The 72,089-nt window shown below is 42.0% G+C and overlaps 2 long non-coding RNA genes across 2 annotated transcripts in view; both read right to left on the reverse strand.

Annotated features, from left to right (window-relative positions):
- Window positions 1–29,582: 29,582 nt before the first annotated feature.
- On the reverse strand, window positions 29,583–43,446 carry LOC126934181 (uncharacterized). Its single transcript, XR_007718863.1, has 3 exons — window positions 42,172–43,446; window positions 30,038–30,117; window positions 29,583–29,852 (listed from the first exon to the last, which is right to left on the reverse strand). It is a non-coding gene; the product is annotated as an uncharacterized LOC126934181 (long non-coding RNA).
- A 13,200-nt stretch (window positions 43,447–56,646) lies between these two features.
- LOC126934182 (uncharacterized) overlaps window positions 56,647–72,089 on the reverse strand; it is a 16,089-nt gene continuing 646 nt past the window's right edge. Inside the window, exons 1-2 of the long non-coding RNA XR_007718864.1 lie at window positions 72,039–72,089; window positions 56,647–62,069 (exon numbers count right to left, since the gene is read on the reverse strand). The exon at window positions 72,039–72,089 is cut by the window's right edge and continues 646 nt beyond it. This is a non-coding gene — a long non-coding RNA (uncharacterized LOC126934182). The remainder of the gene's footprint in view (window positions 62,070–72,038) is intronic.

The raw sequence follows: 72,089 nt of genomic DNA on the forward strand, positions 1-72,089 counted from the left end.
GAGCCGTGATCTTGCCACTGCAGTTCAGCCTGGGTGACAGAGTCGGACTGACTCAAAAAAAAAAAAAAAAAAAAAAAAAAAAAGGATCAGTGCTGATGTGGTTGGAGTAGCTGAGAAAGGTTTGGTGGAAGAGGGAACATGAAGGGTGGGTGGGATTTGGGTGAGAGGAAAGGATCAGCATGAGCAAAGTGTCAGTTGATCCTCATCATCTGTTGCCTTCTGTTTCTGCTCTCTGCCCTTCCCCTAGGAGGCAGACCTCCATGAAAGTGCACTAATTCATTAAGCAAAGCAATGTATTCCAAAGCAACACACAGTCTAGCATTCTCATTTCCCTGTCTCTAGACCCCTGTCCTTTAGGGAACTTCCCAGCAGTTGAGGAAACGGGTCTTATGAGCCTTGGGTCAGTTTGGCACTGGTGACAGTGTGAAAAGAGTTTCTGCTTCCTCTGTTGAGCTCAGAGAAAGGAATTGTATAGTAAAGCCATATGCAAGGGTAAAGGAGATAAGAACACGTGGGAGCCCAGCAACAGGGATGAGGGATGAGCTGGCTTAGCAGGGACTGTGCTGGATTCGGGGCAATTTTGGGACCAGCAGCCAGAGTTGGTGCACCTTCACATGCGCCTTGTCATTGGTATAACTTGGCTGATTCCGGTGTTTCTGCTTCTCCGTATCCCCTCACTTCCCACCAACAGCCTTCCTCACCCCCGCCCTGCCAACCCCCAACCTCCAACCTCCTGCTTCACTGTAGGCAAGGTTCCTGCTTCCTCCCGACTTCAGCTTACTCATAACTTCAGTTTCTAATGGCTCTTCATAGCCCCAACTGTATGGCCTCTCTGTATGCCTTCCGTGTTGCTTGTCCTACATGAGTCACTCATGATTTCCTGGTAGACCTTTCCAAGGGCAGGAATCGGAATAACCTGGCTGTATCTCTACTGGGGCAGAGCTTTTCATTCTAGGGCAGCCTGTTGCTGGGCTACCATGTGATCCTGTCTCCCTTACCCCTGCAAATGGCTTTACTATAAACCTTTCTCTGAGCTCAGCAGAGGAGGCGGAGGCTCTTTTCACACTGTCACCAGTGCCAGATCAACCCAAGGCTCACGCAACCAGTCTTCTCAACTTCTGGGAAATTCCCTAAAGGAGTGGTATCTAGAGACAGGGAAATGGGAATGCTAGACTCTGTGTTGCTTTGCATTGCTTTGCTTAATGAATTAATGCAGTTTCATGGAGGTCTGCCTCCTAGAGGAAGGGCAGAGAGGAAAAGTAGAGGCAGCAGATGATGAGGATCATTATCAGATGGGGAAGGTGCCCAGCCCAGTTCAGTCTGGGGAAGTCGAAGGATGGAGAGGGCAGGGTGATAGGGCACAGTGCAGAGCAGCCTCGGATTGTCTGTCAGCAGGAGCTGCAGACGGCTAGTTTCCCTCAGAAGGGGCAGTGGGTATAGCAGGCACCATGTTGAAGATTGATGGGCACATTCACAGAGCAATATATCAATTCTAGGTTTGACAACCAGATGAGAGACTTGTGTATTAGTACAGCACGCCCAGGCTTTCATGTACATTATCTCATTTGATTCTCAGAATGCCCTTGTGAGGCCATTTAAAGCAGGTACAGTGATGCTGCCTGATAAACAAGAAAATGGAGTCACTCGGACAGATGAGGTGATGCGTGTCTGCATGTAAAGGATGTTAGTGGTTGAGCATTCCAGGACTGGAATGCAGGCTTCCCATCTCCTTCTCCTGTGTCTTTATACAAGATTACAAAGATGGTCTTTGGGGCCTGTAGGTCTTAAGAGGTGAGAGGATTTTCTGCCTCATAAAAATTAGCATATCCATAGAGGTGTATTACAGCATTATTTATAACAGCAAGACTGGAAACAAATTTCCACCAGAAGGGATCTCGTTAAACAATTAGTGCTGCATCCTTATCAATACCATACAGATGCTAAAAAGAAGACGACGAAAGAAAAAATGAGAATACAGTAGCTTCATCAGTGCAAATGCCTTGTTCTTCAAGATTTTTTCTTTTTTTCAAGACGGTCTCATTCCATCACTTAGGCTGGAGTGCAGTGGCACCATCATGGCTTAATTGCCACCTTGACCTCCTGGGCTCAAGAGATCTTCCTGCCTCAGCCTTCCAAACTGCTGGAATTACAGGTGTGAGCCACTGTGCTTGGCCCCAAGATATGTTATTTACTAGGAAAGCAAGAACAGTTCTCCCATATGTATTAAAATATGAAAATATAGTAGAATATGTCTGAAAAGATACAAGAAACTGCTTCATGGTGGCTGTGGTCGGAGAGCTGAGGGGTTGGGGGTGGGAAGGAGACTGATTCTTTAATACCATTTTGTACTCTTTGACTTTTTTTTAACCATGTGCATAATATACACATATATAATTTATATGCATCATATATATGCATATATATTTTATATATATAATTTTTTTTGAGACAGTCTCCCTCTGTCACCCAGGCTGGAGTGCAGTGGTGAGATTATGGCTCACTGTAGCTTTGACCTCTCCCAGTCCAAGCAATCATCCAATCTCAGCCTCCCAAGTAGCTGCGTCTACAGGTGCATGCCATCATGCCTGGCTAATTTTTGATTTTTGATCCAAGAGATGGGGTCTGGCTGTGTTGCCCAGGCTGGTCTCGAACTCCTGGATGCAAGTCATCCTCCCAACTCAGCCTCCCAAAGTGCTGGGATTTATAAGTGTAAGCCACTGCATCTGGCCTATGTTTTCAACTAAAAATGTAAAAAGACGTCTGGAGGACAGACCTTTGCTCAGCATAGGTGAAGAAAGTTTAGTATGTATAGCTTGTTCAAGTTGAGGACAGGCAGGTATCTTTGAGCCACTTGGTCATATCCTTGCCACCTCCCCCTACCTCCAATCCAGGGTAGTCTTACTTCAACCAGAGATGGACATCTTACTGCAAAAATGTCCTCTTCCTTTTCTAACTGCCTCAGCCTCAGACTCTGTTGTGGCTTTGAACACTTTCCTCAGATGTCTTCAAGTGTTTAGAAGATTATAATAGTAACAGTAATACTAGCTTACATTTACTGGGCACTAACCACGTACCAGGCACTGAGAATTTTTCCTGGATTATTTTACTTAATTTTCAGAGCAAACTATGAGTTAGGTACCATTCTTTTATCTTTAGAGAAGTGGAAACTGAGTTGCAGAGAGAAGTTACCTGCCCACAGTTACACGGCTAGGAAGAGGTGAAGCTAGGATTTCGGTACTAAAGTCCCCATATTCAGTCCTTTCCTGCTTGATATACTTAGTGTGGATTCTGTTTTCCTGGCTGAACCCTGGCTGACATAAGTACTATCCAAGAGAAAGAGTTGACTCAAGGTGCTCCAAGGATTCACTGGAGAAATCAGACTGAGGAGGGAGCAGGGAGTATGCAGGGATGTGGGTGAATGCACGTGTATAAGTGTTGTATCAGTCAGGGCCTAGTCAGGAGACAGAAACCACACAATTATCCCAACAGGGAAGGTAGAATATAAATAATTAACTAGGAACAGGGGATTGGCTACTACTTAGGGGGTAAAAGAGAACTCTAATATATCTAGACTAGAATAAACTTAGAAGAGATGCCCCTCTTTGGAGACCGTGTGGCTGAGGCACTGAATGGCATAAAAGTATGCTGAGGTCAAGGTCAAACAGGTCAACCCTGGTAAGTGCCGGGTGTGAACAAAACTCATTGGGAAGCTTCCTGCCATTGAATCTGCAAGGAAGTTACTGAAGAGAACCTTAGCTGGGAAACTTTTTGGGGAGCTGCCCCAAGGTGCTACTGAAGTTTTCTGGGGTGACAGTCACTAGGTGTTCTACATGTGGGCCAAGCATTAGAGCTTTGCCAGAGTAGGAAAAAGGAAGGCGCTCCAGAACCAGGAAGAGAAGCCCCTTCCTCCAGTGACCTCTCTCCAGCGCTATCTACTGACAAAGCTTAATATCGTGCTAGCTAACAAGGGAAATGTTAACAGGTTCAGCTTCAGTTATCACAAGCAGGGAAATTAAGTGAGGATGTACAGCAGAGAGGCAATACATGGCAAACTGGCATAGTGTGTACTTACTAGCAAGTCAGTTTCCTTTCAACACACATGCCTCATTGCCCTGGGGAAATGTCCTGACTTGAGAAGTTCACCCAAAAACAGTATTTTGCAAGCCCCTTCCACGTTCATGACCCTGTGCTAGGCACTCTGAGGAAACACCAAGGATCATCATATGCAATTCCTTCCTTTCTGGAATTTATAATCAAGTTGGAGAGAGGGAATACATCTTAATGTTCTCTAAATACACCCTATGCTTGCCTGCCTTCCTGTCTTTGCTGGCAGTTTCCTTGGCCTAAAAAACCCTCTTATTTCCACCTGTGAACATACTCCCCAGTCTCCAGCTACTACCACCCGTGCTTCACGTCTCTGGCTGCCTGGTGATAAAATGGTCTGGCCTTGTGTCATCTCTCCCACTAGATTAGAGGCTGGCTGAGGATGGAGCATACTACCTTGCTCACTGTAGGTGCCATTAAAGATTCAGTTTAGCCAATGGCCCCGGCCAGGAGGGAGTGGCTCCCTTCTGATGGGCGAGTATGAAAAAGGCTGGCGGACCAGAGGATCAAAGAATTATACCTTCTCTCTCTCTTTCTCTCTTTTTTTTTTTTTTGTGATGGAGTCTGTCACCCAGGCTGGAGTGTGGTGGCACGATCTCAGCTCACTGTAACCTCTGCCTCCTGGGTTCAAGTGATTCTTCTGCCTCAGCCTCCTGAGTAGCTGGGACTAAAAGTGTGTGCCACCATGCCCGGCTGATTTTTTTATTTTTAGTAGAGACAAGGTTTCACCATATTGGCCAGGCTGGTCTCAAACTCCTGACCTTGTGATCTGCCTGCCTTGGCCTCCCAACGTGCTGGGACTACAGGCGTGAGCCACCGTGCCTGGCCACCTTCTCCTTTTTGTGTTCACACACACCCAGCAGAACCAGAAGCCTTACTTCCTAACCACTTTCCTTTTATTTCTCTACCTTGATGTGGGTGGATCAGCAGTAGATGAATTCCCACAAGATTGGATGTAAATCAAAGTCTTATAAGTTCGATTCTATTTTAAATGCTTGGGTAGCAGGGTGACAGGTGTGGGAACTTTGCTGTTTAAAAGAACTTCATGCATAATTGAACAAACTGCTTTCCCTCCATTTATAATTCATGGGAACCCAATAGTCATTCATGTACTAGGTTTGGTAAATCAAAGCCCACTTATGGTGACCTCAGATAAACCTGAATAAAGGTGTTCTTGGACTCTTAAGCAGTTTGGAGCTGCAGAAGAAAGGAATGTTCCAAGGAAGTCTGAGTTAGGCTGAAATCTGGGGGCTTTCATTATTCAGAGCTGGAAGGGGCCCTGGAAACCATCCAGCCTGGGCCCATGGTAGCTATCAGTAACAGCTTACTGATTGATTCATTTGGGATCAGAGGAGAGACCCGGTGGAGTGTAGTGGAAGATGTTCTGCGGGGGCAACAGGAATCCTGGGGTTCTGGCCCCAGCTCTGCCATTAGCCAAGCCAAGACCTTGGCAAGTTATTGAAATCCTCTGGGGGTGCAGCTGCTGCATCTAAAAATGAGGGCAATGTTGCCTGTTCTGCCTTTCATGGGGCTGTTATTGTTTCCATCTTACAACATGTGGGCTTGGAGCGTAGCCATGCACCTACTGTTGGTGCTGCTCCCAAGCGGCCCTTTAGAATTTGCTTTCCTTTCTTAATTACCGGAGCACAAACTGGCTCAGCTGAAAGATAGTAGAGGGTCTCCCTTATGACATCATTGGAGTCTCCCTCAATAAAGCCTCCTAAAATGTTTCATCTGACACCCTTTTTTCATTTTGCATAAATTAACACAAAATAAGCTTATTCCTCTAAAGAACTCTCCTGTTTGCACTGCCCTATCCTCCTCCCACTCCCCTCAGCAACAATAAGAGGGTAACCCGCTTGTAGCTCTGTGAATCACGCATTGACCAATGCTGCCCCCTTGTGGTCCCCGCTTAACCTTGGTGGGAGGCTTTCAGCTTAGTTTGTCCGGGGATTCCTGCTCCTGCCCCATTGCAGAATTATCAGGTCACCCCAGAAAAGCTGAACCAACAAGACCCTTGTGAGGGGTTTCAGCTTCAGAGAATGGCCGGTGGCAACCCAGTCAGTAGCACTGGCTTTGTGGAGGTCTGTGTTCCAGGGAGGAGATGAAGGTGGGAGGTGGATGTCATAAACAAAAGAATACCTGGGAGCTGGACCCAGACAGAACCGTGGGAATGACACAGACCATGGAAGGAGCCAGAAGTAGGGGGGCATTCGGCGTTCGGGACGCCTAGCAGGAGGCAGTAAGCAGCCATCCCAGCAGGCAGATGCAGCATGGCCTGAGGTTCCTTCCAGCAGGCAGGAGGCATGGGCAAAGCTGTGGCAGTAAGGAGCTGGGTTCGTCCTGTGGCTTGGGGTAGGACTTCAGACTCTTGAAGGGATGTTGGGTTAAGAGCTGGGGGACCTGAAGTGGAAATAACAGGTAGAAGACTGAGGTGGGGTGGGGGGGGGGGGGGGGGGGGTGGGGGGGGGGGGGGGGGGGGTGGGGGGGGTGGGGGGGGTTGGGGGTGGGGGGGGCGGCGGGGTGGGGGGTGGGGGGGCCGGGGCGGTCTGGCAGGGAGTCAAATTCAAGGCTGAGGAAATAAGGGGAGGGGCCAAGACTAGGCATTTGAGTCTAGAACTGCAGTAGTGGGTGGGACTCAGTTGCCAGATTTGGGGGTTAGGTTAGGGCAGGTGTGGTCCAAGGTTGGCCTGCACCATAGGCACTGGGTATTTCCTCAGGTGACTGAGAGGCCCCTGGGTTGACCAGAGTCCCCAGAGGTGAGCCAGACCTATGGGAAAGGAGTCAGTGCCCCGGCTGCATGTGATGGATGGTCACTCCAAACCCGTGTTTAGATCTTTATAAGATTCCGTATGAGATCTGAGTTTGGCAAATTCTGGAACACTTGGCTTGTTTCTTCTCTGCCAACCCCAGCAGAGCCTGCACCCACCCCAGACAGCTCAGGCCCTGCCCCTTCCCTAACCTGGCACTGCTAGAGCCTGATCTGAGCCCCAGTGTAACTTCCTTGCCAGGAAATCGGAGCTGCGACTCTGAGAGGAATCCCATCTATGGACTCAAGCTAACTCGTGGTGATGGGTCACACGTGGTGACGTGCCACTCTTCCCAGGCATATTTGCCTTTGTATCGAGGCCTCTTCACCCAATGATGAAGTTTTAGGTGTAGAGGCAGATTAATGAGAGAGATGGCTGGGAGTTAGGGGAAGGCTTCTCAGACCCCTTTCTTGTGCCACAAGATGATGAATACCTATCAGCTTAAAACACAAGTACTTAATGTAGGTGCCTCCTTAAAAACTCAAACACAGGCTGTGGCTGTGACTGTGTTGGCTGTCTGCTGCTGGCAGGTTCAAAAATGGCTCGTTTTACAGGGACTGAATCAGCACCTGGGTTTCGTCTGAGGTTTAGGGGAGTTTTGAACATGGTTTTGCTTTCAGAGGTCAACCATTTGGGCAGTGTTTCCCAGAGAGTATTTCTCAGGAAGCCAGTCCCAAGGGATGGACCATGAAGATCAAGTTTCCACGACTGGGAAGTTTGGGAAGTTCTGTACACCATACCCGCCTGCTAGAAATTCATGATTCACATGGTTGTGATGAAGCGTCTTGAGACATCTGGCATTGAAGGGAACCGCTGTACTTTTGTTTAATGCAGACTTTCCCAAGTTTATTTGACTCTAGGCTCATTACCCCTGGTGTGCTCTGTGTTTCCATTCCTTCAGAACTAGTTTCCCACAGTACTCACGGGGAACCTGCTTTAGTGATATAAGAGAGCGGATCCAATGAAACTTTGACCTACCTGACAGAAAGCCCCTGACCTTGGTGTGCACTACCTGCAACTTCAAAGGGCCTTCCACGACAGCCCCAATCCACTCCTATAATCTCCCTTGACTGCCTTGGGTCATATACCTGCAACATGAGATTGGAAGTAGGATTGCCAGAGTTAGCAGCTAAAAATAGAGGAGCACCAGCTACATTTCAGATAAATAACGTTTTCATGTAAGTATATCCCAGGCAGTATCTGGCAAACTTATGTGAAAGATGCCTGAGAGGTATGGGGAAGCCTCTGGGAACAGGTGGACCCTGAGAGGTCTAGGGGAGAACTGTGCTGGGCCCTTGGCATCGTGCCCTAATGCTACCACCAGTCATTTATGAGGGCACGTATGTGTCAGGCCTTGGGTTAGGGGTCCACGTGAACAGCTTTGTTTCATTCCTTTCTTGGGGTATTGTGATTATCACCTCTATTTATGTGTGAAGAAACTGTGGTTCAGAAACATTAAGCGATTTGCTCATGCATATCACACAACTCTTAAGCAGTAAAGTTGAGATCCAAACCCAGGTTCGTTTTACTCCAGAGTCTGTCTTGTTTTCCTTCTTCTTGGACTTGGTACCATCACACACATGTGGACTGATATATAGGCCCCCACAAACTGCCTTGAAAAAGATCCCATAACCCTTTACCTCTCCCTCTTTAAGGCACCCTGCAAGCTTACACATGACCAGTATCCTACTAACAACACTGCTGACTCAGGGATGAAGAAAGTGGTGGAAGTTTCGATTTGACAACACTTAATTGAAACTTCTCTGCCCTCAATTTTTGATTTTTGCTGCTCGTCATTGGTCAGATGTTACCTTCTGTTCCCCTTGGACCATTTCCCTTTTTTGTCCCAAGCAGACTTCCTATTTGGGAGCCTTGCAGCCTGTGGTACATTTCTTTAATGCACCACTCACGTTCAAATGCTTCTATTGGCTCACATGTTTCTGTACTTCCAGACTGCAAGCTTTTCTGGGACAGGGACTGTTGGATTCATGTCTACCCGAGTGCCTAGCATGGCACCTGGGACACAGTAGGTGCTCACCTGCATACTTGTTGGATAAGTGAGATAAGACATGCTGGAAATGGCAAAGAAGTGCATCTTGGCTGGAGAAAGTGAAACCTATCATTATTGATTTCTTGCCATTCAAGAGTAATTTTCTTCATGGCCCTCCCCTGGTTGATTTTCAAGTCTGCTCTAGAAACTTGAGCTCAAGATCATCTCTCTGGCAGCAGTACTGCCTTTGTCCACGAGATGGCAGGCGAGGCCAGCAGGAAGGTGGCGGTCAGCAGCCAGAGACAGGTCAGAGCAGGTCACTAATATGTTTCACAAAATGTAGGAACCTCTTTGTAACCTTGTAAATGCACATTGAGAGTAAGAGGTGGGCTTGGAGGAAGGTTCTCTGGCTGACCCCAGTGAAAAGGAGTCTCTTTGAAAGGATGTTTGAAGAGAAGTTGTAACAGCAAGTCGTGAAGAGGCTGCTTTTCATAAACCCCCTTTGAGTAGTGTCCCTTGAAACACCAAGCAGAAGGAAGTCAATAGGAAGCCCTCACACTCCAAATGATCCAGGACAACCTCCTCCTTGCCTGGCAACGCTCCTTTGCTTTGGAAATCGCTCCTCGCTCTGTGGCCCTGAGGGATCCTCCTCCCCATTCCCCAGGTGTGTGGAAGTTTCCAAAGGAGCCACATCCCTCTGTGCACAGGTCTGTGCTCGCCCCGAGGTCAGTAAAGACTTTCTGACTTGAGCTGACGGGAAAGAGGTGACAGCTTGATAAAAATGGCCTGGGGCCTTTCCAGCAGACAGGAATTTGCCAGATAGCTCTCTCGCGGGGCCCACCAATACTTTCCCCCCAAAGCCAGTAGTAATGACGAAGGTAAGGCCAGCCTTTCCCACCCCCTGGCCTGGGGGGCATAGGTGTGGCCGTGGGAAGAGGTAAAACGCCTAGCTCTTGTGCTGAAACAGATTCTAAGGCTGCAGCCGCCCCCACCCCTCCCGTTTTTCTTCTGACCTAAATCCTCCCCTGAAGCTGAGCTGGGCTCCCAGCCAGAGTGTCAGTAGTGGACAAAGGCGCCCTGTTTTGAAGGCCTGGCTACTGTGTCTTCCTGCACCATCTGACAAATGGTGTTGGACTCCCCCGAGTCAACGTGATAACAGAAATATACAACGATGGCAGTTGCCTCAGTCTGACCTTCCAGGAAACACTGCCCCTCAAGTTTCCAGGAACACTGTTCCAGAAACACTGCCCCTCAAGTTTCTACCACATGGCAGTGGGGTTGCTTATAGGAGGAGCCACTCCTCCGCCTCAAGTCTGGCTGACCACGTGGTGGGAGCTGGGCTGAATCCTTCCTCAAGCTGAGCTTGTCCTATTTTTTCTGGCTGACTGGGGAGCCAAGTACTACTCACTGCTTTTCCTCAGGGTCTTTGGACCGTGAGTGAGTGACGTCCTCAACGATGGCCTGTTGTCCCCTTCCCCTGCTGCTGCCACCTCCTCCTCTCCAGCCCTGGCTCTTCTGCCTCTGGCATTGCAGAAAGAATGAGAAACGACTGGGCTGGGCTGGACACCAGGGCGAGTCCTGCTGAAGCTACCCATTGCTGTGCCACCGTGGGGAGACAGATCTTTCAGCTCCCAAGGCATGGTTTCTGCTTCTGTAAAATGGGGATAGTAGCACATGCCCCATCTAACTTACCAGTCACCTGGAGGCCATGCTCACATACATGGTGCAGATGACAAATGGGGTGTGCATTCAAGGTGGACAGGACTCTCTGTGGGCCTGGAAGGTGGAAGGAGGGGGTGGGGGGTGGAAAGGACAGGAGGGATTTAGACATGTCACATTATGGGGGAGACTGTGCCAAGTGGAGAAATGGTGAGAACCACAGCACAATGACAGGAATCCACAGAACATTTCTAAGGGACAGTGGATACATCACTCTGGCTTAATCAAAAGCTGTGAATGTGTACACACATGCATAAGTGCACTCGTAATGGGGACATGAGCCTGGAAACTTGGTAAAAGATCCAATTATACAAGGCCTTGAAGTCCCAGCTCATTATTTTGTGGAACATTGCAAAGTTATGAGGATCGATCACATGCAAAGTCGCGTTAGGAAGATTACTGTGGCTTTTGTGTATGTCAGGCTGCAGGGGCCCGTTTAGGAGATGATTATAAGTTCTGGGCCAGAGAGGAAGATGTGTGAGACTGAGATGGTGCCCAGGGGACAGATGTAAAACCCTCCTGTAGAAGAATCAACAGGGCTTGCCTGACTTCAGGCCTCAGAGACTAGGGGCATGGTGGTACCATGGAGAATCGGGGAAGACCACAGAAGGCGGCCAGGTCTGGGCAGAAAGTTTAGCTTCAAAAGTACTCGACATGGGGTGACTGTGTTCATTTGGCCACACATAAGCAGTGACAGGTGGGAAGGAGAGTGGAGCCCACAGTCAGATAGGAATCCTCCGACAAATGTTCCTCACCATTCTGGTCTCCTCGTGCTCTCAGAAGGCGGTCTTCACCCTGACCCTGCATCCCGACTCAGCCTCTAGCTGTCGATCAGTTTCATAAGTGGGCCAGCTGGCCTGGCTCTCTGCTGAGCTCTGACCCTGGCCTATGTAGAAAGATCCCTGGCCAGAATGAGCTGTGTCTTTGGCTGGATTTTGCTTCACGAGGGGCTGCCATTCTTCTCCCTGCAAAGCCAGGACTCAGCTGTTTTGAGGGTAGGTCGAGAACTTAGCCCCATTTGGCAGGCTTCATTTGGGGAGTAGAGACCAGAAATTCTGCTCAAGGAGGAGGGGAGACAGAAAGCAAAGAAGGTAGGAAATTTTCTGGGAAGAACAAAAGGCAGCAAGTTTCTTCCCTTCAGTTCGGGCCTTTCAGACAGCTGCTCCTATGATCGATGGAGATATTTATTTGCTGGAATCACCAATCTCTCCTCAGTGCTCAGCACCCCTCAGGAGAACACTGCTGGCATTATGAGGTGTGCATTTTAATTCTAAGGGAGTTGCAGGTGCAGGCGAGATGTTGATTAAATATGGAACTGGCAAGAGAAGATAGGTATAAGAGCCTACAGAAGAGTTGGGAGTCGGGGAGAGGTCCCAGCTCTGCTGCTGAGTCCCCTGCTCCCTCCAGACTTCAGTTTTCTCACCTGTGAAATGAAAATACTGGGCCAGAGGATCTCTAAGCTTCTTTTGTATCCTGGCATTCTGATTGATTTTGTGCCATGGTCCCAGCCTGGAGCTGGGTTTTGTGGGATATGGTGGAGAAAAAAAGCACAGAATTTGCTGTCTGGACAAGGCAGCCATAGAACTGGCTATTTTGAGCCACTCATAAGTTTTTAGATCAGTCTGGATCAGCTGAACAGAATTCTGATCTTGTAGGCCAGTGTAGAACCTCACACTGTTCTGTAGCTCCTACCAGGTTTCATGCTGGCCTGCCAGGCCGACCAGAGCTAGTTTTAATAAATGACTTAGGCCAGGTACAGTGGCTCACACCTGTAATCCTATTACTTTGGGAGGCTGAGCAGGGAGGATCGTTTGAGGCCAGAAGTTGAAGACCAGCCTGGGAAATGGTAGTGAGATTCTGTCTCTACCAAAAAAAAAAAAAAGACTTTTAAGAGCATAATCTCCACATGCTGCCATGGGATCTTATATCAAAAAAGAGAGATGGTCAAATAATTTTCAAATATTTTGAAAGGCAATGAAGCCCTGTTTTTAAAAGGAAAATTTATGTGGACTTCAGATAAAACAGATATAGCTCTGGCTGTTTTGGTAGAAGGGGCCTAGAGGACGGCTCAGCATGCCCTCTTCTCACCTGCCCAACCCCCACGCTCCCTCATGGAGCCCACAGACTCTAAGCGGCGCAGTTTGAACATGACCAACCCAGGAGTCAAACTAATGGCAGATATGGGGACAAGTGAGGTCCCTGATTCCAGGTCCATATTATGCTGTTGCCTTTTTAAAAGTCACTTCAAGAACCAGTGTGCGAATTCTCCTTCTGCTATGAAACTTACATTGAAGATAAACAATGGGTGTTTCATTGAGTGTTACACAATGTCCACTATGGAAGGTCCTCCGCACCTCCATAAGAAATTTTTCAGCAATTCATATTAGGAAAATCTTTATCTTTTCCCCAGGAACTGAAATGTCTCTTAGCTCTTTGTTCTAAAACAATACATAAAACTTTTGTCTTCTGCTAGGGGTATGTTGCCATGGTAAGATGCACATCACTTAGGGTATTTCCATCTTGTGCTGCATGGGACTGCTATGGACCCACACTTGGCATCCATTTCAAGCTCTTATGTCTTCTTGTATCTGAGAGGCTAGAAAATTGAAAACGGCATTTCCTAGATTCCCTTGCTCCTAGTATTCTGGATTTAAATCAATTTCCACCAACAGATGCACCAATGAGATATCTAGAAGGTGGGCGTGGAGCAGAGGCCATCTTCATGCTATGCTGGCTCTTGCTGGTGGCCAGCACAGCTCTGAGGTATGAACGATGTTGCAGTGGCGATTCCATGTCCAGCCGTTAGCTTCATAGGTGTCATGGCACATCAACAGGGGTGGAATGCCTCCCTGACCCTGGGATTGGAAATTTAGCAGTGTGTTCTTGATTTCAAATTCCGTGTGCTGAGCTTTGATTCTCTGCCTTCTTGATTATGGCAAAGGGCATCTCCCCTGGTGGGTGAGTTAGGTGGCACCGTTCTGAATGTCACTTCTGACGGCCCAGTCTAGAGCCCTCTTCTCCTGCCATGTTCATAACTCATTCTGTAGGCATCAAATTCTCTGTTATGGCCTTTTAGCTTAAAAAGTCAACAAACAAGAGTAGATTCTACTTTCTGAACTTGAACCCTGACTGTGATACTCCTTAGTCACCAGGATGCTTAGGTCCAAGTCTTGCTTCTTGTTCCTGGCTTGTTGAAGTTGCATAGGGTCTCTGAGCCTCAATTTCCATATCTATCGTTTCATAAAAGTAATAACCTCATTATAATTGTTTCTTTGTATGTCTCCCTATTGGTTCCTGCTTCCCTCAGTGACAAACATCTGTTTGAGGTTTTACAGCTTATGAAGCCCTTTTCCTTATTAATACTTGACCATCACAGCCAACATGGGGAGCCAATAGAGAAGGTTTATTAAAATTAGAAGACCACATGGTCGTTGCCATGGTGGAGGTATGCACAAAATGTGGTGGGCACCTAGGTGGGATGCTTCGGGTGACTTGAAAAAGTTGGACGTGGCTTTAGAGGACATGGCATCTGAGCTTCGAAGGGTGCGATATGTAGAGACAAACAGGCACTGAAGGGACTTGACCATCAGAGGGAGAAGCACCCACAAGGGCATGGAGACACCCTCAGGAGAGAGGGCACATGGTCCAGGACTCTTGGAGGAGGAAGGGCAGTGGCTGGAGATGAGGCTGACCTAGAGGGCCTGTTTGAAGGGCCTGGCATCCCTGCCCAAGGGGAGTTTAGATTTTCCCTGTAGATGACTGAGAGGCAAGAGAGTTGAAACACCTGTAGGACGGCCTTCAATGGTGAGATCAGAAGCAGAGAAACTGGAGGAGGCTGTGATGGCAGTTCAGATAAAAGGTGATCAGGAGGTGGCAGTGATGAGGGGATTGGTGATCAATCAGATGTGGAGGGTCAGAGAGAGGAAATGGCCGAGGACCACTCCTGGGTTTCTGGCTTGGCCAACTGGGTGAACGGTGCTCACTGAAAAAGCAAGCTCTGGACGAGGAGCTGGCTTGGCTATGTTAAATTTGCGATTGTCTGGTAATCAGCTGGTTGGCTAGGTCTCACACTTGAGAGAGGTCTGCGTGGAGGCATCTATTTTAGAGTTGCTCAGTGTTCAGGTGGCAATGACACCTTGGGTATGGGGTTTTTTTTTTTGTCTTTTTGTTGTTGTTGTTGCTGTGTTTTGTTTTTAGAATGTGAAGAACAAGGGAGGATTTAAGATGTAGCTGATGGTACTCAATACTTAAAGAGACCTACAAAAGAGGCGAGGGAGGAGTGGCCTGAGACAGAGAAAGAAAATTAAAGGAGGAGAGAAGTTCAAGGAAGATGCAGTGGTTAGCAGTGTCCGAATTCCAGGGATATCCAGTAAGGTGAGGACTGGAAAGTTTCTTTTGGGTTCAGCAGGTCACTGGGGACCTTGGCAATTTGATTTATTTTCCATATATATATATAGTATGTATATATGAGTGCCTACTATATAAAGTGCCTACTATATGCATATATAATATATACTATACACAGCACACATATATATATAAGTGCTATATATATCTACTATATGCCAGGCACTGTTCTTGGAGCTTAGGCTATTGAAGTGAATAATTCCATTCTAGAGGGGGAAGATAGCTAACAAAGAATGAATGCAACAAACAAGTATACATATAGCATGTTAGATGCACATTTATACTATATTTATCTATAGGTAAGAGCTACAGATTAAAAAATGTAGAACACACTCGAGGGAAATCAGGAATGTTGGGCAGGGGTTTCAACTTTAAATATGGTGGTCATGAGGTTACATTTGAGCAAATACTTGAAAATGGTGAGGGATTGACCATGTAAATATCTGGAAAAAGCATTTTAGAGAAAGCATAGCCATTAAAAAGGCCTTAAGGTGAGCTATGCCTGGCACGTTTTAAAAACTCTACAGAGGAAGCCAGCTGGGGTGGAGTGAGTGAGGGAGAGTAGCAGGAGATAAACTCAGGGAGGTAAGAGCAAAGTAGAGGCAAATATTCCAGGACCTGGTAGGCTATGGAAGGAATTTGGCTTTGGGGGGCCTCTGGAGAGTTATGAGTCAAGGAATGACATGGTCTAAATTATGGTCTGGCTACTGTGTTGAAAATAGGCTGTAGGGGGAGGGTGGGGTCACACAGGGAGACCTGCTGCTGTAGGAATCCAGGCAGCTTGGGTCAGGGTGGTGGCAGGGAGGTGGCCAAATTTGATTTCAGCAACTCTGTGTGCTGAGCACGTAGAAGTGGTCAAATTTTGGCTATACTTTGAAGGCAGAGCCATAAGAATTCCTGATAGATTGGGGCGGGGAGGGCCAAAAAAAAAAAAAGAAAAGTATTATTTTGTCTTGCTTAGCATGAGCAACTAGAAGGATGGCTTTGTCCTCAACGAAAGTGGTGAAGACTATGGGTGAAAAAGGTTTGGGTTCAAAGATCAGAAGTTTAGATTTGGACATGTTGAGTTTGAGCCATCCATTAGACATCTAAATGTAGATGTGGACCAGGCACTTTTGGTAGCTGAGAGGAGTAGAAGCTGCATTGGTGGTGCTCACCTTGGGGAGGAAATGTAGGTGAGAAAGTGGAGGCTGAAACTGTAGACCACGTGTCCCATGAGCTTGGCTGTGAAAGAAGGGTGTGCTCTATGGTGACAGCAGGAAAAGACGGTGGGTTGAAGGAGACCTTTTTTTTTCTTTTTTGTTTTGGGCGGGGGCAGGGTCTCACTCCATTACCCAGGCTGCAGTGTAGTGGTACAATAATAGGTCACTGCAGCCTTAACCTCCTGGGCTCATGTGATCCTCCCACCTCAGCCTCCTGAGTAGCTGAGACTACAGGCATGCACCACCACACCTGGCGAATATTTGTATTTTTTTTTTGTAGAGATGGGGTTTCATCATGTTGCTCAGGCTGGTCTCAAATTCCTGGGCTCAAGCAATCCTCCTGTCTTGGCCTCTCAAAATGCTGGGATTACAGACATTGGGCTACTGTGCCTGGCCAAGACTTTTTAAAGAAAGAAGAGGCATGAGCTTGTTTATAGGAAGAAGTGAATAATCCAGTGGGAATCCAGAGGTTGACAGTCATTGAAGAGAACTTGTTCCTGAGGGAGCCAGGTCCTTGAGGAGTCAGTGACAACAGATACATCTGAACATCCAGATGTCCCTTCCTCTGAGGAGGGGTACGTTGAAGGACATATGGAGTTAAGATTTCTAGGGGGCGGGTGGTGGAGGGGCAGGGAGTTGGGAGATTTTTATTTACGTTTCTGTAAAGTAAGAATTAGGGACAACTAAGAGAAGGGAAATTGGGTTGGGAAACTTGAGGAAAAACATAATGTTTAGAAGAGTCCCTGAGGAGACAATTGAGGAGCAGCCAGGAGTGATGATGGTACAGCTGATGCCATAAATTCTATGGGACATCATTCTTCCCTGTGGTGAAATTTCTCCAGCAGCCAAAAAGTAACCCTTGTCTAGAGGGAGGATATTTAGATCAATCCAGGATTTGGAGTTTATTGGGGGTAGATATGATAGAAAGACAAGAAGATGACAGTGCCAAGGTGGCTGCCAATAGAACGATTGAAGTGAAACTCGGTAGGGTCTTGGCTGGATGAGGAAGTGAAGTCAGGATGTGCAGGTAAATATGGAGAGCCAGGTAGAGTCAGGAGCTCAGAGGTCAAGGTGTGAGGCCAGAGACTAAGTCTAGTGGGAGGACATGAGTGAGAGCTGAAGGGATGAGAGGCTCTGATCTGGTGTGCAATTGAGGTGAAGACTTGAATGATGGGGTAGTTCTTGTTGGTGTTGAGATAGAAGGTATGACCAGGAGGATGGGCAGCCCAGTATAGTAAAGGCAGGAGTCACTGGAGTTGAGACTGTTAAGAACCTGGAGACTAGGATGTTCAGTATCATTTACATGATAAACAATTCTCCCAAAATGGTGCCAGGAATTAGGGTGAAAAAGAAGTCAGTTGGTCTGGATAATAAACCCGTCAATCTAAGTTTGAAAGTCTAGGCAGTCCCTAAAGAAAAGTGACAATGAAGAGTTGAAGACAATGTGATGCTTGGTTTTGCCACCAAGGAAAGAGGGGTTTTGCCCAAAAACTGAAGAGGAATGGCCTGGTAAGTTTGTTTCTCTTTCTGAAGCCCCTCTGTGTATTTTTTTGCATCTCTGACAGTCTGTATTCTATTTGACCTCCTACTATTACTGACTTTTTTACTAGTTTCTTTCTTCTATAATACTGTTAGGTCCTTCAGGGCAGGTACACTATGCTCTCACGCTGTAAATACCTAATGAACATTGGTTTACAAATGGAAGGTGGGCTGGATTGTGATTTACTTTGAGTACGTTGCCTGAAACCAAATGGGCAAGAGTTTTATTTTTTTCTCTACCAATTTGCATCTTCAACAGAAGCACCCCATTCCCAATGCTCAAGGTCTGAGGATTTCTGGCCTTGCATGGAAAACAAGAGAGATGTAAGAGTCCCTCCTTTGCCACCTCCTGAGACCTTGATCTAGAAGTTTTCAAGAAACCTGAGTTTGCTCAGGCTCCTGGTGACCTGACAACTGAGGGGGAAACACAAGAAACTGGAGAATATGCCAAGCCCAGAAATGGCCGCTGGAAACCAAAGATTCTAACAGAAGATTACTTGTACAATGAACAGCAAACCGAATGCAAAGGCAAATATTTAATTTTAGGTGGAGCTTTATTTTCCTTATATCAGAATAACAGAGACCTTGGATCAAAGCCTCTGGGACTAATGACAAAAAAATTAAATTAAGTGTAATTATATGCCACTCAAAGACTCCTGGGAAGCCATTCAAATATGCAAGGGTCCTTTGTGAGAGGTAGAGTTCGTTCTCCCTGATTAAGAAAGGCAAACTGAGGAAGAGGTGGGCTGAGTGGAGGTAATTGTATTTGATAAACTCAATTACTGCTTCTCAGCAACTGGGATGTGTCCTGCTAATACAATGGAAAAATGATTATGTGTTCTATCCCTTTGATGATCCAAGTGAACAAAAGTAGAAATAACAAAGTTTCTAGAAGCTGGCAACTTCAAGGCAAGACCAGATCCTAAATTATGGAAGATACTTCAGAACTCATTAATACAGATTGGACTGACCTACTTAGCCTGCTTGTGGATGGTAGATACCTGAATGCCAGGAACAAAGGGATGTTGGTAGCCCCTTGAAGGCAGGTACTAGGTCTCTCTTTGGTCTCCTCTTGCACATAGCATAGGCATTGCCCACAGTTGGTTTGGGGAATGCTCTGTTTCTGTCCCCTGAGTAATGAGGCCTTGCTGCTTTTTGGATACAGTTGTATATACAGTAGTTGCCTCTGGTGTTTTCTCTTTGGTGTGTTTGTAAAAGGCAGCTTTAGTTCACACATTGATTCCATGTTAGCCGTTAGAGACTTAGATATGTAAAAATTAGCAAACAAATCCAAAACCAAATCTTACCTTTAGCCAAAAACTAGTTATGGCTTGAATTGGATTAACAACATTCTTTTCATAGTGCTATGAGTGCCAATACATATTTTGCCTCTCCAGTTTTTGAAAACCAATCTTTGTCCTAACCTTCAGACTCCCATGTCTAGCTGCTCCCTGACTGCTTCTGCAGGCACTCAGATTCAACCCCCAACCCTCCTCCTCCTAAACCTTCCCCTTCTCTCCACCTAAGCCCCCACTGCCCTTTGCAGGGCCCCCACCCAACTCCCTGGAGTAACCTAGAGTCGCTGTTCTCTCTCAGCTAGTCTAATGGCCACCTCCCAAATAGCCCTCTCCCAACTTTCTTATCAGGCCTGTCCTCTTTCTCCAACTCCAGCAATAGTCATAGACCATGCCCTTCTTACATCACATGGACAGGGCCACCGTTCCCACCTGGTCTCCTGGCTCTATCTTCTCATCAATCCATCCTCTATGTTGTTGCTGTAATACTCTTTGAAAACAAAGTGAAAAAAACGAAATGCAGAGGGATTACACTGCACATGGCATAGTGACTAAGAGCATGGACTTCGTGAACTCCAAGAAGTTCATGGAGTGAACTTCGCTTTAAGTGAACTAAGGCTTTGCCACGACCTGGCTAGGAGCCTTAGTTGCTTCACCGGTAAAACTAGGACTAAAACTAATCCCTGCGGCAGAGAGCTGTTGTGATAATTCAGTGAGCAAATCTGCAAACGACAGTGCCTGGTTCAGAGTTACCTTTCGGTGACTGACCACAGCTTAGAGCAATCGGTTTCACATTGTGCCTAGAGGCCTGGGACTCTTTCTGTCAGTGAGCAGTTTTTGGTATTCTGAGGAAAGCAGGGGAGCACTGACATATAAAAGACTATTCAGGTTCTACTTTCGTTTTAAATTTTATGTGAATGTTTTAAATTGAAAACTAATTTTCCCTTAAGCTTTTCAAAAGTTACACATCCTTTAAAAATTATTTATTAATATATATTTTTAGAGATGGGGGTCTCACTATGTTGCCCATGCTGGCCTCCAACTCCTGTGCTCAGGTGATCCTCCCACCTCAGCCTCCCAAGTAGCTGGAGGGGCAGGGAGCTGGACTACAGGTGCACACCACTGCATATGGCTTAAGCTTTTAAGTTTAACCCGCAGATTTCATTCTATTTTTTAATCTAGCGAATATTTAGAATCATGTTAAAGGGGCCCCTAAAACGTACAAACTGCCTTTGAAATTCCATGTATCCTAATTTTTATTTTTTAAGAGTTCCAACTGTGTAATCAACATTATCTTCTAAACTATTTCATAATTTTCAAAAATATATGAAACATATATTTGTGTGTATATATATGTATATATATGTGTGTGTGTGTGTGTGTGTGTGTGTGTGTGTATAGAGAGAGAGAGAGAGAGAGAAACTTTCAGTATTCTTTTGTTGTTCTTTTTTTTGTTTTGAGACAGAGTCTTGCCCTGTCACCCAGGCTGGAGTATAGTGGTGCAATCACATTTCATTGCAGCCTCAACCCCCTGGGCTCAAGTGGTCTTCCCACCTCAGCCTCCTGAGTAGCTGGGACCACGCTCAGCTAACTTTTTAAAAAAATGGTTTTTTTAGAGACGTGGTCTTGTGATGTTGCCCAAGTTGGTCTTGAACTGCTGGGCTCAAGCAATCTTCTTGCCTCGGACTCCCAAAATGCTGGGATTAAAGGTGTGAGACACCACACTTGGCTAGCTTTCAGTATTCTTTGTAAACCTAAAGGCTATTGTAATTTTTTTTTTTTTTTTTTTTTTTTTTTTGAGACAAAGTCTCGCTCTGTCGCCCAGGCTGGAGTACAGTGGCACGATCTTGGCTCACTGCAAGCTCCGCCCCTCCAGGTTTAAGCAATTCTCTGCCTCAGCCTCCAGAGTAGCTGGGACTACAGGCTCATGCCACCACTCCCAGCTAATTGTTTTTGTATTTTTAGTAGAGACGGGATTTCACCATCTTCGCCAGGCTCCTGGCCTCGTGATCCACCTGCCTTGGCCTCCCAAAGTGCTGGGATTACAGGTGTAAGCCACCACTCCCAGCCTGTAATTTTTAATTTAAAAGTATAAGACTAAAAGTAATAGAAATCCTAGATTAGAACCACAAGTCTAATTTGTTTGTCTAATTTGAAAAATCTCTTAAACATGATATGGGTTCAAATATTAAATTTGTATGTATTCTTAAAATTTAACATGTTACTTTTAGATAGATTTATCATTTCTATACTTAAATGTAAATCTCTTAGGATTAGAAAGGGACTTATTCAATAAGAAAACAACTGTGTCGTCTCAACTTGAATGACTTGGGACTTTTGACAAAAATGTTCTGAATTTATTAACCAGGAAGATCCTGGCCAGGGCACAAAGCCTGACTCTTGCCGAAGACACTGCAGCAGGCTCAGGTCTCTGACCTCCAAATAGGCACTGTAAGCCCCACTTCTATAGTCAGTATTAGGTTACACATTGCCTGAATTTTGGTAACTGTCTATTACCTCACCAATATTACAACAAACTCTGCTACTCTTTCAGTTAAAGTTTCTATTTCTTTGACTTTCTAAGGTATTAATATTTACATGTATTTTGCTCCTGGCTCTTTATACCCTTACAAATCAATTTTATCATCTGATTAAGGAGCAAATAAAATCTTGTTTTATTTCTCCTCTATATTTTTCACTCTGGTATGGCTACCACTATCACAGATATTAAAATGATATCAATAGTCCTGACTTCCACTTCTGCTCAATATGAAATAACAGGGACTGAACTGATTGATCCTCTTACCTGAAACAACACCACCACCACCACACACAAAGAAACAGACAAAGTGTATGAAACAATGGCTCTCAAGACTTTGGGTATGAGGCAACAAAGGAAAGTAATCCCTGAAAGACAAAAAAAGCAAGAGGAGTCCTACAGTTTCCATACTTTACTGTCTGGAGAGAAATTTCAGGCTGCAGATTAGGAAGGGGGAGCTCAGGAACTGACCACAAGTCTTCCTGAGTGAAGTAGGTGGAGTTAGGAGTCTGGGGAAGCTAAGATGGCTGGACTTTGCAGAATGGAGAATGGAAGAGGAGACAGTTATACAGACAGAACTCTAGATATCCACAGAGGGTCATCCTCAAGTGTTCTACTAAGTACTGCTCAGTGCATGCACGTGAGAAACTACTACCCAGGGCACCTGAAAGGACAAGAGGGAACCGTGGCCCGAGATCACACAGAGATGAGCAAAGTGCTCAATCCCAATACCAGCCTGGAAGTCCTCAAAACATGCAAAGTATTGGGTAGACTGAGAAGGGTCTTTCCTTGCTAATGGGGAAAATGAACCCCAGACTAAATGCTGCTCTTACATATAAAAGCAAGATCTGGAAGAATCAGGGTTTCCAAATAATGGTATTCAAAAAAAAAAAAAGAAAAAAGAAAAATCCTTAAGGATACTTATAGAAATGTAAAAATATTCAGCACTCAACAAGAGAAAATTCACAATGTCTGGCATCCATTCAAAATTCCAAGGCATGTAAAGAAACAAAAATACAACCCAAATGAGGAGAAAGGTCAGACAATTGAAACTAACCAAGAAACGACTGAGATAATAATTAGAAGACAAAGGTTAAAACAATTACTGTAACTATATCTCATATGTTCAAAAGGCTGGAGGAAAGATTGAGCATAATAAGTAGAGAAATGGAAGACCTAAGTTGAACTTATAGAAGTAAAAACTATAATGTCTGAAATAAAAAAAAAACTAGATGGAAATAATGGCAAATTGTAAATTGCAGCAGAACAGATTAATGAACTTCTGAGGCACAGTAATAGAAACAATTTAAAATGAAACAGAGCGCGAGCACAGTATCGGTAGTCCCAGCTACTAGGGAGGCTGAGGTGGGAGGATCACTTGAGCCCAGGAGTTCTGGGTACACTATGCCGACTTGGTGTTTGCACTAAGACTGGCATTGATATGGTAACCTCCCAGAAGTGGGGGACCATTAGTTTGCCTAAGAAGGGGTGAAGTGGCCCAGGTTGGAAATGGAGAAGGTCAAGACTCCTATGCTAATGAGTAGTGGCACCATACCTGTGAATAACCACTACACTCCAGCCTGGGCAGCATGGTGAGACCCTGTTTCTCAAAAAAAAAAAAAAAAAAAGAAACAGGAAAAATGAACAGAGCACCAGTGAACTTGAGACAACGTCAAGTGATCAATTATACATGCTTTTGGTATCCCAAAGGAGAGGAGAGAGGGAGGAACATAAAAAATAAAAGACATTATAACTAAAAAATTTCCAAATTTGATAAAAACTATAAATCCACTGAAACCCAATGAACAAAGAACAACAAACACAAAACTAAGCCAATGCTCATTATAATAAAATTGCTTAACACTCCTGATAAAGGGAAAATCAACTGGGCAACCAGGGAAAAAAGATAAAGATAAGAATAACAGAATGCTCATTGAAAACAACGTAAATGAGAAGACAGTGGAGCAACATCTTTAAAGTAATGAAAAAAAAAAATGCGGACCTACAACCTACAACTCTTTACCCAGTAACAATATTCTTCAAAAACACTTGCAAAATAAAGATATTATCAGACCTCAAAAAGATGAAAAAATTCATCAACATACCTGCACTGTAAGAAATGTTAAAAGGAAATTCTTCAAGCAGGATGTAAATGATACCAGAGTAATCCTGGATCTACAGAAAGGAATAAAGAGTGGCAGAAACAGTAACTACATGGGTAAATGTATAGACTTTTTCTTTCTTATTTAGATTTCTTTGAAAGGCAGTAGACTTTTAAAGCAAAAATTAAGTATAGTGTGTTTTATAACATCCGTAGACGTGAAATGCATGTCAATAGCACAAAGGACAGGAGGGAGGGAGGGAAGAAATATAAGTATGCTGTTGTAGGGTTCTTTTACTATATGTGAAGTAGTATATCAACCCTTGAAAGTGAAGAAGCATACTGCATAGTAAAAACAAATCTTTCCTTCTGTATAGTCATAACACTTCTAACACCAGTTGTGTGTGTGTATGGGTTTCTGCCCACAAGAAACCCATTTTAATCACATGCCACACCAGGCATTTCTCCAATTCCCCTTGGACACCAACTGGCTGTCTTATAATTCAATTAAATTATGACAGTGTCTGCCTGAAGTTAGAGGTCTCAATCCCACAATGCTGCCTCTGACTTCAGATGCCCATCACAAGTAGTAGGTCCCAGGTTACTCACAACTTCTGTCTGGCTTGGCTACAGACAGAAGTGATATTCCCATGATCCCCTCCTCAGGTTTTATCATTTGCTAGGATGACTCACAGAACTCAGGAAAATACATTTACAAATGTATACGAAGGGCATTGCAACAGATACAGAAGAACAGCCAGATGAAGAGATACATAAGGCGAGGTCTGGAAGGGTCACAAGTGAAGGAGTTTCTGTCTCTGTGGGGCTGGGGTGTGCCACTCTTCCAGCAAGTGGATATGTTCACTATTCCAGAACTCTCCAAAGCCTGTACTTTATATGGAGGCTTCATCACATAGGCATGATTAATTATTCACTCAATCTTCAACTCTTCTCCCCTCCCTGAGGATGGGGGATGGGGCTGAAAGTTCCAGGTTTCCAATCTTGGTGTGGTCTTTCTGGTGACCAACTCCCCATCCAGGAGCCCACCAAGGGTCACCTCATTAGAACAAAAGATGCCCCTATTGCCCAGGAAATTCCAAGGGATTTAGGATCTCTGTGTCAGGAACCTGGGTCAAAGACCAAATATTAGAACAAAAGATGCTCTTAGCACTCCTATTGCTTAAGACATTACAAGGGTTTTAGGAGTTCCCACATCAGAAACCAGGGTCAGAGACTAATATGTACATATTTCTTTTTATTTCATACATACTATAAACTCTAACCACCATGGAGTCTAGCAAAAAAGCCATCAAAGGAGATAACATAAATAATCCAAAAGAAGACAGAAAAAACAGATGGGATGAATAGAAAATATCATGACAGTAGCTTTAAACTCAATCATATCAATAATCACATTAAGTAGAAATGGTGTAAGCTCCCAAATAAAAAGACAGATATTGTCACATTGCATAAAAACAGAAAACTCAACTAACTACATACTGCCCACAAGAAACCCATTTTAACCACAAATATGTAATCTGCATATTTAAAGACTGATATAAATATTTTAAATATAAAGATATGAATGGGTTTAAAAGGATGAAAAAAATATACCAACTTTAGGACTAATATTGTCAAACATAGATTTGAGAATAATGAATATTACCAGAGATAGTCATTTCATAGTAATGGAGTCAATTCATCAAGAAGACAACATTCCTAAACATTTATGTATCTAATAACAGCACTTTGAAATATATGAGGCAAAAACTGATAGAACTTCAAGGAGGAATAGAAGAATCCAAACAAATAGAAAACCAGTAAGAATATAGAAGACTTGGACAACAGTATAAACCAACTTGACCAAATTGATACTTTATAGGTCATTCCACCCAACAACAACTGAATGCACATTTTTATCAAGTTCATGTAGAAAATTTATGAAGACAGAACACATTCTGGGCCATAAAACAAGTCTCAATATATTTAGGTGGATTCAAGTCCTACAAAGTATGTTCTCTGACCACAATGGAATTAAGTTAAAAATCCATAAAGAGATCTGGAAAATCTTCAAAAATATATATATATTTGGAAACTATATAATACACTTTTAAATAATACATAGGTCAAAGAAAAAATATATTAGAAAGTACTTAAAACAGAAAATGATAATATAGGATTTGCTTTGCAGCTAAAGCTGTACTTAGGGGAAAATTTACAGCATGAAAGATGACTGTATTAGAAAAGATCTCCAATCATGACTTCAGCTTTCACCTTAAAAAAGCAGAATAAAAAGAGCAAATAAAACCCAAAAATGTGAGAAGAATGGAAATTACAAAGATCACAGTGAAAATTTGTGGGAAAAAAATACATAGAACCAATAAATAGAAAAAATCAAAAGCTGGTTGTGAGAGGTCAAGAAAAATGATAAACCTCTTGCCAAACTTATAATCAGTATCAGGTATGAGAGAGGTGATATCACTATTAAGGGGATAATAAGGAATATTATAAACAAATTTATGTCAGTAAATTTGGCAATTTAGAAGAATGCGACAAACTTGTTGAAAGATACATGCCACCAAATATTAAGTAGACTGAATTTGAATATTAAGTAGACCTGAAGAAATTGGAATTACATTTTTTTTTTAATAGACAAGGTCTTGCTCTGTCACCCAGGCTTGAGTGCAATGGCACAATCATAGCTCACTGTAGCCATGAATTCCTGGGCACAAGCGATCCTCCCACATAGCTGGGACTACTAGCGCATGCCACCATGCCTGGTGAAGTTTCGTCTTTTTTTTGTAGGGATGGTGTCTTGCTATGTTGCCTAGGCTGACCTTGAACTTCTGGCCTCAAGCAATCCTTCCACCTTAGCCTTCCAAAGTGCTGGAATTACAGTCATGAGCCATCATGATGGCCTTGATTTACATTTTTAACAATATGCAGATTTTCTTTGGGCTGCCTTTCCTCCCAGTTTTTCAAATGAGTGTGTACCTTCATGTTTGTGTATTCACATGCAGAAAACTTCGGACATACTTTTCTGCAACTGAAATAGCTTTCAAGTTTCTGAAGAAAACTTCTTTTCAGGAATGCTAAGTTCTTGAGGGGAAAAGTTGTCCTTTCAGGCTGAGGTGCAGAGAGGAGGTTTCCAAGGAATGAGTGTCCGTCTGGAGATATTCAAGCCTGACTCTCCGGATTTCCTTTGTTTAGAAATACGTGCTTCCCAGATATTTGCAAAGATGGGAGTGGGCTGCTGTGAGTGCCCGCATTGTGGGGGGCCCTTCAAGGCACATGACAAGGGTGGAGCCAGAGTCACCTGAGTGACTGGGAGGCCCCACGCTTCCCTGGGTCTCCATCCCCACTTCTGCACCCAGGAAGGGGTTCAGAGCTGAGGGATGAGCCTGTAGTGTAATGCACATGGGGCAGTTTCCCCCAGAATCTTGAACAACTTGAATTTAGGACATCTTAGTCTGTCCCACTTTAATTAGGGGAAAATCACCTTAAGGGTCTCCTCAGTTCTATATGGTCATTTGTTGGAATGTGGAGGGAGGCTGGGACGAGTTCTTACCTCTTTTGCTCAGAAATATGTAAGCAAGAAAACATGGCCATGGTTGGAGGAAGAGGCCCGAAAGGAGACGCAAGGGGTCGTTGGCTATTAAAGCAGCAGGAGACCTGGAGACACTGGGATGAGCTGGGGAGACATGAAAGTGGCCTTCAGGAAGTGTGTGCCTCTGGGATTATGTGGGCTCAACTGGCAGTAGGTGCCCAGGAGCTGTGGGTAACTGGAGGGCAGAGGCAGAGCCAACATGTGCTATATAATATTTTCAACTTTCAACATTCCTCTGTGGTTAGAGGACTTGTAAAATATTTCAGATATGCATAGAAGATCTGGCAGAGGGGACTATGCCTACCAGCCACATTTCAGAAGCCAGTAATTGGAAGACACTGCAAATTACTTGAATTGGGTGTTCCATGTGAGTTCAGGGATGACATTCCTATTAGACTATTCAGGGCTTTCGGAGTGTTTGGTAATGTCTCTGTTCCAGTTTCATTCCACAAGTCCCTGGTGAGTACCTGCTATGTGCCCCTATCCAGTGCCTGTTTCTCTGGTCCTTGACCCAGGCCCTCCCAAAAGGAGCTTTCAGTTTAGTAAAGGGGAGACAGCAAGGCTAATTAGAGACAAATCAGAGACTTAGGGCTGCTGCTCAGAGAGTGACCCACAGGAAGCAGACATGTGCAGAGGCAGAACCAGTGTGGGTGGGAGTTTGGGGAAGGACCAATCTTAGGCTGAGTAGAGCTGGGACAGGTATCAGAGGGCCAGTATTAGTCTGGATGGTCTATTAGGCCAACACGAGGTGGCTTTTTTCATATAACAAAATGTTCAACAACTCTCGTAAAATTGATACGATGTATAAACCAGGTGAATTAAAGTTGATGTTTAAGGTTTAGGATTTAAGGGACTAGAAAGGCCTTTGTGGCTCCATCTGGAAAAAGCTTTTGGGAACACCAAACAGGTGGCATCGGGCCTGCGGGGGATGTGCACAGCCTGGGGCCCCTGCACGTGTATTTCTAGGCACCGTTTTCTCCAGGGAGGTCGGGGAGAGGGAGGTATGCCCTGGCCTTGATCTGCAATATTGAGGTCATTGGTAAAAGTTCTTTAGGTTTCCTTAAAGGTGTTACCAACAGTCATATTGTGGGGTGAGTTAGGGGGACAATAACTTAGGAACACTGTTGAGGAGGAGTGCTGTCTTGAAGGCCGCCTATGGCCATGTGCCTGCTTGTTAGAATCGTGGACACCAGAAGACAGGGATGGGGTCTAGGGAGCTTTACTCTAACTGGAACTCAGCTGGGCACATGGCAATTGGGAGTCCCATTCCAGGCGCAGAACTGGGGTGCAGGGTCTGCTGGATGTGAAGGTCTGAATAGGAAACAGAACACTAGCTATATCCCAAAGGAAGCCTAAGCTCACAGCACTGCGAGAGTGGGGGTGCGGTGCACCAGTATTTTTTGGTGAATGCTAATGTTGGTTTAAGTACCTGGGCTGGCATGCCCCTTCCTGTTATGTGAAGGGTTTAGATCCTTTCTTGGCTAAGAAAATGAAGCAGTAGGCTGACTGTCATTTTATTATGAAGTTTCTCCCATGTATGTAACCTTCAGAGTGAACAGGCTGTGGCAACTTCAAATAAAAATCAGATGAACCAAACCATCCCCAGTTTACACATGAGTGTGTTCTGGGGGAAGGAAACCAGCTTCTAAAAGGTAATGCTGGCCAAAAAAAAAAAAAAAAAAAAAACGTAATGCAGAAGTAATCAAATATTTGTTTAAATTATTACTTGCTATGCAAACAATTTTAAGAATTTAATGGAAATTTAAAATAGATGTCTATGGGGAGAAAGGGAAGGTGTCCTTCAAATAAGTTTCCCCTAATATTGTTTTAACTATTTGTCTTTAAAATGTTTTTCCTTTTATGTATTTGTACACATGTACGCATATCTTATGGGGTCACAACCCTATAATATGCATAGTTCTCTTTCCATTTTCACCTTGGCATTTTTATATAGTAGCTTCATGGATTGATTATCTACTTATTTATTTGAGACAGAGTCTTGCTCTGTCACCCAGGCTGGAGTGCAGTGGCGCAATCTCAGCTCACTGTAGCCTTGACCTCCTAAGCTCAAGTGCTTCACCTACCTCAGCCTCCCACATAGCTGGGACTACAGGTGCATGCCACCAGGCCTGGCTAATTATTTATTTTTTTGTAGAGATGGAGTCTCGCTATGTTGCCCAGGCTGGTCTCAAATGTCTGGCCTCAAGCAATGCTCCCACGTCGGCCTCCCGAAATGCTAGGATTAGAAATGTGAGCCACCACATCAGGCTGGATTTTATTGTTTTAATTGCAAGTTGACAATTTATAATTGTATAATTTTATGGGGAATAAGATGATGTTATGATTTATGAATACAATGTGGAATAATTAAACTAGTCAGCATATCCAGCACCTCAATACTTAATATATTTTGTGGTGAAAACATAAGAAGCTTCATGGATTTTTAAATGAGCCTTGTTCACAGTTGCATAATGTGTGAGCAGTTCAGAGTTGGATAAAATACTCCTCTTCGGAGAGCTAGGTTGTTTCTGTTCATTTCCTATTAGAAACAGTATTTTCATGTTAAATTTAATGATTTCTTGAAGAGAAATGTTGTGGGTACAAATTAGGGAACAATTTAAGGAAGAAAAGCCAGGATTTAAGGGACTCAGAAAGTGGGCAAAGAAACTTGAAACCGTTAAAACGGGCCACTGTGAGTTGTTCCCCGCCTCCTGGATGTCTCACCTGAGGTCACGTGTGCTTCTGGAGGCTTTGAAGATGGTTCTGCGTCACTTTCACTGCCCTGTGTTAGGTCCACTCAGATGCTATGGAAAGGTGACTGTGTTTTACTCTTCTCTGTATAGTAAGAGAAGGGTGGGCTCCTCTCTATAATACTCTGATCAGAAAAATCCAAAGTTGCACTTTTCACTTTGCAAAGCCAGTAATGGGCTTCACAGAACTTTGGAATAATGATCACGTCATGCCTGAAGTATTTTATTCCTGATCACACTGGTGGGACTTCTGCTTGGGAGAGGAGACAGAAACTACGGGAACTTTAAACCCAAGGTTTTGATGTCCCTGCTCCCTTGAAGATCCACGGAAAAGCAGTAACATACAGTCACACATCACGGGATTCAGTTTACAATAACTTAGGCAAGTTGCAACAAAACAGTTAGAAAGTAAAATGACCAACGTTTGCCAAGTTTCACAGTCCACTCTGAGGTGGAATCCTAGAATCTTGGCCTTGGAAAGGATACTTCGATCCCTTGTCCTGCTGACTGTCTACTTTCTGAGGTCTCCTGGCAGATGGGCATGGAGCCTGTTGACCTAGAACCTTTCCTGAGACAGGGAGGTCACTGCCCCATGAGCTACGTTGGTTGCTCTAATTGTGGGCAAGTTTTTCTAGTGGCAGTGTCATCTGCTGTTCTGGAGCTTCCTCTGGTGGCCCTCCTTCTGCCTGTGGAGTAACACCAAACATACTGATTTTTCTCTGCCCATGCTTCAGCTGCTTATAGCCGAGGCTGGGCTTCTCCCAAGCCTGTTCCTGCCTAGCCTGAACATCTTATTTTCTAATTTATTTCTCATTAGACAAAATTCTCAAACCTTTGCCATTCTGGCTAGTCTTCTCTGGACGAAGTCTGGTTTGTCAATGTCTGGCTTAAAGTGTGGTGCTCATAATGATGTTTCTGGGGTTAGAACTTGAGAAATTCCACTTAAGCTTGGGAGAGTGAAAATAACAGAAAAAAAAAAAAATAGACCTACTGATTCAACCCAAATTTATCCATTGCCTTCTGAATGATGGGGCCAGCTGCTTCTCTGGGTTACTGGGGTGGGGTGGGAGGAGGAGAATAGAGCCCCAGAAGAGTTGGGCTTGACTTGCCTTTTCCTAGCAAAGAAAATAGCGTCTCTTTTACTTGCAGTCCTAGAACATCCGGCAAGATTCTTAGAGATCGCACATCTATCAACTTTCTGACGCCACAACCTGCCCAAGATCACAGAGAGATTTAATGACAGGGTCCTAAGTTGGAGTCCAGATCTGTGTGGTTGTTTCTATCAATTTCTGCTGCTCCCCTCTTCTGCCTGCTCTGTCTCTCCCTCTGCATTTCCCCTGAAACTCCTACTCCTAAGTCCCTTTTACTATTCTTACCTGAAAGCTTGCTTTTGAAAACACAAGCACCAAAGTCATAAGATACCTTGGCACCTTTTTTTTTTTTTTCCCATGAGAATCTTTTACACTGTGGTTTGTGAAGGAAGCTGACTTTAACAATCTAGGTGATATGGTGGTTATAAAGAAAGAACAGTGGCCGTTAAGATAATACGTGTCTAAATATGTCAGGAGGTGCAAGAGCTATCTTGTCCCACTGGGGCTACAGGAAATGTATTCACCAAAATGTGCAGGTCATAGATAGGTCAAAGAGATAGCACAGTACAGTACAGGGGTCAAACCAGCCACAGTGTGATTTCTACAATGTGATCTAAGATTACTGGAACAGAAATGCCCATCTTTAGAAAATACCTTAGTGTTCATATGGGCACTCGTAGAAAACTCATTTAAACAAAATTTCTGCAACATCAAGGACTATCTTTAATTTTATACTCTGGTCTACATACTGCCTCTGGACTATTTCTTAGGTATTCGAATTTGTTCTTTTGTTTCTGTATGCTTTCATTCACTCACTCATTTAATAACTATTTTTGAGTGCCTCCATTATGACAGTGACTCTCTTCCCTGCCTCCTCTTTCTGAATTCTCTGAATCCTTTAAGATTTGGCTGGAGTCTCAAATCTTTTGGGATGCCTTTGTTGTTCATTCCAGCCCACAGACTTCTTCCTCTGCTCTTTATACTTCCTGTACTCTTCATCTCCTTTGGATATTTAATGCTTTCATGTGTAGACTTTGCCAACTGGCCTTAACCAATTGGATAAACAAACTGAACATCTCTTTAGCCATTTGCAGCCAACCAAGTTCATGTGCATTTTCTGATTTCATCCCCACAGCATTCAGGTTAGTATTATCATTCTCATTGCAAAAGTAAGAAAGTTGAGAGCTCAGAGCTTAAGAGACTTGCTTGTCACACAACTGAAGGTAATGATGCAAGACTCAAAACTCAGATTGCTTCACCTGACTCTAAATCTTCTGCTTTTTCTCTTTCCCCACACTATACTTGTCTAAACTTCCTTTTATTCTCTATTGGGTTTTACACATTATTGGCACTCGACTACATTCTCATCAATTGAATTGCTCTGAAACTTTCTGCTTTAGTTTGAAGGCTATTGAAGGGCAAATTCACTTGGAAACCATCAAGGAAATATGGAAACGTCAGATTGTATTATGGCCATTTTTGTTTCTAGTGTTGTGTTAGTTGCTTGGGCTGAGCCTTCCAGAAGACAAGGAAGAAGATAAAATCAATACATTGCCATTATAAAGCAGCTTACTACTACACAACTTCAGCTATCATGTCATGTCCCCCTCGTATACCCAGAAGAGAAATCAATATTTGGGGTGACTGAGGAGTGGGAAGAGTGCAATCAAATTGCCCTAAACACAACAGATAGATCCCTGACATCTAGCACAATTCTGTACATTCTACCCAGGTGCCTCAGCATCCACATCAACTCAGCTCAAGGTTGCTATTTAAATTGGGAGTTTGGCTTTGTTTACTTGTTGGTTTGTTTTTCATTTTTTTAATGTGGGCTCTGGCAGGTCTCTACACCAGCATGAGCTTAAGGAATTATTAGTTCCACACACTATCCTATACTTGGTGCCATATTGATCTATTTACATTACATCTGTGAATAAAGTAGTTTCATTTCTTCCCTTCCTATTTGTATACCCTTTATTTCCTTATCTTATTGCAGTAGGTAGGACTTCCAGTACTATGTTGAAAAACAGTGATGAGATTGAACATCCTTGCCTTATTCCTGATCTTAGGAGAAAACATCCAGTGTCTCACTATTAAATATGATATTAGCTGTAGGTTCTTTGAGGATGTTCTTCATGAAGTTGATGATGTTTCCCTCTATTTCTAATTTGCTGAGAGTTTTATCATGAATGGGCGTTGGATTTTGTCAACTGCTTTTTTTTTTTTTTTTTAATCAATTGATATCATCATAGGACTTTTTTTTTCTTTCGCTTATTGATGCCTTGGATTACACTGATTTTTCAAATGTTGAACCAGCCTTGCATACCTGGGATAAATTCCACTTGGTTATGGTGTATAATTCTTTTTATACATCATTGGATTCTATTTGTTAATATTTTATTGAAGATTCAGATTGATCTACTTAAGCCACAGCCATGAACAAACCACTCTCTTGTTCTAAAGTCTCAGTGGTTTCCAATGCAATCAACTAAAATCCAGATTTTTTAGTCATTCAAAGCCCTCTATAGCCTGGCTTCAATTTACCTTTCAGTGCTTCCCTTCCACTACATTCTGTGAAGTACCTTTATTTCTCTAAACTTTTTCTATAGTTTCTCACCTTCCTGTGTTTGAATACCCCTATTCCCTTCATCTGCTACTAGGTATAACTTTCCATTTTTTTCTACCCCAATTTTCTAAAAGCTTATTTCTCTTCAATATCTAGCTTAAATAATAATAATTCTCCCACACTGGTAACTGTGTCTTTTCTTTTGTCTCTGTCTTCTGAAACATACTATCTCATATATGAGGCACTTAATGGGCATTTTCTGAAATGAAAGGAACCTGGAATTTAACTTTGGCCTTGTTGATCAGAATATGACTCCAGTCTTTGCTTTTTTATTTTAGATATTGAGATCATCTAGTCCAGTTTTTCAATCAGAGTAGTGATCCTATCTATAATATCTCAGACAGAAAGACGTTTCTGTGATGGTATTCACTACTTCAAGATCCATACTGTTGCTGGACTTTGTTAAGTAGTTTATGTGATATATTCGGAAGTCATTGACCCACCTATGACTTCCATCATTGATACAGTGGTCACTGGAGGAATGAAATGTTTATAGGGAGGCAGCCTATAGAGTAGAAAGAGTTTAGGTTTTGTCACCGTTCAGTCTTTGGATCAAAGTTTACTCTGCTACTTACTAGCTGTATTGTCTTAGATGAGTCAATGCATTTGCCAGAGCCTCCATTTCTCCATCTTAAAAATGGGGATAATACCTTTCTAGGAGAGTTAGAATGAATGACAAAATGTATGCATGAAACAATTATGTAGAGCTTCAGGTACAGCTCCTGGAATAAAGAAAGTGTTTGACAAATGGTAGCAACTATTGTTAAGCTCCTTTAGTGTATGCAGTACTCTATTATGTGTCATGGGGGAATTTATAAACTAATTTATAAGACTAATCCTTCCCACTTAAGGACCTTAAGGCTAATTTGAATTTTGTCCCAGATTTGTTGCTTGAGATGAATAAGAGGAGAAATGTTCCTTCACTTGCCTATGGGATGAGTCCAGGTTGGCAGGTGAAGGTTGTAACTTCCAATGGAGGCAATGTCACAGTTTCTTGGGATCAGAGCTGGTCTTCTAGAGTTGACTGATATATGACCAGTTCAGCTGAAGTTTCCAGTGGTGGGTTGGGAAGGCCAGACTATTACTGTGATGTTTGTGTGGGAAGGAAAAAGGGAAACAGACCCTCAGGGTTCAATGGGTAAGCTGAGTGAGCTATAGACAGTGGGGCAAGAAGGGAAAAAACAAATGAGAATTCCTTAGAACTTTCTTTTCACATCATCAGAAGACTTTGTGGGGATGAGTAACTATTTTCAATGATAACAATTCATAGTGATATCCAAACCTTTTAAAAACATCAGTGCAGTCTTCCCCCTTCTTTCTCACAATAGCACTCTCATTTTATGACTTATGAAGGTAATCATGTGTAGCTCATTTTGGTTAGGCCATACAATATTTTTTAGCTGTGAACTGGTATTAGGATTCGAATGTCCTGGGTGCTTTATTAAATGTTTTGTGGTCTTAGTGGGCAATTGGTAATAGCTACTTTGAACATTTTCTAGGCTAACATGCTAGAGGGTGATCTCTATGACATACAGCATTTGGAACTTTGCCACAGGTTGGAATAGATGCATAACTAGCTCCTGTGGGAATCATCGCTGCTCTTGTTGGCCCCCTTCTTGGTGGAGGTTCAGTGAATTTTCATGCTGGCTCCAATCCTGATCAGACTCCTTAAACTGGCAAAAGAAGACATTAGCCCCCACCCTCTACTTGGCTTATGGCCAAAGCATATCCAGTCTTCCTTTGACAAGAACAATACATTGTGTGAATCTCCAGTTTTTGCCTGATAGTATAACTTCAAACTCTGCAGCTCTATTCTTATCAGAAGCTCATTTTTTAAAAAAGAAATAATTGTTCATAGAAGATTGCTTGAAGGATAAGCCGTTCATTTCTTTTTCCATATGCTACATGCTATCCTTGGGTCAAGAGGTACCATCAGATGGTGGCAGACTGGACTGAATTGCCTAGGTCTTTCAAATAGTTCATTTGATTAACGGAACTTTGGGAACTTTGACGTTTGTTGTTAGTCTACACTGAGGAACTGAAACCTGCTATTGTATTCACTGAGGGTCATTACGGAAGGTGGAAGTCATTCCAACCTACTACATTGGGGTGGGGGAAAATTCTCCCTGGTTTCAATAACAGGAAAACTTGGCATCTGCTGTTATCTTTTAGAAACCAGAAAACTTGTAATCAATATTTCCCTCTGTGGATTTGCCACAGGAAGCACGCTGTAACATTTGTGGTCCACCCTCTCCTTAGTATTGTGTCTTATGCCTTGTTTTATCTCTTTTGCCCACTTTATTTTTCCTTTGGCCTAATTTTCTCATTGAAACAAAACTATAATTGAACTTCAAGGAGATCTGCAGCTGCCATGAATTCCTTTATGAACAAGTTAGGGCAAGGCAGAATTTTTAAGAGCCTACTGTCCCTTGGTGAAGGTCAGCACAGTTTATGGGAAATTCCAGAGGAGAGAGCAAAGAGGGGAGTATTTGCCTGAGAGAACAAAGGTCAGTATCTGTTTGCATCTCAGCTCTGCAAAACCCTCTTCTAACCCTAACTGGTCACATGCAATATGCTCAAACCACGAAGTTTGGTTTTTTAAGGAAATTACAGAGGTGTTCCAGAAATGGAAATTCTGTACTTAGTCTCCAGAAATCCAGTCAGACTTTGTGGGTGATTGGGGTCAGAAAGCCAAACACGACCTCTGTCAAGACTCCACAGCCCAGTTAGCTGTACATCTGGGGGAACTAGCAGCTGCTCTGAGCACCCCTCTCCCCTTGCATGGCAGTCTCATGCATCTCCGGCTCAGCTCACATGTGCAGGTCTCCAATTGATTAACTTTATTTCATCCACCAAAAAGACAGGTGGGCCTTCGGTCTTGATAGATTTCTGACAAAGAGGTAGAGGTTCTTGGGATGACTCTCAGAAGTCATGGCATCCTCAAGCCAAGAATATCTTTGGCTGTGGCCTCTCCCCTTGGCTTCCCCGACTCCCCCGCCCTCTGTGCTCTGTGCTCTGTGCTCAGCCTACAGTGACCTCCCCTCTTTTTGAACATTCAAGTGGTATATGCGTCCTTCAATGCTCAGTTCCAGTCCTTTCAGTTCTCTCTACCCCTCTAACAGTTACCCTCTATAGCTAGAATTTCTGCAGCCTTTGGTCTGGAGCATGCTTAGCCCTTAAATTCTGCTATCCCTGTGACTAGGACATTTTATTTGTGGTTCCTCTCCAACTAGATTTTAATCATCTAAATGGGAACATACATATCCTAGCCTTGGTCTTTTATTTTTCACAGACGCTAACATGATTCTAAGCAGCAATAGTTACTAAAAGTCTCCTTCTCTTCCTCTTCATCATCTTTCTCCTTTCCCTCTTTCTTGCCCCCTCCTCCTGTTGCTCTACACTATCATCTTCCTATTCCTCCTGCTTTTCCTTATTAACTGTATGTGGGACTCGGTATTAATCAGCTTTGCTGTGGTGACAAGTAACCCTCATACTTCAGTGGCTCAACAAACAGATTTGTTTCTGTTTCATGAATACTCTAGATTAGCTGGGGCCCTGTTCTGTGTCTTCTCATCTGGGACCTAGCTGAAGGAGAAGCCCAGATTCAAGACAAGTGATGACCAAGGGAAATTGTAAGAGAACTGGAAAAAACTTGCATTGTCCCTCATGCTTTTCTCTGTCATTTCCATTTACGTCGTATTGGCTCCACTGAGTCTCGTGGCTGAGTCTGACATGGGCAGGGAAGCATACCCTACTTACAGGAACATACTCAAGTCACTTGGTCATGAGTATCTTGCAATCATCTCTCAAGAAAGGGAGCCAAGAGTTGGGAACAATGGAAACATTTACTACAGACGATTTCTAGTTGCCTGGCTCTGCTTAGTGCATTACATGAGGCAATGAATGTTCAGTTCCAGGTACAGAAATTTTATGACACATTTTAGGTCTATTCTAGTCCCATTTGAGCCCTATTTTGTAATGAGGAAATGGAAACTTAGATAATTTAGGCAGCTTTTGAATGAATGTTTGCATTTCTTTCAGCTTTTCTTGTTGACTGCAAATGCCCAGGTCCCACCATCATTTCTCTTCTCAAACTAGTGCTCCCTCCCAGTACCACTCTTACAGTTTTCCACTGTGATCCTATAGAAAAAGAGCCCTCAGTAGGTCTTAGATGATTATTTATTAACTCTGAGATGAGGAGAGTTATATCATAAAAAAACTCTGGGCAGTGGCTCACAGCTTTAATTCCAGCACTTTGGGAGGCCAACAAATTCTAGAAATGCAGGGTCTCAGAATTTTACCTCCCATGTATCTTTTACCAGGAATGTACTAGAGCATGTGCTCCATCAAAACATTTGTGTCTCCTCTGTTCCCAGTGAGAAAGCAGTATGCAATAGAGGATGAGGGCCACACTCGGAGAACGAATGTAGTGGGTAGTCTGAGAGGGAAAGAGAGCAAAGGCACAGGGCATACCAAGCAGCAGATAGCACTGTTTCTGCTCTCGGGTCCATATGACTTGATGTCAGACATTTTCCCCCCAGTCACATGAACCAATATGTCTTTTCTTGTGTAAGCTAGTTCTAGTTTGATCTGTGTTCCTTGCACCAGAAGGAGTCTTGACCAACATAATGGATATGACAGTTGCATGGCTTTCTAAAAATACCACTTTTGATCTGGATATGTTCACATAACTTTTGCAAAACAAACAAAATTCCTTCTTTCCTTTCAGAGAATCAATTGAGCACAAAAATGTGCTGTGTACAATGTTTCATCTGGCTAACAACGACGACAATGGATATCTATAGCAAGTTGTATTTCAATTTTTTTTCCCAAATTTTGCTAAGAGTAAAAAATAACATCATTAAATAAAACTTTTCAAAGAATAAGACTTATCTCTACTTCCATCAATGTATATTTTTGCAGTTTCCTGTGTTTTCATCTGCTGTTTCTTCATGTGCAAGATAAGGTTTTCCATGGTTGTAATCATGGTGTGCCCCAAATTTGGAACTCTACTTTTTCTCTATTAAATTATAAAATCTTCATTCATCATATTTAATGTCTGTATAATAGGGTTTTTCAATCTCAGCATTATTGACATTTGGGGAGACTGTCCTATACACTGCAGTATCCTTGGTCACTCCTCATCAAGTGCCAATAGAACTCACCCTCCCCCCAGGCTGGGACAACCAAAAATGTTTTCAGACATTGTCAAATGTCTCTTGCGGGGCCAAGTCATCCTTCACAGAGAAGCATTACTGTATAGTACTCCTTTGATTTGACACCATAGTTTTTTTTTTTTTTTAAACAAGTCCCCAATTTAAATTACTTCAAATTTATTGCTTTTACAAATGATGCAGAACTAAAAGTTCTAGGTATATACACCTTTTTATAATTCAGAATTGCTGTCTTGAGAATAAATTCAATATGATCAAGAGGTAGAAACACTTTTGTAGATTTTGACACTCATTACTAATTTGCTTTTCAAAAGAATCCCACCAATCTTGGTATCAGGAACAATGAAAGAATGTAATAGTTTTCCTGCCATCTTGCCAGTGCATCATCTAATATGTTGCAATTTCAGCATCATGTGGTGAAAGGAATCTAGAATTTGAAGTCAAACTGGCCTGGATCAAAACCCCACATAAGCACTGATAGCAAATTGGCCTCAGGTAGTTACTTTATCTCTCAGCTCTGATGTTTGTAAGAGTGTTTGAACATCTCTACCTTGCAAGGTGGTTGTTCTTGAAAACAACTGTTATTAACTGTCATTATGCATTGCTGTCCTGGATATTCAAAATACCTCTGCCCGTAAGGCAGGCAGTGGAAAATATAATTTCTGTTATACAAAGGCCGGAGAGGGGAAGGAATTTATCAGAGTCACACAGGAGACCTGGGCTTCCACAGAGCCTGGAGGTTTATTGCGCCAGAGAGGCTGTTGCATTCTAGCCATCTGTATATGCCTCTACCAGGTGCCTGCCCTGCTGCAGGCTGTGGGAGTTGCCAGAGGAAGGGGTGGCAGAGATGACTGTCTGACGCGTGAAATTACAGGAGCTCCATGTCTGGTACTGCTAAAGATTCCCAGATTCTAGGGATTCTTCTCTGTCCTTCACTCCCAGGACTTCTGTTGTCAGCATGACTGGGCAGCCCTATGCCTGACATATGTCCTGATTCCCTTTACTCTCCCCAGTCGGCTCCTAACTGGTACCTTGCTTCTGCTGTCACCCTCCATGGTGCAGTTTGGTACCTCCATGGTACTGTTTAAGGCCTCAGCCTTAAACAGTAAATTAGATTATGTCACACCTCTCCTTGACCCCTATAATGCCTTCCCATTGCACTTAGAATAAATACTAGCTACATAACCAGGGTCAGTAACTTACCCCAGTGGCTCTCAACCTTATGCTTTAGAGTCACCTGGAATTTTTTTTTTTTTTTTTTACAGATTTTTAAAAATAACCTTCACTTTTTAAAAGCTAATGTGTGCATTATAGGAAACTGAAAACCACTAGAAGCAAAGAACAAAGTCATCCACAATCACAAGCAATTTAGTTTCACATGTCCTTCTAAGTCCTATTTGTGTAGATACAACATCCAATTTTATGGACTTGAGATCATATGTTATGTATCATGCCTTTTCACACATCATGAATATTTACCAATTCAAAATCTTAAAGCTATATGAGTATTCTGATAACCAGCAACACATTACACCAACTCCATCTGCTAGAAAAAATATAATCCTCCCTTTCTTAGGACTAAAATTTCATAGAAGGCCCAAATGATAACATGCCTCTAGACAAAAGCATTAGCAGAGTTCTGATTAAAACACTGTATTTTCTTAATGCTCAATTTAAAATGAAACATAAAGCAGCAGAATACACTATGTATAATGTTTCTAAGATAATTTATATCTATACCATTAAAATATTAGCAAGAAGGTATGTTTCCATCAAATTACTTACTGTATTCCTATAGTACAGCCAAAAGAGTTGCACATATATCAATGGCTAGTGTCAAAATGTAAACATGGACACATTTGCATACATCTCTCCCTTTATACTTCATTCTGCCCCTCTGCTGCCAACCTAATGAACAAGTTCTGACATACACTGCTCAGACGTGGTTTAACGATTCCATGTCCAAGATGCATCTTTTCCATCAATTATAACAAAAAAAATTAATAAATTGCCTAATTCACTAGCTCTACTTTTTAACATACATTGTCACCCCAGGACTTTCATAAAGCTCAGATGTTGCAAAATAATAAGACTTGTCCACAACAAACACAGGCACTTTACTGAAAATGCTCATATAGATCTACGGTTATGATTTTAAACCATCTTCTAGATATGGAGATACTAGCAAAGAGACCTTTCCTTCATCCTTCCTCTTCTCCCTCTTCTCCCTCTCCCACCATCCCAGTGACTAAGTATACTACTGTGTCTAGCTCCAAGGGGTGGATTACCAAACTCAATCCCAGAAGACAGGACTTCCTATAAACAAACAAAAGGACATTTATAAAGGGATTGTTTTACGTTAGTCAACTTATATACAGTAGTGAGCATTAATAAAATGTACACAAAACCACGGTTAGATTAGAACATGAAAATCTCTTCAGATATGACCAGACTGGCCTAGAACTTCCTTCTCAGGTCTTCTGTTCTATGTCCTTTAACTCACTGAACAAACATGGAAGCTTTGCTTCCAGAGGTGATCTATCCATTTCAAAGTCACCTCCAGAAGACATTTATTTTTGTAATTTTTTTTCTTTTTTTTGATACGGAGTCTTGCTCTGCCACCCAGGCTGGAGTGCAATGGCGCAATCTCCGCTCACTGCAACCTCTACATCCGCCTCCTGGGTTCACGCGATTCTCCTGCCTCAGCCTCCCGAGTAGGTGGGATTACAGACGCCCACTACCACTCCCGGCTAATTTTTGTATTTTTAGTAGAGACGGGGTTTCACCATATTGGTCAGACTGGTTTCCATCTGACCTCGTGATCTGCCCGCCTTGCCTCCCAAAGTGCTGGGATTACAGGCGTGAGCCACCGCGCCCGACCTATGATTTCTTTTTAAACAAATGAGAATTTACAAGATGTGTGATTTTCTCACTGTCATTCGTCGGCAACCTCTTCACATCTAGAAAGCCTAGATGTGGAAATGTTTTCTTTTAAAAGGTTGGAGGGAAGTTGAGAGCAACTTTTTCATGTTATATACACACAAGCTTTCTATAAACGGTCAATAAACCTTCCCAAAGGGTGGTGGGCATGTCCAGCGGGCCAGCTGTGCCCTGTCATCCTACCATTTCTCTTGCGACATAGAGGTCTGGTAGAACGATCACCAACCCGCGATGGCCACTCATCCTTCTACTCACCCTCCTCCAGGACTTGGCTCACCTTCTGTGCCGTTAACGCCTCTGTCGGTTGTCCTCAGGACTCAGTAGGTCTCGTTCAACTGGGACTGAGCGGTCACTGCAGGTCTACCCTCTACGTGGCTCTGTGGCCTAAGGAGGCCTCCGTAGACCCGCCCCTCCACACCCTAGCGACCTCCCTGTCGCTGCCATGCTTCCGGCCAGCCACGGCAGCTGCCACTCAAAGGCTCTGCATCCGGACGGCTTGGCAGGGGTCTCCTCTGGAGATCCAGCAGTCGGCGGGGTCGTCTGGGAGAGGCTGCCGCCACCATCAGGTCACAGAGGTAGGTTGAGGAATATGATCGATGCTCCTTCAAGGCCTGGGTGTGGCCAGTGGGAGCCACAGCAAGGGCTCTGGGTTGTCTGCAGGGTAGGGGCCCCAGTCTGTCCCGGGGCTCCCCCAACTCACTCGTTGGCCCAGGGTTGGAGGGCCCCAGGGTAGCTAGCCGCGGAGCTCAGCGTCTCACTGTGATCTCTGCCCGAACTCTGGAAGGCTTTTAAGAAATACCGATACCTGGACTTCCTACAGACTAATTAAACCAGGCATGTTGGTTTGTCCAGACTTTGTTAGCTCTTTGAGCCATTTTAGCATCCAGGGGTTCTTGAGGGTATGAGCCAAGACTGGTATTGAAATCCTTACTTTGTCAGGCTGAGTGGATTTCTGTCCTAGGTCTATGAAAAACCAGGAAATAAGCCCATGCATTCATTAATGTTCACATTCGTTCGTTCATTTGTATAGGAAATTCTCATTTATGTTCATCAGTAAGATTGGTCTGTAATTTTACTTCCTTAAAATGTACTAGTCAGGTTTTGATATCAAGATAATACCAATCTTATAAAATCAGTTTTGAAGCTTGCTGTCTCTTTTGGTTTTATGGAAAGTTTATGTAAGACTGACAAAATATCTTCATGAAGTCTTGGGTAAAGTTTACTTATGAGCATCTGGGCCAAGAACTTCTTTGTGGGAAGGTTTATATATTAAATTTTTTGAAATTATAATACTGTTTAGATTTTCTATTTCTTTTGGCAGTTTTGGTGAATTTTATTTTTAAACAAATTTGTCTATTTCATCCAAATTTTAAAATTTATTTGTTTTAAGTTATGCAGAATATCTCTTATGAGATATAATTATGACATAATCATGAGATATCAATGTCTGTTGGGTCTGTAACAATGCCCCTGTTTTTATTCATAATATCGATATTTGAGTTTTCTTTTTTTATTTGAACAGTCTCATCAAGATTTATCAATTTTATTAGTCTTTTTAAATAACTATCTTTTGACGATATTTATCTTCTCTAGTATAAAGGCTTGCCCTAAAATATGTAGAGTCTAGGGCAAGAGTATTGATGAAGGAGTACATATATATCATACTATATATAAAAATATATATATTTAAAGCCATAAATTAAGAAACCGTTGACTTTCTCCTACCATGACAGAGCTATATAACTACAAAATTGAAAGATATGTAAAAGCTGTGGTTTTATATATGGCTAAAACTAGTGAAACATCAGGGATAACTGAATTTTATTTTTATTGAGAATATCTGGCTATTCTGGTTATGGAATGATAATGTTTCAGTGAAAATTTTATTTTTCTATATTTTAAATAAAATTAAAAATTATTTTAATTGAGTTTTTCACAAAATGAATTTTGATTGACTGTAATGTCAAATTAGACAGCCTTTCCTTAGTCTTTGTAGTTATTTTAAAAATTCATTTTAATTGGAAAAACTTCTTTCTGCAGAGGCAGTAGCCACTGAAATTGTCAATAAAATACTTAAAGCACTACTTTGATTAGGAAATGAAACAAAAATTTTACATGTAAGTACAAACTTTGTAATGTGGTTGCATGACAAATTATTACTGCTGAAATACAACAAAATATTTTGACTTCATCAAAAAATCCTTATCACCATCAATTTATAGCAATATCTAGATCTGTACAGTAAGTTCTTTTTTCACACTTTTCAATGCTTAGATATTATAAAAACTGAAGGCAGAATTTATTCCACAATTTTTTCAAAACTCCTTCAATCAAGACTGTACCTTGATCTATAATTGTCAAGAAATAGACTATACAAATTATTTGGGGGCTTATTTGAATGTGAATCCTTTCCTTCATATTCATACAAATGTTTTTGTTTTCTTTTTCTAATTTTCTCATCTTACTGGAATGTCACTTTATGGTATATTTCTCATGTGGTTTCTTTTGGACTTTGAAAAATTATTTCCTCTAAAGTTGTTTTTTAAGTTTGTAATCCTTTTAAAAAATACAGTAGTCAAATGCAGACCTGCTTGGGTTTTTTGGTAAGTTTTAAAATATTATAGCAAGCAAAAGTTCATACCAAACTGTATTTTCAAATTAAAAATATCATTTTTAATATTAAGAATCAATTCTTTTTTCTTTTTTTAAGACAGAGTCTTGCTTTGTTGCCTGGGCTGGAGTGCAGTGGTACGGTCTCGGCTCACTGCAACCTCTGCCTCCCAGGCTCAAGTGATTCCCCTGCCTCAGCCTCCTGAGTAGCTGGGATTATAGGTACCTGCTACCACGCCTGGCTGATGTTTGTATTTTTATTGGAGACAGGATTTCACCATGTTGGCCAGGCTGGTCTCGAACTCCTGACTTCAGGTGATCTGCCTGCCTTGGCCTTCTAAAGTGCTGGGATTACAGGGGTGAGCCACCGTGCCCAGCCAAGATTCAGTTCTTAATATCAAAGACCACAGACCACAAGGCACTTTGCTTGACAATTGTCTGTTGTTTTGCTTAGCTCATCTAATGCGTTTTATATCTTGTCCAGATCAAATCTACTTATTCTAAGAACATTTGGTCAGTGTTTCCATCATGTATCTCAGGGTATCTGTGAGATCAAATTTGATATGTGTTTCACCAAGACACTCCATATATAATCTTAAAATTATATATGAACATACTTTGAGTATCATTTGCTTTTGACATGAGCCTGCGTCTCCTAGAAACAAATTCAAACTGCGGTCCTGTATAGTGCTAATAATGCTTTTAAGTAGTGCTTGGCCACAATTCTGGCTCATTAATGTTTTTTAATTTACCAACCATATTGGTACTTTTGTTAAAGGCTTACACTAGACCGTCTTTTAAATCAATTCCTTTATTGAAAGTAGTTTCTGTAGTTTTTTGCTTAAGGCAAAACTTGTACTTTTTATAGCAGGTGAAGAATTCATCAATTCCTAGTTTCCCTCTTCTAGTAGTTCATCAGTACAAATTAGGGATACTGTTAAATGTAACTTTTGTTCCTGTTATAATCTAGTTGAACAAAGTAATATTCACTTTTATTTTATGCATTTATGTATGATTTCACTACTTTATTACCTATTAAGTTAATCATTATCTCATTTATTTCTCCATCTTAGATGGTAACCAAAGTTTCTTAAAAAAAAAAAAAGTTTCACTTCTATATCTTGTCACTGTAGCACTGTTTCAAAATGATTTCCTCTAAACCTATACCTTGTCTTTATTTTTTTAAAAAATATTACGTGATTAGTGCCCTAAAGAACTTCAACTTGCTTGGCTAAAATAATGAGACATAATTTTATTCTTTTCAGAGGATCAAAACAAGTTTTTTGTTTGTTTGCTTTGTTTTGTGTTTGTTTTTGTTTTGAGACGGAATCTCCCTTTGCTGCCCAGGCTGGAGTGCAGTGGCACAGTCTCGGTTCACTGCAACCTCCACCTCCTGGGTTCAAGCGATTCTCCTGCCTCAGCCTCCCGAGTAGCTGGGATTACAGGGGCCTGCCACCACACCCGGCTAATTTTTGTGTTTTTGGTAGAGACAGGGTTTTCAGTGTTCACTTACCTTAATTGAGTACTATCACAGGTTTGCTGATAATTCAGTCTTTTTTTTTTTTTTATCTTTTAGTATAATAGTTGCATGCATGTCTTTTGTGTGCAAGTAATGTTTTCCATTAACCAAGAACCTAGGTCTCTCCAGTCACAGGTATTTTATTTTCATGATCAATGCTAATTTTGAATATTGATTATAAAACATAGCAATAGTTACAAAATTCTTCGTCTACATTTCTACATTTGAAATAGTTTTGGTGTAAAATGAAGTGTTAAATGTTCTTGCGTGTTCATCCAATGGAAAGTTGTAAACATTAGTTCATATCAGACTGCGTTTGAGATACATTCTCTTGCTGTGTGAGACGTGACTGCGCTTTCCTACAATCATTGTCCAATAAGCAGAGTAAAGCCGTGGAGGTTTCTTTCTTTTACATGAAATGTACCAATTCTAAAACACGATTTTCTTTTTGTAATAGAAAGGCCAGAGTATAAATTTTTAATTCTGAGTTGTGCATTAGATCAATTGTTTTCACTGTCACTTTAGTATGAAGTTGTAAGAGCTTCATCTGATTTGTTCACATTGCAGATTTGACAAAAATAATTTTCTTGCTTGTTTTTATTTTGATAAAAAATTATGTTTCATTGAGCTACGATTTTCTAATGTATTTTTCTCACATTCTGTTTTGCATCATGTTTGACAGAGGTCTGTTTACTTTCATTGTTTCCAGTAATAAAAAACTTAACAGATCACCACTTGGGATATTTTTCTGTTACTTTTTTCTATCATTTTTTTCTTTCCTGAGTTCTGCCTTGCCATTTTTTATCTCTAGTATATCTTTATTTTTACATCTCAAACATCTAAAGCATTTTTTAAAAGTTTTTAATGTGCTCAGGTATATGAAATTTGAATATATCTTCATTAAAGATTCTAGCTAATATAAAAAATTAAAAATTGTGTTTCTGGCTCACGCCTGTAATCCCAGCACTTTGGGAGGCCAAAGCAGGCGGATCACGAGTTCAGGAGTTCGAGACCATCCTGGTTAACATGGTGAAATCCCGTCTCTACTAAAAAATACAAAAAATTAGCCGGGTGTGGTGGCGGGTGCCTGTAGTCCCAGCTACTCGGGAGGCTGAGGCAGGAGAATGGCATGAACCCGGGAGGCGGAGCTTGCAGTGAGCCGAGATTGCGCCACTGCACTCCAGCCTGGGAGACAGTGAGACTCCATCTCAAAAAAAAAAAAAAAAAAAAAAAAAAAAAATCTTTCATGAGTGTTTCAAAAATTGTATTTTTTCTAAACTGTGCAAAATTACTTACTGAAATAAAATACAAGCTATAATTGAACTATCAAAATTCTAAGTAAAAATAATTTAAATCTGAAACATGCTGGGTGTAGTGACTTGTGCCTATAATCCCAGCACTTTGGGAGGCTAAGGCGGGTAGATCACTTGAGCCCAAGAGTTTGAGACCAGCCTGGACAACATGACAAAAACCCCTCTCTACAAAAAAAAAAAAATTAAAAAATTAGCTGGATGTGGTGGTGCACATCTGTAGTGTCAGCTACTTGGGAGACTGAGGAGGGAATATAACTTGAGCTTGGGAGTTCAAGGCTGCAGTGAGCTGGGATTGTGCCACTGCACTCCAGCCTGGGCGACAGAGTGAGAGCTTGTCTCAAAAATAAAAATTAAAATTTTAAAAACTTTGAAACATTTAAGTTTTTTTATTAATTGTTTAATGCATATTGTTTTTATAAATATAAGCTTCATTATTCTAGCATCCAGTGTCCATCTAGTTGCCAAGATGAAGAATCAGAATTACATTTCATGTATATTACATCTAGACACACATATATACAAATTTAAGAGTAATATGGCTTAATATTGCAAAATGCTCCTCAGCCATCGTGAGCAAGTATTGTGAAATTGGCAGTAATTTGTGAGTACCTGTGGAACCATTAATTGGAACATAAAAGGAGCAAGAAAATGAATACCTAACACTACTGGGAAGTAATTTTTTTTTTTTCATGTGAGAATCTACTGAATTCATGCTGAGACTTAGGATTTGGAAAGTTAATTTGTCTTGTTTTTTACCTAAGTGCTTTGTCACTTAAATGCTTTCCACATTCTAAGGAAGTGTCCATTTCTGTTGTTGGCAGTGGCAAAACCCATAAATCTTTCTGGCCTGATGGGTAGAAGAGATTCCCTGGGGGTTTGAATGCCATTGTTCACGGGTGTATTTAGATTATGAATTGTGTTGTGACAGGGCTGAGAACCAGATCCTAAGTGATGGAAGTTACCATATGTTCCTTAATAAATTGTGTGTGGGTGTGATGCAAGGTATGGATGGGGATTCACATTTTCTGCACGTGGATATTGAATTGTTCCAGCACCATTTATTGAAAAGACTATCCCTTTTTATCACTGAATTACTTTTGCATTTTTATCAAAAATCAATTGACCATATCTGTATATGTCCATTTATGGACTCTATTCTATTGCATTGATCTGTTTTTCTATTCTTACACTGTATTATTATTTTTTTTACAATGTCTGTATTGTAGCTTAATAATGTCTTGAAATTGGTTTGTATAAGTGCTCCAACTTTGTTTCTAGTTTTCAAGGTCATTTGTGTTATTTGAATTTTAGAATCACCTTACCAATTTCTACAAGAAAGCAAGCAGGAATTTTAATTGGGATTGCATCGAATCTATAGATCAGTTTGGGAGAATTGGCATCTAACCAATACTGAGCCTTCTAATTTATGAACACAGTACATTTAAGTTTTTAAATTTTTTTGTCAGCATGTTGTTTAGTCTTCAGTGTATAGGTCATGAATGTCTTTTGTCAAATGTCTTATTTCTTATTTTGATACTATATATATGTACACACACACATAGATGTGTATATGTGTATATATATAGAGAGAGAGAGAGAAAGGAAAGAAAGAAACAAACAAGCAAGCAAACAGGGTCTTTGTCACCCAGGCTGGAGTGCAGTAGCACCTCATGGCCAACTGAAGCCTTAACCTCCTGGGTTCGAGTGGTCTTCCCATCCCAGCCTCCTGAGTATCTGGGACCACAGATGTGTACCACCACACCCAGCTAATTTTTACATTTTTTTTAGAGATGGGGTCTCATGTTGCCCAGGCTGGTCTCAAACTCCTGGGCTCAAGTGATCCATCTCAGCTTCCCAAAGTACTGAGATTACAGGCGTGAGCCACTGTGCCCAGCCAAGTACAATATTTTTTAAACTTTATAATTGTTTATGGCCAGTATATTAAAATAGAAGTTATTTTGTATAGTGATTTTATATCCTACAATCTTGCTGAATTTGCTTATTAGTATTACTTGCTTTTTTGTAGATTCTGTAGGATTTTCTAGAAAGATATTCATGTCATTTGTAAATACAGATAATTTACGTCCTCCTTTCCTATTTGGATGCCTTTTATTTCTTTTTGTTGCCTTATTACAGTGGCTAAAATCTCCCAGTATCACGTTGACTAGAAGTGGTAAGAATAGTCATCTTTGCATTATTCATAATCTTGGGGGAAAGGCATTCAGTCTTTGCCATTAAGTAAGATGTCACCATAGGTTTTTTATAGATGCTCTTTATCAATTTAAGGAAGTTCTCTTCTTCTGTCTGCTGAGAGTTTTTAAAAAATCAGAAATAGGTGGTTAATTTGATAAAAAGCTTTTTCTGTGTCTTGATATGGTTGTATGGATTTTCCTTTTTAATATATTAAAATGAATTAAATAATTAACTTTCAAGTGTGTAACCAACCTTGTATTCTTGGGATAAACACAACTTTGTCATTATCTATTATCCGTTACGTATGCTATTAGATTCAATTTGATGAAGTTTTTAAAAAGGATTTTTGCTGATATGTTTTCTGAGGAATATTGTTTTTTGTTTTTTGTATTTATTTATTTATTTTTACTTAGATATCTTTGCCTGTTTTTGATATTAGGAGAATGCTAGATTGCAATAATGAATTGGGAAGATTTTTCTTCTCTTTTTGGAAGAGTATATGTAGAACTAATGTTTATTTCTTAAATGTTTGCTAGAATTCATCAGTGAAGCCATTGGAGGCCAGAGTTTTCCTAAAAAGATATAAAACTATTCAGGTTATTTTTTTCTTCTTGAATGAGGTCTAGTATTTTCAGTCTCTCAAGGAGCTTGTCCATCTTACGTAAGTTTTTGAACTTATTGGCATAAAATTATTCATAGTATTCACTAATTATCTTCTTGATATCTAGAATATGTAATAATGTTACCTCTCTCATTCCTGATATTGGTAATTCATTCTTCTCTCTTTTATTCTTGATTAGTCTGGTTAAAGATTTATTAATTGTATTGATCTTATCTAAGAATCAGGTTTCATTTTATTGATTTTTCTCTATTGTTTTCCTTTTTTTCTAAGATAGGGTCTTGCTCTGTTGTCCAGGTTGCAGTGCAATAGTGCAATCACGGCTCACTGTAGCCTCAACCCTGGGCTCAAGTGATCGTCCCTCCTCAGTCTACCAAGTAGCTGGGACTACAGGCATGCACCACCACACCCAACTAAATTTTGGACTTTTTGTAAAAGTGAGGTCTCACTAGTTGCCCATGCTGGTTTCAAACTCCTGGGCTCAAGCAACCCTCCTGCCTTGGCCTCTCAAAGTTCTGGGATTATAGGCATGAGCCAATGTGCCTTTTTCTTATTTCATTGATTTCTGCTTATATCTTATTTCTATTCTACTAACTTTGGTTTAATTTTCTCATCTTTTTCTAATTTTTAAAAATTTTAATTGATAAATTATATAATGGGATTTAGTGTGATATTTAGAAATATAAATACATTGTAGAGAGATTAAATCAAGCTAATTAACATATTCATCACCTAACCTATTTTTTTTTTATGATAAGAATGTTAAAATCTATTCTTTTAGCAATTTTGAAATATTTGTTATTTTTAACTATGGTCACAGTGCTGTACAATAGATCACCAAAAATAGACCCTCTCTAACCAAAGCTTTGTACCAACATCTCTCTTGTCCTTACCTCCTCAACCCCACCCACCATTTCCTGCCTCTGGTAACTACCATTCTACTCTCTGCTTCTATAAGTATGACGTTTTTAGACTTCACATATAAATGAGATCTTGCAGTATTTGTCTTTCTGGACCTGGGTTACTTCACTTGTCATAATGCTTGCCAGTTTTACTCATGTTGTCCCAAATGACAGAATTTCCTTTTTTTTTCTTTAAGATTGTATAGCATTCCATAATTTATATATACATTTTCTTCATCCCTTCATCCATTGCATAGATACTTGGGTTGATTGTATATCTTGGCTACTGTGAATACTACTGAAATGAACATAGGAGTGCAGCTATCGCTTTGACTTACTGATTTCAATTACTTTGGATATACAGAAGTGGGATTTCTAGATCATAGGAAAGTTCTGTTTTTAGTTTTTTGATGAAACTTCATATTGTTTTCCAAAATAGGTGTGCTAATTTACATTCCCACTAAAGTGGGCCAGGCTTCCTTTTTTTTTTTTTTTCTCACGTCCTCATCAACACTTGTCTTTCGTCTTTTTGATAATGGCCATTCTAACAAGTGTGAGGCTCACTGTGGTTTTCATTTGCATTTCCCTGAGGATTAAATATATTGAACATTTTTTCCTATATCTGTTGGTCAGTTGTCCTCTTGTGAGAAATGTCTATTTAGGTTCTATGTTCATTTTGTAACTGGGTTATTTGTTTTCTTGCTATTGAGTTGTTTGTGTTCCTTATATATTTTAGATATTAGTCCCTTATCAACTGTTTGGTTTGCAAATGTTTTCTCCCAATTTGTGGGTCGTCTCTTCACTGTGCTAATTATTTCCTTTGCTGTATAGAAGCTTTTATGTTTGATGCAGTCTCATTTTTGTACATTTGCTTTTGTTACCTGTGCTTTTGGGTTCTTATCCAAGAAGTCATTACTCAGACCAGTGTCATGGAGCTTTCCCTTTTTTTTTTTTTTTGGAGACAGAGTCTCACTCTGTTGCCCAGGCTGGAGTCCAGTGGCGCGATCTTGGCTAGCTGCAACCTTCGCCTCTTGGGTTCGAGCAGTCCTCCCACCTCAGCCTCCCAAGTAGATGGGACTATAGGCACACACCAACATGCCTGACTAATTTTTTGTATTTTCAGTAGAGACGAAGTTTCACCATGTTATGCAGGCTAGTCTTGAACTCCTGAGCTTGGGCAATCTGCCTGACTCGGCCTCCTGAAGTCTGGGATTACGGTCTTGAGCACTGGTTGGCCATAAAAGTGTAGGTTTATTGCTGGGCTTTTTATCCTGTTCCATTGGTTGGAGTGTCTGTTTTATATGCCATTACCATGCTGTTTTGATTACAGTAGCTTTATAATGTACCGTTTTTTCAATATTGAATATTGGCATTCATACGTGGAGAGGCTGTCATGTTCCAACAAAATTGTATATTATATATACCATATATATCATATATACCATGATGTATTGAAATATGTATATAATGTGGAATGCTAAATTGAGCTAATTAATGTATACATTACCTAACATACTTACACAATTTTTTATAGAGAGAACACTTAAAATCTACTCTTAAAGATTGTCAAGAATACATTTTATTGACTATAGTACTATGTTGTACAATAGATCTCTTGATTAACTGAAATTTTGTATCCTTTGAACAACATCTCCTAAACCCAACCCTACTCCTCTGCCCTTGGTAACCACCATCCTACTCTGTTTCTATGACTTCAACTTTTTAAAAAAAACTAATAACTAAAACTCTAGACTTTATTCAGATTTCACTATTCTTTGTGGATGTTTTAAATTTTTTATTTTAACAGGTTTTTAGGGAACAGGTGGTGTTTGGTTACATGAATAAGTTCTTCAGTGGCTTCGGTTTTGGTGTACCCATCACCCGAGCAGTCTACACCGTATCCATTGTGCAGTCTTTTATTATCCCTCACCTTCCCCACTCTTCCTCCAAGTCCCTAGAGTCCAATGTATTATTCTTATGCCTTTGCATCCTCATAGCTTAGCTCTCACATGAGTATGAACATACGATGTTCCGTTTTCCATTCCTGAGTTACTTCACTTAGAATAATAGTCTCCAATTCCATCCACATTGCTGTGAATGCCATTATTTTTTTCCTTTTTATGGCTGAGTTGTAGTCCATGGCACATATTTACCACATTTTCTTTTTTGAGACGCAGTCTTACTCTCACTCAGGCTGGAGTGCAGTGGCACGATCTTGGCTCACTGCAACTTCCGCCTCCCAGGTTCAAGCGATTCTCCTGCCTCAGCCTCCTGAGTAGCTGGGACTACAGGCACCCGCCACCACGCCCTGCTGATTTTTTGTATTTTTAGTAGAGACGGGGTTTCACTGTGTTAGCCAGGATGGTCTCCAACTCCTGACTTTGTGTTCTGCCTGCCTCGGCCTCCCAAAGTGCTGGGATTACAGGTGTGAGCCACTGCGTCCAGCCCACCACATTTTCTTTATCCACTCATTGATTGATAGGCATTTGGACTGGTTCCATATTTTTGCAATTACAAATTGTGCTACTGTAAACATGCATGTGCAAGTACCTTTTTTGTATAATGACTTCTTTTCCTCTGGGTAGATACCTACTACTGGCATTGCAGGATCAAATGGTAGATCTAGCTTTTTAAGGAATCTTCACACTGTTTTCCATAATGGTTGTACTAGTTTACATTCCCACCAGCAGTGTAAAAGTGTTCCCTTTTCACTGCTTCCATGCCAACATCTATTTTTTTTTTTTTTTTTTTTTTTTTTTTTTTTACTTTTTTGATTATGGCCATTCTTGCAGAAGTGAGGTGGTATCATATTGTGGTTTTGATTTTCATTTGCCTGATAATTAGTGATAGTGAGCACTTGTCCATATGCTTGTTGGCCATTTGTATATCTCTTGAGAGTTGTCTATTCATGTCCTTAGCCCACTTTTTGATGGGATTATTTGTTTTTTTCTTGCTGATTTGTTTGAGTTCTTTGTAGATTCTGGATATTAGTCCTTTGTCAGATGTATAGATTGCAAAGATTTTCTCCCACTCTGTAGGTTGTCTGTTAACTGCTGATTATTTCTTTTGGTGTGCAGAAGCTTTTTAGTTTAATTAAGTCCCATTTATTTATCTTTGTTTTTGTTGCATTTGCTTTTGGGTTCTTGGTCACGAAGTCTTTGCCTAAGCCAATGTCTAGAAGGGTTTTTCTGATGTTATCTTCTAGAATCTTTATGGTTTCAGGTCTTAGATTTAAGTCTTTGATCCATCTTGAGTTGATTTTTCTATAAGGTGAGAAATGAGGATCCAGTTTCATTCTTCCACATGTGGCTTGCCAACTATGGCAGCACCATTTGTTGAATAGGGTGTCCTTTCAGCACTTTATGTTTTTGTTTGCTTTGTCAAAGATCAGTTGGCTATAAGTATTTGGCTTATTTCTGGGCTCTCTATTCTGTTCTATTGGTCTATGTGCCTCTTTTTATACCAGTACCATGCTGTTTTGGTGATCATGGCTTTATATTATAGTTTGAAGTTGGGTAATGTGATGCCTCCAGATTTGTCCTTTTTGCTTAGTCTTGCTTTGGTTATGTAGACTCTTGTTTGGTTCCATATGAATCTTAGGATTGTTTTTCCTAGTTCTGTGAAGAATGATGGTCGAATTTTGATGGGGATTGCATTCAATTTGTAGATTGCTTTTGGCAGTATGGTCATTTTCACAATATTGATTTCACCCATTAATGAGCATGGAATGTGTTTCCGTTTATTTGTGTTGTCTATAATTTCTTTCCACAGTGTTTTTGTAGCTTTCCTTGCAGAGGTCTTTCACGTCCTTGGTTAGGTATATTCCTAAGCTTTTTATATTTTTTGCAGCTATTGTAAAAGGGGTTGAGTTCTTGATTTGATTCTCAGCTTGGTTGCTATTGGTGTATAGCAGATTTGTGTACATTAATTTTGTATCCTGAAACTTTGGTGAATTCATTTACCAGTTCTAGTAACTTTTAGGATGAATCTTTAGGGTTTTCTAAGTATACGATCATATCATCAGCAAACAGTGACAGTTTGACTTCCTCTTTACCAATTTGGATGCCCTTTAATTCTTTCTCTTTTCTGATTGCTCTGGCTAGGACTTCCAGGATATGTTGAATAGAAGTGGTGAAAGTGGTCCATCTTGTCTTGTTCCAGTTCTCAGGGGAAATGTTTTCGACTTTGTTCAGTATAATGTTGGCTGTGAGTTTGTCGTAGATGGCTTTTACTATCTTAAGATATGTGCCTTCTATGCTGATTTTGCTGAGGATTTTAATCATAAAGGGATACGGGATTTTGTCAAATGCTTTTTCTGTATCTATTGAGATGATCATGTGATTTTTGTTTTGTTTTGTTTTTAAATCTGTTTATGTAGTGTATCACATTTATTGACTTATGTATGTTAGGCCATCTCTGCATTCCTAGTATGAAACCTAGTTGATCATATTGGATTATCTTTTGATATGCTGCTGGATTCAGTTTGCTAGTATTTTGTTGAGAATTTTTTTGCATCTGTGTTCATCAAGTCCCCCACTACTATTGTGTTGCCATCTATCTCATGTAGGTCTAATAGTAATTGTTTTATAAATTTGGGAGCTCCAGTGTTGGTGCATATATACTCAGAATTGTGATATTTTCCTGCTGGACTAGTCCTTTTATCATTATATAATATCCCTCTTTGTCTTTTTTAACTGCTGTTGCTTTAAAGTTTGTTTTGTCTGATATAAGAATAGCTACTCCTGCTCGCTTTTGGTGTCCACTTGCATGGAATATCTTTTTCCACCACTGTATCTTAAATTTCTGTGAGTCTGCATGTGTTAGCTGAGTCTCCTGAAAACAGAAGCTTGATTGGTGAATTCTTATCCATTCTGCTATTTTAAGTGCCATTATGTTTTAAGTGGAGCACTTATGCCATTTACATTCAATGTTTATGTTGAGATGTGAGGTACTATTCTATTCATCATGCTACTTGTTGCCTGAATACTTTTTTTCCATTGTATTATTGTTATATAGGTCCTGTAAGATTTATGCTTTAAGGAGGTTCTATTTGGGTGTTTTTCAAGGATTTGTTTCAAGATTAAGAGCTCCTTTTAGCAGTTCTTTAGTTTTGGCTTGGTAGTGGTGAATTCTCTCAGCATTTGTTTGTCTGGAAAAGACTGTACCTTTCCTTCATTTATGAAGCTTAGTTTCACTGGATACAAAATTCTTGGCTGATAATCGTCTTAAGGAGGCTAAAAACAGGACCCCAATCCTTTGTAGCTTGTAGGGTTTCTGCTGAGAAATGTGCTGTTAATCTGATAGCTTTTCCTTTATAGATTACCTGATGCTTTTGCTTCACAGCTCTTAAGATTCTTTCCTTCATCTTGACTTTACATAACCTGAAGCCTTTGTGCCTAGGTGATTATTTTTTGTGATGAATTTCCCAGATTTTTTTTTTTTTTTTTTTTGAGACGGAGTCTCGCTCTGTCACCCAGGCTGGAGTGCAGTGGCCGGATTTCAGCTCACTGCAAGCTCCGCCTCCCGGGTTCACGCCATTCTCCTGCCTCAGCCTCCGGAGTAGCTGGGACTACAGGCGCCCGCCACCTCGCCCGGCTAGTTTTTTTTGTATTTTTTAGTAGAGACGGGGTTTCACCGGGTTAGCCAGGATGGTCTCGATCTCCTGACCTTGTGATCTGCCCGTCTCGGCCTCCCAAAGTGCTGGGATTACAGGCTTGAGCCACCGCGCCCGGCCCCCAGATGTTTTTTGAGCTTCTTGTATTTGCATGTCTAGATCTCTAGCAAGGCTGTGGAAGTTTTCCTTGATTATTCCCTCAAATATGTTTTCCAAACTTTTAGATTTCTCTTTTTCCTCAGGAACACCAATTATTCTTAGGTTTGGACATGTAATATAGTCCAAACTTCTTGGAGGCTTTGTTCACTTTTTAAAATTCTTTTTTCTTTGTCTTGGGCAGATTGGGTTAATTCAAAAGCCTTGTCTTCGAGCTCTGAAGTTCTTTCTTCCACTTGTTCAATTCTGTTGCTGAGATTTTCCAGTGTATTTTGCATTTCTCTAAGAGTGTCCTTGATTTCCAAAAGTTGTAATTGTATTTTATTTTTTGCTGTCTATTTCACTGGAGATTTTTCTTTTCATATTCTGTATCATGTTTTTGATTTCTTTAAGTTGGACTTCACTTTTCTCTCATGCCTCATTGATTAACTTAATAAACAGCCTTCTGAATTCTGTTTCTGGCAATTCCAGATATTTCATCTTGGTTTGGATCCATTGCTGGTGAGCTGGTATCTTTTGGGGCGTTAAAGAACCTTGTTTTGTCATATTACCAGAATTGCTTTTCTGGTTCCTTCTCATTTGGGTAGACTATGTCAGAGGGAAAATCTGGGACTCAAGGGCTGCTGTTCAGATTCTTTTTTCCCACGGGATGCTCCCTTGATGTGGTGTTCTCCCTCTTCCTCTAGGAGTGGGGCTTCCCAAGAGCTGAACTGGATTTTTACTCTTCTGAGTCTAGCCACCCAGTAGAGCTATCACGCTCTGGGCACTGGGGAGTATCTGCAGAGTCCTGTGATGTGGTTCGTCTTTAAGTCTTTCAGCTGTGGAGACCAGCGCCTGCTCTGGTGGAGGCAGCAGGAGAGCAAAGTGGACTCTGTGGGGGTCCTTGATTGTGTTTTTGTTTAGTGTGCTGGTTTTGTGTTGGTTGCCTGCAGCGAGGAGGTGGCACTTTCAAGAGTGCATTGACTGCAGTTAGTTTTTTGTCGTCTCAGGGAGCCTGCATTGGTGATCTAATTCCTGCAAAGGGTTTGTGAATTCCCTTAGTTTTTCTGGTATATTCCTGCAGTAGTTCTTGGAGCAGTAATTCACGACGTGGTCGCCACGTGCTGCTTTGTCCATCTGAGTGGGAGCTGCAAGCTAGTCCTGCCTCTGTAATATACTTTGAAGTCAAGGAATGTGATGCCTTCAGCTTTGAACTTGTTGCTGAAGATTGCTTTGGCTATTTGGGATGTTTTGGGGTTCCATACAAATTTTAGAAGTGTTTTTTCTATTTCCGTGAAAAATGACATCAGAATTTTGATAGGGATTTTACGGAATCTGTGAATTGCTTTGGGTAGTGTATGGACATTTAAAAAATATTAATTCTAATCCACGAGTACAAGATCTCTTTCCATTTATTTGTGTCGTCTTTAATTTCTTTCATTAATGTTTTATAGTTTTCAGTATATAGATCTTTTACTTCCTTGGTTAAATTTATTCCTAAATATTTCATTTTTTAATGCTATTATGAGTGGGATTGTTTTCTTTTTTTTTTCAAATAGTTTGCTGTTAGTGTATGCTACACTACTGATTTTGTATCATGCAATTTTACTGAATTTGTTGATCAGTTCTAACAGTTTTTTTGTGTGTGAAATCCTTGCGGTTTTCTATATATGAGATATATATGCTATTTTCTATATATGCTGTTAGTGTATAAAAACACTACTGATTTTTGTATGTTGATTTTGTATCATGCAATTTTACTGAATTTGCTGATCAGTTCTAACTTTTTTTGTGTGAAATCCTTAGCGATTTGTATATATGAGATCATGTCATCAGCAATATGGCAGTTTCACTTCTTCCTTTCCTATTTGGATGCCTTTATTTCTTTTTCTTGCCTGATTGCTTTGGTTAGGACTTCTATTACTATATTGAATAGAAGTGGTGAGGGTGAACATCCTTCTGTTGTTCCTGATTATAGAGAAAAAGCTCTCAACTTTTCACTGTTGAGTATGATGTTAGCTGTGTGCTTGTCATATAGGGTCATTATTATGTTGTGGAATATTACTTGTACATTCTATAGCTAGTTTGTTGAGAGTTTTTATAATAAACGATGAAGTTTGTCAAATGATTTTTTTTGTATCTATTGAGATGATTATATGGGCTTTGTCCTTCTTTTATTAATATGGTGTGTCACATTTATTGACTTGCATATGTTGAATCATCCTTGCATCCCAGGAATGAATCTCACTTGATCACGGCGAATGATCTTTTTAATGTGCTATTGCAGTTTGCTGATACTTTGTTGAGAATTTTTACATATATGTTCATCTGGGTTCTTTTTCTAATCTTTAATGTGGATGCTGAGACCACTGAATTGAGACATTTTCTGTTTTCTAATAAGAGCATGTCAGTACTGTGAATTTCCTAAAACATTGCTTTCACTGTATCTCACAATTTTGATATGTTGTGTTTTCATTTCCCTCCAGTTAAAAATTACTTTCTAATTTGCTCTTCTTAAATTTCTTCTGCAATTCATGCCTCAGAATATTTAAGGATTTTCTAAATTTCATAGTTTCTTCTTGTGATTTCATAAGTTTTTGCTTTATGTATTTTGAAACTCTGTTATTAGGCTGTTAGGAAAAATTCAAACCATTATTCCTTTCATCTTATATCAACACAAGACTTCTCTGACCCCAAAATGTGTTGGGATTTCTCCCCACCAACAAATAAGCAATCAGTTCTGTAGTGGGTGCCAGCTGGGTATCCTCTAATTCAATTCTGACATTATTTACCTAGAGATAGTGTCAGATCCCCTGGTTGAGATCTCATTCCACAAAACTGCCCCTCCCTTTAGTCACCAGTCATAATTCATGGCCTCTAGAACTTATGACTAACCAGCTTTAAGTTGGGTTTCAAGTTCCATGACCCCCACTTTGGGCTTGATTAATTTGCTTAAGTGGCTCGGAAACTCAGGAAAACATGTTTACCAGTTTATTATAAAGGATATTACAAAGGCTACAGATGAAGAGATGCATAGGGCAAGGTATGGGAAGGGGCATGGACCTTCCATGCCCTCCCTGGGTATGCCAACTCTCAGGAAACTCCATATGTTCAGCTATCTGGAAGCTCCCTGAATGAACATTTGGACTTTTTATGGAGATTTCATTGGATAGGTGTGATTGATGACCATGTACAAATGTGAGTGGACTAAAAGGGTATGATCTAAATACAACAAAGCCTGTCTGTTCAGATTCTTCTTGGCGTCTCTGTGCAACATTCCTTCCTTCAAAATATGAGGCAGGACTCTTTCTGCAATGAGGCTTTTATGTTCCATACTCAGAGTTTTGCCTGGGGCAAGAGAAGATCAGAGAGAGAAATTCTTTTTACTGTAACAAGGGCTATGTCAATTATGAGCCAGGAGCCATGAACAAAAACCCACCTGTATCTGTATCTCATAATGTCACATAGGCCCATATACATTTAAGGATTATATCTTCTTGATGAATTTAACCTTTCCTATGAAATGCCCCTGTTTATTCCTTGTTTGCTCTGGTTAGTGTTAAATGTGTTCTTTCACTCTGTGTGCTCTGGTTAGTGTTATGTCTGTTCTTTACTTTTAACCTGTTTTTGTCTTTTTAAAGTGAATTTCTGATAGGCAAGATAGTTAGGCCTTGCGTTTTTATCCAATCTGACATTCTCGGTCATTGACCTGGAGGTATTTAGACCATTTACATTTAATATTAATGATATGATTTGATTTAATCTGCAATCTTGTCGTTTGTTTTCATTTCATTTGTCCTTTGTTCCCCTTTTCCTTTTCTTTTGCCTTCTTTTGGATTTATTGCCTATTTTTTATTCCGTTTTACTTTCTTTGTTAGATTATAGTTCTATCCATTTGTTTTATTTAGTGGTTGTTTTAGGCTTTATATTGTACATATTAACTTACAGTCTACAAGTAATACTTTATTGCTTTATACATAGTATTGAAAACTTACAACAGTTTACTTGTATTTCCCTTCTTCTGGCCTTTGTGCTATTCTTGTCATATATGTTAGTTTTATATCCATTGTAAGTTATTGGCTATTATTTTTGCTTTAGATAGTCAATTTTGTTTTCAAGACTCTAAACATAATACATTATTTTATATTTTCTCACATATTAATCCTTTCCAATGTTTATATATCTGGTATTTTCCTTCCATCTAAAAAATTTCATTTAATATATGTTTTCGTAATATGGCTCTGATGATAAAGAATAATTTCAGCTTTTGCATTTCTAAGAAGGTTTTTATTTTGTGTTTTTTTTGAAATACATTTTCATTAGATCTAGATTGCTAGATTGACAGGCTTCTTCCTCCCCCACCGCCTCCCCCCCCAAGAATTTTAAAGATTTTACTCCATTAATTACTAGCTGGCATTGTTTCCAATGAAAATTCTGATGTAATTCTTATCTTTGTTACTCTGTTACAGTGTATCATTTGTCTCTGCCTGATTTTAAGATTTTCTTTTTATTATTGGTTTTAAGTAATTTAATTATGATATTCTGAAGTGTAATGTCCTTGATGTTTCTTTTGCTTGGGGTTTGTGGAGACTTTTTGTGGACTTACAGTTTGCATCATTTTTGGAAAGTTTTGGCCATTGTTTCCTTAAATAATATTTTTGTTCTCCCCTTCCCTTTAATTACATGTAATTTGTTCACTTAGTTCACTGATGTTCTGTCCTCACCCCGTCTTTTCTTTCTGTTTCATTTTGGATACTTTCTATTGCTGTGTCTTTAAGCTCACGAGTCTTTTCCTTGGTAGGAAATAGTGTCTATTTATTCTATCCAGTGTTTATTTTATTTTAGATGTTGAGGTTTTTATTTTTAGGGTTTGATTTGAAGTTTTTTTTTCACTTGCTGTGTCTCTGCTTAACATATTCAATTTTTCCTCTACCAACTTGAACATATAGAATATAGTTATACTAATTATTTTGAAGATTTTTTCTGCCAATTTTATAATTTGTGCCATTTTCCTATGTTCCTATTGATTGATTTTTTTCCCTTATGTATCCTGTTTCCCTTCATGACTATTTAATTTCCTTTCCTGTTTCATTTCATATTTCCTGTTTCCTGTCATTTTTGTTTGCTTGTTTTTGTTTCGTTCAGAGACAGGGCTGTTGCCCAGGCTGGAGTGCAGTGGTTTGATCTTGGCTCACTGCAGCCTTGACCTCCTGGGCTCAAGCGATCCTCCCCTCCACCTCCCGAGTACCTGGGACTGCAGGCATGCACCACTGTAAAAAAAAAAAAAAAAAAAAAATTATTCTTGTAGAGATGAGGTCTCACTGTGTTGCCCATTGTGGTCTCGAATGCCTATGCTTACACAGTTCTTCTACCTTGACCTCCTGAAGTGCTGGGATTTGTAGGAGTGAGCCACAGGGCCTGGCCTCTGTTTTTTGTTTTTTTGTTTTTGTTTTTTTTAATTGAATGCCAAATATTATACATTTTACCTTTTCAGATTCTAGATATTTTTGTATTCCTCCAAATATTCTGAAATTTGGTTCTGGGATACAATTAAGTTTTTTGGAAACAGTATGATACTATTGAGTCTTTCTTTTAAGTTAGGTGTGACCATCATAATCTTTAGTCTAGGGTTATATTTCTCTATACTACTGAGGCAATATCTGAGTCCTTCACCTGGTATATCACGGATAATGAGGTTTTCTATTCTGGCTGCTGGAAATACAAACTGCTGCTGGTGCTGCGTGAGCTCCAGTGATTTGCTTTTTCTTTTTGAGTGGTCCTTTCCTTAGCACCAGGTAACTTCCTCACAGGAATGCATTGATTTGTTCCCAGCTGAAAAACCCACAGGGACCCTCTGCAGATCTTTGGATTTCTCTTCTATCCATAAACCAACTATGTGGTAGGTAGCATTTTTCTCATTTTACAAAGAAAAAGAGAGGTATATGTGCCCAGGGTGGCACAATTAGTAGAGAATAGAGTTGCTCTTCAAATCCTGACTGTTCTGGAGGCTGGCCTAACCACTCTGCTGTACTACCTATGTATGGTCATTCAATGGTTTCTAGGGCTCCCTTACCTCAGGTATGATTTTTGGGACTAAGCTCCTAAAAGCTCAGATAACAATTAACATGCAGTTTTACAAATCAAGGTCAACTGCTCCAAATTGTGCAGAACTTGGACCAATTTAATTGGTCCCTATTTTCTTGCTAGTAAATACAGTTTCACCTTGAGAAGATGTCTTATTCCCAAGCCATTTAAGAGCTACTCAGAATGTTGGAATCCTGTCCCTCTGCTTTTTATTTTTTATTTTTTTTTTAATTTTTCCTTTTTGATACAGGTTTTTACTGTCACCCAGGCTGTAGTGCAGTGCTGCAAACATAACTCACTGTAGCTTTTACCTCATGGGTTCAAGCAGTCCTCCCACCTCATCCTCCTGAATAGCTGGGGCTACAGGTGCACACCACCATGTCTGGCTATTTTTTTAAAAATAATTTTTAGTAGAGACAGGATCCCAGTATGTTGCCCAGGGTGGTCTCAAACTCCTGAGCTCAAGGTGATCCTCTGGCCCTGGCCCCGCAAAACGCTGGGATTACAGGTGTGAGTCACGACACTCAGCCTCCTTTTCTTTATTACTTCTACAGGCAGGATCCTGTCCCATGTAGCCTTGTTCTTTGTGGAAAAGGCAGCTCTCCACCCCCTCAAATACCAAGTTAGTTGACTGAGCATTGCTTCTAAAATGGATGTCAATTTTTGTGCATTGAATTGCAAGCTGGCATTTCTCAGTTCAGTTTTTTACAAGAGGTGCAGGCAGGCTCCAGACACAGCTTTCCCACTTCAGACTGCCATTGCCACACCTTTGGGGGAAGTCAGGGCAGGAGTATTAAGAACGGGGTCCTTGGCATTTGATTGAGGACAGGAATCAATTACAGGCTGAGCTGACTGAGCGCACAGTGGCCATGACTGAAGAAAGAGACCATCTGAATTGTTTAGCTGACAAGTTTAAAACTGGGTCCGATGCTGTATTGTCTTTTGTTTTGCTTGGTCTACCTGGATTCAAACCAAAAGCTTCTTGGGAGATGAATTTAATCACCATTCAGGAGAGAAATCACACGTTCCAGGAAAACTGATGCCTTACATATTGCCTGCCATATACATGACTGTAACTGTTCCATTCTTATCTATCTATACTGGCTGTTTAAAATCCCAAATATAGATATTATTTAATTATAAGTTATATAATTATAAATCAATAAAAATAAAATGATATAAATACTAAAAATAGTGAAACTATTTTGGGCACTGTTGTCAACATAATGTGATGTGCTTATCTGATGGTTTATTTTATGAAATGTCAAAATAACTTTGAGCTCAAAAGTCAACCTAAATCTGTAACTTTTGTTTGAAAATCATAATTTTAATGGCTGCCTATGACCTAGAATAGCTTTTGGCCAAATAACCACAAGTCTCTCCCTACCCCCAAGCACAGATATTTTTGTCAAAAATTTAAAGGAAATATCAATATTTGGCTGGGGAGTAAAGGCTGGTCTATTTGTTATTTGCATGGTGGGAATATTTCTCTTATTCTTATATTTTAAATCAGGAGCATATAAACTCTTGGCCCTATTTCTTCCTGCCCTTTTTGGGCTGTTCATTTCTGGGCTTGGCAGAGAAAATAACAGAGAAATTAGCTGCCCAAATATGTGATTTCTTTGTCTACCAGGTCTGGGTGTGAAGCAGGTGCTTCCAGGACATTCCTGGGTTGTCCAGGGTGCTCATGTGTAATCATCTGTCTACACGGTATAGCAACATCATTTCCTAGCATCCTGCTGGTTCCAACAACCTGGATCACTCTGTGTCTTTCCAGTTCTCTGTGATAGACACTGGCAGCTGGTGATATGTGGGGCTGACAGTTACCCCTGAAACTTGGCAATGAGGGGAACAAGGACATAGGCAGAGCCGTGCAGCCTGAGAGCTCTCAGAAGGAGGTTGGGAAGTGTGCTCTGGGGTCTCTCCAGCAGCAGATGCAGGTTCAGCAGAGCTGGAATTGGCCCAAAATAATGAATTGGTCCTCCTGGAACAAAAGCAGGGAAAGAACTGAGCTCACTTGGATGTCCCCGGTTGTGACAGGAGAGTCATTTAGGTCCATTAGAGCTCAGGAGTGTGTCATCTGTCTTATATCATGGGATATAAGAAAGTGGGGATCAGAGGAAAAAATCTGATGGTGAGCACCCAATAGGTCTACCCAGGTCTACCCAGGCGAGAGGAGACTCAATTCTGGGGAATGCATGTCATTCAGTTTTCTTTTGCAAGAGCATTCCTTAGTGTGTGTTTGGGTAACTGTTACCCGCCTGTAATGACATGTTTAGTGTCTGGCTTCTCTTTTAGGACCATACACTCAGTGAGGTAGGGCCTCGGTTGGTCTGGTTCTTAGATGGTTCGCCACTGCCCAGCAAAAGGTCTAATGGGCCATGACCAGAGAGGTATGCTGTGCCTTGGGGGCAGACTGCCTCAGCAAGAGACCTGTTTTTCCTGTGCTGTCTGCTTCCTGTGCGCTGATTTCACTCCTGTCTCACAGTGGCCATGCCCCATTCCTGGGTTGGTGACCCCTGACAGGAGTGAGCATTCTGGTCACTATTACTCATATACCCCACCCAATGTAAATGCATTTAGATGGGATTTTATAGATCTCTTCTGCACTGGATCAGCATCAGTTGATTACTAATAAGTATTTTCATCTCTGCATGAATGACAGACACCTCTTCCTGGTCAGTTAAGGCCAGACTATGATCATGGTAAATTTGCCAAGAAATGCCAAAGCAGTGTCACCTTCTGAGATCCCTTGGTGTTACCACCCTTTTGTCGCCTCATGTGTGACCCCCACCTGATTCAGTTCAAAGCTTTAACACAGCTAGAAGCCTCTGAAGGGAGCTATGAAGTATGCCAGCTGGGCATTTGGGCACCAGTGCCCTGGTGCCTGGTTCCAGTTCTCACTTGCCACTTCCCAACTGTGAGACTTTTGCAAATTTAGCAACCTCCCTGGGCTCAGTTTTTTCACGGGGATGATAACAGTTAATGGCCTCAGCGTAGGTAAGGGATTAAGTAAGTAAAGACATATAAGGACTCCACACAGGGCCTGGCACACTGGAAAGGCTCAGCGAGTGTTTGCTGTGATAATTCTCAAGCATTGCTATCTCTTGACTTGCTTTTTAATAGTCATCTTTTTTAGCAAGGCCCTGAACCTCCCCTCTTCACTACATGTGTTCATTCATCCATCCTTATGACCATCTTCATCTAATGGAGCCAGTGTGGCTACATCAACACAGCTGCACTTGTGTTTCTGGAACAGTAGGGAGGGTTCTGAGCCCCATGAGAGCAGGAGCAGGCCTATATTCCTTCACATCTGTATCCTCAGGGCCTGGAGCAGGGCTGGCCCTGAAGAGGTACTCAGGAATGTTTGGTAAAGAAACGTTCTCAGCGTTTGTTCTCCCAGCTGACCAGGAAGGTTCCACTTGATCCTGGGCACCCGTTCTGGGTAGAGCATGGGCTGTTGGCCAACACATGCTCAGCTGTGCCAAAGATGAGAGGAGCAGGGCACGTGCCTCGGGCAGCTCTGGCAGTGGCATTAAGATTCCTGTTTGCTGGGGATGTAGTGGGGAAGCTGATCATGGTGTTCCCACCACCACGGCTAGCTGGGAAGGCCTTGTCTCAGCTACCTCCATCCCTTGCTTCCTGGGCACCTGCATGGCGGAGGGGAGAGAGCAGTTCAGGTATGCCACAAGGTGAACTTATCTGCCTAAATGCATATTTGTCAAGAATTCTTGTCCAGCCAGAAAAATTCTTGTCAGGCTGAAGCGAAGTGATACCTGCTTTTTTTTTAAAAAAAGGTCTGCTTTAAATTTGTTGTGGCTTCCAAAAGAGTGGCTAGCATACTTCCATATGGGAGAAACTGGTATTCCATTAGATTAACTCATGCAACATTTTCTGAGAATCTACTGTGCCCCAGGTACTGGAGAAGCCACAGTGAGTAAAACCTAGCCCACCAGGCTGTGCCATATGGCCAGAAGAGCCCAGATGAGGAGGCTGTGGGTATTTCCAGTAGCAGGTGTGGGGTCAGGCTCATGGTCCTCTTAGCCTCTTCCAGTCCTGCTTGTCTGGAGTCTGTGTGATGTAGGGGCAAGAGCACTGAGAGGACATTTGAGAGGACATTGAAAGCCCTGAGTTCTGTCTCTTGTTCATGCTTCACCCGTTGAGTGTCTGACAAATGGTTTCTTCATCTGTAAATGAGGGAGCCACACTAGTTAAAGGTCTGGAAGGGCCCTTGAGGACACACATTCCATGTTCTGTGATCCCCGCTTCTCTGTGTGTGTTTTCTCTTTTTTCTCTCACCACACTGAGGCCAGACACTGCCCCTGCATGTGATGGAACCTAGTGGCAGAAGGAGAGTACGTGGAGGCTGGAATTGCTCCCTCTGTTGGCTCTCCCCAACCACCTGCCTGCTTAGCCTCTCCTCTTCCTCCGGTGAAAGTGCTGCAGCAATCTCGGCCCTTGGCACTCTCCTCAGGAATTTATGAAGCTCGTGATGTGAATGATGGAGCCGGCTAAGCCTCCTCTGCACTGACAGCTCAGCACAATGACCTGTTGAGTGCTGAGAGAAATGCCAGGTGCTTCAGGTGAATTTGGCTGGGATTGGGTGACTCAGGGAGTTGGCTCCCGAGTGTGTGTGCGCGTGTGTGTGTGTGTGTGTGTATGTGTATTCATGGGACCTCACTTGAGCCAATGACACACCCAGGCGGGACCTGGGCCAGCGGGTGTTGGGCCTGAGGTAAACGCCTGAGTCGCTTTTGTCAACAGATCCTAAGCCCTGTCCGCATGTGGACTGGGAACCATGACTGTGCCTCACAATAGCCCAGCAAGGGCTGGCATGCTTCCACTTAGCGTGGGTTTTGTCTCCCAAAGCTGAGCCTAATCCTTTCAGCCCTTGCCTCTGGACTCCTCTGGGGGAGGAAGGGAACGCTATCCTTGCCTCACCGGCTCAGGTGGTTGTGCAACTAGCTCCAGGCACCGGAGGAGGGCCAGGCCGCCTCTGTGCGCTATGTGGGCTGTGGGCAGGGCAGGTAGGCAAAAGGCCAAATTTTAGGGCTGGACTCCTTCCCTGTGGGCTGGGGAGAGGGCTGAGGAAGGCTCCTGCTGGATTCCGGGGTTGGGATGGGTTCCTGGCTGGTGGGACTTCTGCCTACCCACCACCCTCTGTGACAGCCCCTCTCTCCATGGTCCGGCCTTGCCTTCTTCCTCACTCTCTCACACTCCCTGCCAATCTCAGTCTCATCTCTCCTTTGGCTCGACAGAGAGCTTCCAGCCCAGGCCTCTCTGCTTAGCCCTAGATGCCCAGCCTCTGCCCTCAGATGTCTCCAAGTCAGCGTGGAGCCCAGAAAGGAGGGTGCAGGCTCTGAAAACCACATCATGGCTCTGCTTCTTACAGGGTTTTCAATCACATTACACTTCAGTTTTCTCATCTATAGATGTGGATGATAGCTGTGCCCTTCTCAAAGGTCCCACAATGTGGGATTTAAATGAAATAATTCTTTTTTTTTTTTTTTTTTTTTTTGAGACGGAGTCTTGCTCTGTCGCCCAGGCTGGAGTGCAGTGGCCGGATCTCAGCTCACTGCAAGCTCCGCCTCCCGGGTTCACGCCATTCTCCTGCCTCAGCCTCCGGAGTAGCTGGGACTACAGGCGCCCGCCACCTCGCCCGGCTAGTTTTTTTTTTTTTGTATTTTTTAGTAGAGACGGGGTTTCATCATGTTAGCTAGGATGGTCTTGATCTTGTGACCTCGTGATCCGCCCGTCTCGGCCTCCCAAAGTGCTGGGATTACAGGCTTGAGCCACCGCGCCCGGCCTAAATGAAATAATTCATATAAAGCTCCTAGATCTTTGCCTAGCACCTATTATTTTATCGTCTCTCTACTCCAGCCCCAAACCTGCTCGTGCTCCAGTCTTCCTGGTCCTGGTTCGTGGCTTAGTGGTTCACCCAGGCCACCCTGTGTCCTGCCCGTGCCCATATCTAGTCATCTCTAGGCCCCAGTCCTCACTGCCTCTCCATTCTTGTGGCCCTGTATTAGTTGAGGGCCTCTTTATTTCTCTCTTTTCTGTAGTAGTGAGTTCCTAGCTCCTGAGCCAGCTGCATGATACAGTCCCCAAATCTGATACAATCCTAATACAGTGGCCCAATCTGATCATTACAAAAAGGCGGCCAGGAGCTCTCTATCAACTCCAGAATCAAGTCCACAACCTCCAAGGTGTGCACAGCCTGGCGAGACCTGGCCTTTGCCCACCCTTCTGGCTTAATTCTCACCACACGCTTCCCTGTAGCAGCCATACCAAACCATGACCCACACTTCCATCTCCTTGCCTTTGTTCATGCTGTTCCTGCTTTCTGCTTTACATCTTTCCTGTATCCTTCTTTACCTGCTAGATGCCTGCTTTGCCATCAAGACAACAATCTTTTTTAAATTTAAATTTAAATTTAAATTTTTTTACCTTTTAGGTGTGGGGTACATGTGCACATTTGTTAGGTAAATTGCATGAAAGACAATCTTAATAAATACATTTATAGACCCAGTAGCCAGACGCTATACTAACTGTGATTTACATGTATTCATATAATCTTTTCAACAACCTCTTGGAGTGGGTACCATTTATAAATGAAGAATCTGAGGCACAGAGAGGTTGGTAAGTTGACTAAGCTCATAGAATTAGTAACTGGCAGAGCCTGGGTGCAAACCCATGCAGCCAGTGCTAGAACCTGCGCTTGACCGCTACACTCTGTCTCAAGCCCCTCGTAGGCACTGCCCTCCCACTGATGCCCACTTGGCCTCCCCGGGCACTGTTTGGTGCTTCCCTTCGGTGCTGGTGACTACTGTTGCCACAGCATTTGTTTGTCACAGTGCTTTTTCCGACGAACCTCTGGAGGGCAAGGACTGTGTTCTGTTCATTCTCACATCCTCATGGCCCACAGTGCTTGGCACCTGGTATGTGCGCAATAGATGTTTGTTAAACCAAAAGAGCTGGTGAATGAAGTGTCATCTGTAGGACTTGACAGAATGCTTTCTTGCTTCCATCAGCCTTTGGCCCTCTGTTTCCAACACTTATCCTTCCTGAAGCCTCACCCACCCTCACTCACCCTCACTCACCCTCACTCTCTTCCTTTGCTGGAAGCCTCTCTCTTGCACAAGGCTCATGTGTATATGGTTCCTTCCTTCCTTCCTTCCTTCCTTCCTTCCTTCCGTCCGTCCGTCCGTCCGTCCGTCCGTCCGTCCTTCCTTCCTTCCTTCCCTCCCTCCCTCCTTTTTCTTTTTCTTTTTTTTTCTTTTTTTTTTTTCCCCCAGAGTTTTGCGCTTGTTGCCCAGGCTGGAGTGTAGTGATACGATCTCGGCTCACTGCAACCTCCACCTCCCAGGTTCAAGCGATTCTTCTGCCTCAGCCTCCCAAGTAGCTGGGATTACAGGTGTCCGCCACCACAGCCAGCTAATTTTTTGTGTTTTTAGTAGAGACAGGGTTTCACCAGGTTGGCCAGGCTGGTCTCGAACTCTTGGTGGTCAGTTCTTGATTAGGTTTGTTGATGGCAGAGGAGCCATACATTGCCAGCAGGCTGGGGAGAAGCTCTGGCTCTTTTTTGTTTGGGAGAAGGCAGCTTAGTGGGTCAGATCACACCTTAATGCTCTTGCCCAGCTCGGGGAGGAAGGGAGAGTGCAGAAAGGTGTTGGGGGTAAGGGCAGGAGACACAACAGCAGTGCATCCTGTTGGGACATTCTTCTGTCACCACAGCCCCTTGCTTCCCAATTCAAATGATGAAGAGTATCAAGGAATCCCAATGCAGAACAAACAGCCACCCTGTCCCCATGACTGTAACCGATCCATACGCAGAACAAAGGAGATAGACCCAGGAAGGGCATTGTGAGACTGATGCCAACTTCCCACAGCATCCAGAGAGCTCCTCTCAGACTGATGACCTGGGTATCAGGGGTGTGGGCAAGAGTGGCAGTGGGGCAGGAGGGAGCTACTGCTGAAGGTCTTGTGCTGGTGCTAGGACTGGCAGATGGCACACCTGGTTTCACTGAGTCCTGAAAGCCTAGGAGCTGGGATATCGTGTCCACTGTACAGAGAAGGAAACTGAGCCAGGAGTCATTTTACCCATCAAGTGTCCACCCCAGAAAGTCTGGTGACTCTAATGCCAGTCACTGAAAATTTAGGACATGTCTCCTCCTCGTTTCAGTTTTCTGTCCCACCAAGTGGGTGTGTCCCCCGCCTCTGTCTCTCAGCTTCTGGAGGAATGGAATCCTGTGACATGTTTCGTTCCCAGATGCTTCTTGCAGCCTCTACCCAACACTGCTTATGGAAACTGAGGCTCAGAGAGGGCTCTGGAATATTCTTTCAGCCGCCTACATGTAGCCATTTTGGTGTGGTTGTGTCAAAATGACTTTACCCAGGTGCAAAACCACTGGTAACTTAAACTTCTTTTTAAGTTACCAAGTAGTATCTCCCAGGGATCTCTGTAAGCCATGTCACCCCCACCTGGTCTCTCCCTTTCCTCTTCCTCAACCCTGCCCTGACCCTGACTTTCCCAGCCCCTGCTTGATCTTCACATGATGATGAGGCAGGTGTGGGAAAGAAGAAAGCATTTGCATATTACTTGGTAACTTTTCAGGAGCTAAATTTTGGATGCATGTGCCTGCTGTTGTTTTGGTTTTAGGTGGCATTAAACTGTTCCAACATCGGTCCTGTGCCGGAGTGTTGCAGCTTGGGGAATTCCCTGGGGAGGCGCCGGTCTCCCTGCGTGGCTGGGGCTCCTTGGTCTCAGCATCAGATGGGGCTGGGGTATGAGGGGTGGGTGGGAAGTCTGTATTCTTGATGAGGGGAGAGGTGCTAGGAATCCCACTGGACACAGCTAGGCTCAGTGCACGTTGGGCAGGCTACCCCTGGGGCACAGGTGGGGACCTCAGCAAGTCCTGGAGGGAAAGCGCTTAGCTGGGCAGGTGTGAGCTTTGGACTGCATCTTTGCCACATGCTACCTGTGTGTTCTTCACCCAGTTCCTTACCCTCTGTGAGGCTGTCTCCTCATTCATAAAAAGGGGGATCATGAACCTTTCCCTTACATTGGCTGCAAGGGTTAAATGCCTATATGTTGCTAAAGCTATTTGCCCTTCAGGTCTCCTTAAGCCTTGGGCCTGTGATATCTCCACACTTACCCCATTTCCTGATACTTCTTTATCCTCCCTCACCTCTGCCCTCCAAGGATT

The sequence above is a fragment of the Macaca thibetana genome, chromosome 13 (genome assembly GCF_024542745.1).
Source record: "Macaca thibetana thibetana isolate TM-01 chromosome 13, ASM2454274v1, whole genome shotgun sequence".
NCBI classification, from domain to species: Eukaryota; Metazoa; Chordata; class Mammalia; order Primates; family Cercopithecidae; genus Macaca; species Macaca thibetana.